Raw genomic sequence first — 72,089 nt, 5'->3', positions numbered from 1 at the left:
GTGTGAACCACTGATTACTATGCTTCAATTAAAAGGCGAAAGTTCATGAACATGTGGGTGAGTTCTGATTACTCTTGGCGAGCAAAATGATTTGCATAATGATGTAGATGCATGAAACTCGTGCTCATAGCACACATACTACATTCCTATTGCAATTAAATTGACTTCTGCATGCATTTAAACCATCTTTGTATTTTTAGAGTTTGATATGAAGGGTGTTGGGAGGGAGTGGCTTTCCAACATTGCATGTGTATGATATTTTGGAGTGCATTGGGTATTTTATGATACATAGAGACGCCCTTACAAGCCATATTTCTACTTGTACATATTTCTACTTGCACATATAAGGGTGCTTAAAAAGCTTTAACTTCTGTTACATGTTTATTAGGAAGAAGTAAAGGAGTCATGGAAGATTTGTAAAAATGAAGAAGCAGGAGTTTAAAGTTAAAGATGTAATGAAAGAGAATGAAGAGAAAAGAAGAAAAACGTGAGTTAGGGTTTTAGAAGAAAAAAGACGCGAAGTGAATGGAGAGAAGGAAGAACCTAAGTTTCTTCTCCCTTACTCCTTTATTATTTAAGGGGGGTTAGTCAATAAACTGGAAATTTGAAGTTTATCTTCATTTTCATCTCATGCATCTACATAATCTTCATTTTCGAAATGGGTATTAGTGTGGACAAGTTCATCTTCATCTTTAGCTTCGAAATTTAAAACCGTTGATTTTATTAATTATAAAAATAAGTTAATTAAACCAAGTATTTGAGTTAATAATATTTTAATTACGACTTTTAAATCACTAATACAATAGAGTAAATAACAAATAAATATGATTAATAAATAAAAAATTATTATATTAGTAACATAAGATAGATTTTTTACATGGTATTAATTAATAATATATTTTTACAAAATTAAAATTAATTATTTAATCAAATGCATAGTTTAATTATATTTTATTTACCATAAACTTAAAATGTAAAGTTTAATATAGTAATTAAATTGAACAAAAATAATAAATAAATATATATACAATTTTATTAATAACCTAAAAGAAAGATTATTCAAATAATGAGTTCGTGTCTTTAATATTAAAATTATCAAGTTACAAGTTTAGTACATATGAACGACACCTATTCAAAAGTAATAAGATTCAACCATCATTTATCGTTCCACATGGAAGTCGATATGGTATCTCGAAATTATGCGGCTCTTGTGGATTGTAATATTGTCTCCTGTTTTCCAGAATGACCATTAACTCTTTAAAGATCAATATTTCCTTATAAAAAGATAATACCGAGGATTGGTTGAATAGGTAAGAAAGTATACTTTCATGATAGCATAAAATACCTTGGAATTTGAAGTTTTCGGCTGCCGCTCGAACCTCTTTTTCAATCTAACTTTTGTTGCTTCAAATATCGATTTCTCTTTGTAGATAACTCAGATAAAAAAATGGTTTAATAGGTAAAAGAATAGACTTATAGATATTTCTTTTGATATATATTTATCCATATAAAGTCTAGCTCTTGATAGCAAAAAATACCTCAGAATTTGAAGATTGTTATTGCTGCTTGAACCTTTTTGCTATCTGATCTTAGCTCATTCAAATATCGACATCTCTTTATAGATAACTTCAATTGGAACAAATAGGTTTTTTATGCAAATTACACTTAAATATCTTTTCGTCAATATATAATTTTTAAATATAAAAAACTACGTTTAGAGGTAAAAAAACTCAAAGAAAACTATGGGTGTAGGGACTGAAAAAACTACGTACCTAGACTTAGGGTTTAGGGTTTAGATAAAAGGATCACATCACCTCCATGAGTTGACCAAAGTCAACTCACAAAACTTACTCTGATACCATGTCGAATTTATGGAAAAGTGAAATAATTCATTGACATCAATAACTTGTTGTAATCATAGTACATAAACCTTTATTTATAATAGAGGAATGTAGTAGAGTCCAATTACAATAAAACTACTCTTGTCCCAATTACACCCAAACTCTAACTCTTAATGATAAGTCTTAACATAATTAAATAACTTAATATCGATTAAAGACAAACATAACTCAAACTAAAATTCTTCTTTGACGTGACCATAAGATAAGATACTTTTGTGAGTCCTTTTTGATCTTCCAATTGATGTAATAAGGATGCTAGCTCATGGTAATTATTGTGGGTCTTACTTCTTATGGGTTTGGGCCCATCTTGTCGGCTTTATTTGGTCGTTTGGCCCATTTTATAATAATCTTAGATATGTAGGCCTTCCTAGTCTTGTGGGCTTGAGCTTATCTTCCAACAATTAGTCTACTTTTTATCCCAATAAGGCACTTCTCAATCCGATCTTTCTAAAGCGAGATCCACATTGGAAGAGGCAAAGGTCATATTGGTATCTTATTGCGTGCAAAAATTTGAATTGAAGCCAAATTTTTTGCTTCACTTTATAAGTTGCTAATGTTGGTTAAGATTTCTATTAGTTTTCAAAATCTAGTTCATATTTTACCAACTTGAGTATTTTTCCTTCATTAAATGTTTTCTTTCTTTGATTTCACATCACATTAGTTTCATTCAGAAGAGTCTTTCCCTATATAAGTTTAGTTTCTTTTTTGAGGAAGTAAAAAAAATTGAATTAGAAAGTCTTGTTTCCTCATTATAAATTCTAGATATTAGTGTCCTAAATCTCCCTTATTCCATAATTTATCTCTTGAATATTTTGTTTCCAAATTGGTCAGATTGTTTTGAAAAGTAACTACTTTATGTGAGAAGTCTATTTTTAAAAAGTTTTCATTTTTATGTTTAGGGGTGGCTTCAAACTAAGCCGGCTCGTGAGAGGCTCGAGCTCGGCTCTGTTCAATTCGGTATCTCACGAGCTCGAGCCGAGCTTGAGATCCGGAATCGGATCGTTTAAATTAATGAGCCTAGCTCAATCGAATCAAGGTTCGACTCGAAGGCTCGTGTGTCGGCTCGTTAATTTAACGAGTGACGCTGGATTCGGGCTCGGAGTCGACGACTCGGGAGCGGGAGCGGTAGCGGAAGAGCGATAGCGAGGGGGGAAAATTCTTCTCGTCACCGTTGAGCCCCTCCGTCCGTTGTTGTCGTCGTCGACAGCTACTCGTCGGCCACCTTCGCCTGCCTGGTTCCAGTTTCTTCCTTCGATTTCTTCCTCCTCTCGTCTGCCTTTGCCTCTGTTTCCATCACCGCTGCTTCTGTCATCCCGGATGATAGGACCTGTGCTCCCCTCCCCCTCACCTTGGGCACGAAGATGATTCGCACATGCGAGATTATAAGCAATTGAAAAACTCTTTCTTAAACTTTGGTTGTCCCTTCTCGTGGTTCTTGAAAAAATTGAAAAAACATTTTAGTAGAAATATATTTCTAAGGACTATTTAGTCGAAAAGACATTTTTTTTGAAATATTTTTCTAATTAAAAATTCTTATTAAATTTTTTTTATAAATTTTTAAGTAAGATTTATCTGCCAAGATGGGATAAAAAAACTGTATAGAAAATTTTTGAATAAGTATTTGACAATTTATGCTGTAATATTTTTAGCATGAGGTAATTTTCATAGCAATTTTGTGTTTGACATTTTATTTGATTAAAAATTTATGAATAAATATAGTAATATATTATATTAATTATTAATTTTTATATATTTTCCTAGAAGTGGCAATAAGATGTCCATTTAACTTTCTTAAGAAAATTTTAAAATACTTCTTGTAATTTTCTAGTAAGTCACTAATAGTAATAGGATTTTATTTAAAGGACTTTGGAAATATGTATCATAGGAAAAATAAATCTAGTTTTTCCTAGAATATAAATTATGCCCAATTTTAAGTAGAAGTTATACCGAATTTTATATAGGTATTATATACAAATTATGCCCAATTTTAAGTAGAGGTTATGTCCAAATTTATGTAAAATGTATGTATAATTTTATATACAATTTATTTAGTTTATATTTTTTTAAAAATTTTAAATGTATGTTGAAGCTCGAGCTTGGCTTGAAGTTCAGCTCGAACTCGATTAAAATTTTTGGGTTCGAGCTTGATAACAATTTTAGGCTTAATATCCTTGGAGTATTGCTTTGGTTGGCCCTTTTTTATATGTGGGTGTTTTAAGTCCATTGAGTCTATTGGGTACCCCTTAGAAGTATTACTCTCTTTAGTAATTATTATCACCATTTAGTTCAAAATCCTTTATTTTTTTCATACGTCAGCCCTCAACAATACTCTCCGTGTTTTTTCGTGTGAGGGAAGCAGTCGGAGAGAATCATACTTGACGCGAGTGATAAACAAACAGACAAAAGGAAGCATCCAATAACACCGAATAGATGCGTGTAGAGAGTAGGATACGAAAAGGAGAATCTAAAGGTTTAGTAGGTGTTAATGAATAATGGCTACATTGACCCGTAGAAACTCAAATCAAGAAAGTACTTTCTTCTCTCATTAAACTATCGTCCTTTTTAGCTTAATTAAGCTTAAAAAAACTGATATGTTCTCTTCAACGAATAATTAAAGGTGTCACTAACTGAAAATCTATTGAAAAGAATTGATGCAGGTAGATGCTTTCCGAGCAAACAAGTCTTGGCTCTTCACATTGAGCTATTTTCCCTTACACGGATTGTGTGTAGATTTCATGGACGTCTCGCTTGGGGTTTGTTATAAGATTTAAAAATGGTGCATTGAATTCCTTCTCATTTGCAAGAGATTAACTTTAAAATTTCTTTTCTTGGAACTTATGTTCTTTCTTCTTTCGTTTTTTCTTCCTAACTTTTGGCCTACTATCTCTCAAGGTATATTAATTAAGTTATATTTAACTAAATTCTTTAATTTATCTCCTTATATAAGAGGGACTTTTTTCTTATGGTTATATATGAATGTTTTAAATTTTACAAAGTTATCTCTCTATTTAATTGGGTAATTAAACTAATAACCAGGTGAATAATAAACCTTCACCCATATTTATATTATTTCATAATCGGTATGTGGGTAAATGAGTAAACCCTTATACGGGTAAAAAATTTTATTTCAGATGAATTTTGAAACAAACAAATAGAACAATAGAATTGATAAATGGGTAGGATTGCCACCTTGATTTTCAATCTTTCTCAAACAAGAAAATAGAAATAAATAATGAAGGAAAATAATATAAAAAAGAAGCATTGTAAGAAAGGAAAGAGTGAAGGAGAAAAATAAGTAGAGTGGATGGTATATGTCTTTGTAGAAAGAAGAAAAGCTCCTAAAAGTATTTATGAGCTCCTAAAAGAGGTAAGACCTAGCTAATTTGTCTCAGTATTTTGCATAATTGTTCAATTGTTTTTCCCCTTACCAATAGAATACTATACAACAAAGGGTTAATCACCTGTATACACCCAAAATATAACATAAATGATTACGTACTCTTTTAAAGATCATCAAATTTGCTTAAAACTCCAATCATTAAATACAATTGGCTAAGTTTTAACTTTTGTAAGTGAGCAAATTTTATTGCCCTTACTATATAGTAATGAAATATTATCTCGTACACTTATGAATTGATTAGTATGGGGGCTTGCCTAAAAAAATTGTATAGTAAAAGCAAGTGTCTTGTATGGAGGTGTCAATTTAAAACTTCTTTAGAGATACATAAGAACAAAGAAGAAAAGCAACGCTTGTTGGTAAGCGTATGAACTAGTGAGTAGTGTGGCATTGGAATCAAATCGATTTACACTTTACATTTTGGGTGTGTTTGGAACATAGCAAGAGGAGAGAAAAGAAATAGAAAAAGAAAGAGAAAAAAAAAAAGAGAAGAGAAGAGAAAAGGTTTTTTTTTTCTTGTTTGGATCCCCATAAAAAATGAGATAGAAAATATAAGAGAAATTTAGTCTTTTGTTTGGATACATGTGGAAAGTAAAAAATAAAATAAAATTACTAATTTTAAAAATTTTGATGATTAAAATTTTCTCTCAATTTTTTTCTTATTTTTTTCTTCTTAAACTCTATCATAAGTGACTTTCTCTCTTATTTTTTCTTTTAATGATTCTTTACAGCCAAACAATAAAAAATATTTTTTTCTCTTTTTTTTCTATGAGTTAAAAAAAAACAACAGGCCCTTTGTGTCGGTTTTGAAGTAATAAGTATTGTTTTTCGCTTGGCACACTACTGTAGGGGTGATATCGAGCCGACCAAGCCTGAACCTGCCTATGTTTAAAGTTGGGCTTGATTTAAACATTTCGAACTCGAGCTCAAGCTGAGCCCAGCCTCGAGCCTAAAATTATAATCGAGCTCGAGCCCAATAATTTTAACCGAGTTCGAGCTCCAACATACATTTAAAATTTTTCAAAAAATACATGTCAATCAAATTATATATAAAATTATGCATACATTTTATATAAAATTGGACATGACCTCTACTTAAAATTGGGCATAACCTATGTACATAATACCTGCATAAAATTTTTTATACACTCCCTAAACATTGCATAATATTAGGAATAAACTTTATACAATAAGCAAACACAAAAAAATTAAATAAAATATTAATATTAATTTACAATCACCCAAATAAAAACTATAAATTCAGTATAAATTTATAAATTATAGCTCTTTCTCTTCATGCTAGAAAATAATATACTAAGTCCTCACATGAATAAAATCTCCACCTATGATAAAAAAAAAAAAAAAACTTATTATTGTCAGATAAACAAATACTCTTCCACTACTAGTTGCTTAATTTAGTTAAAAATATTAAAATTATCATGATGAGAAAAACATGAAAAATCATGTAAGTGGTAGCATTACCTCCAAAATCTTCTTCTTAGGTTGTAATCATAAAACAAAATTTTAATAACTAAAACTAAAAAATATACTCAAAAATATCATTATAAATAATTATTCAAAATAAATTTACCTTTTGATTTTTCTTGACACCGTGAAGAGCCCGAACCCAATCACTGCCATAATTCAAAGCTTGAACTGTATTTGGTACCGAGGAAAAACGATATAAGTTTATTACTCTACCACCAGCACTAAAGGTAGACTCTGAAGCTACTGTGAATATGAGAATTATAAGGATGTTTGTTGCTATCTTAGATAATACCCAAAATTTCATATGATTCACTTTCCACCATTCTAAAATATCAAAATCATATTGTGAAGTTTCCTCACAAATATACACACCTTCTTCAAGATAATTTTCCAATTCTGACCTTGGTGAATTAACTACTTCCACTTGTTTCATATAAGTCATTAACTTTGACCAACCTGAACTTGATGAAGGATGTGACCTATGACTTGTGAAAACACCCATTGAGCTAGTACTTGAAGTAATCCCTTCATTACAAATATCCACATTATATATGGATACATATTCATCATAAATCTCATATAAGGTGTGTCGAACTAAGTTTATATTCATCCTAGCTTCCTCCTCAAAATATATCTCTAGAAAACATATTTTGATCAACCTTAATTTGACCCTTCGATCCAAAACTGAAGCAACAGCCATCAACAAATTGCATTCACCCCTGTACTTCTCAAATTTCTCTTTCATTCTACTAACCATTGTCCTAATGAAAACATTTTCATTTGTAAAATGAAAATTTAAAACTTCTTTTACACTATATACATCACTAAGGTACAAATTAGAAATAGGGTAGTCACTCCCAGAATCTATATCAGTAACTATATTAAAAACTTCTAGAATCTCACACATCATTTCAACCTTTTCCCATCCATCGAAACTTGGCAAACAATCATAAGTTGGTTCTCTAACTTGAAATCTAGGGAATGCATCTTTGAATTTTAATGCAGAAGACAACATGTCATAACTGGAATTCCAACGAGTAGGACAATCAATAACCAACCTCTTTTCACCTAGTTCTAGTTGTTGTACAATTTCATAAAAAGTGTGAAGTCTAACCTCAGATAGATGTATGAATTTGACACTCTCACGCACATTCTCAATGATATCCTTAATCTGAACAAGGCCATATTGGACTAATAAGTTTAGAATATGAGCACAACAACGCATATGAAATAACTTTTCACCACAAACCAATTTCTTTTTTCTCGAAAAATCTTCTTTCAAAACTCTCAGACAAACATCATTATATGCAACATTATCAATTGAGATACTAAATATTTTATTTTGATTTTCCAATCTTTGAAACACTTGTAAATAGCTTCTGCTATGTCAACACCATGACAAGGAGGAGGAACAAGCACAAAACTCAAGACTCATTTTTGTAGCTTCCAATTACTGTCAATAAAATACCCAGTTATAATTGTGTATTCAATCTTTTGATTCTGGGACTTCCAAAGATCCGTGGTAAGACTAATCTTGTTAATATCTTTTAATAAAAATTTTAATTTATTTTTCTCTACCTCTTACACCTCCATACATTCCTTCATAATGGTCTTACGGGATATTTTTTTCACAATTCACATTTTGTATCTTCATTACAAAATTAAATCCCTCCTCTTCTACTATCATGAATGGATACTCATGAATAAGAATCCAATGAGCAATGAGTACTCTCATTTTAGCTTGATCATATTTGACTCCAAAATCTATAAAAGGTAGTTCAGCTGGACTCTGATCAACATTAGACCCCACTGGTTTAAAGTTTATGGTTTTTTGTTTTCTTAATGCCACTTTTCTACCTAGACAACGTTTCAAATGTCGACTCATATGTGTCACCACTCCACTACTAATAACACTCAAATTGGTTTTACAATGAACACATTGAGTCTGTTTTGTACCATTAAGTGAGACTGCTTTGAATTCCAACCACACACGAGACCTTTCTTGTCTTTTTGAACTATGGGTAGAGTCAGTTTCATCCTCATTTAGGGTACCTTCATCTAGGCTCACTGCTATTACATTAATAGTTCTAGAGGGATATGACTCTCATGGAGTTGAGTCACTATCTATGGCCACACTAGAACTAGTATTAATTATTGATGTCAATTGAGGAGAAGGTGTTGACATTCTTATTTCTACAAAAAAAATTACAAATTAAAAAAAAAAGAAAAAAAAAAGCAACTCAAACAACAAAGATAAATCCAAACAACATTAGTAGTTCCATGCAAACTGGGTTTAAGCCCAATTGAACTTGATAAATACAAAAAAACCGATCAATACTGAAAACTGCTAATTATTCTTCCTAGTTTAAATTCCTAAGTGCACACTATCCTAAATCTTTATTCTTGAGAAAACCCATGTACAAACCTTATGCTAAGTTTGTGGTCGTCTAAAGAAAACCCATACAAATACCAACAGAGAAGTGTCCCACCAGAGGAGATTTCTCAAAAAGAAATTGGCAAAAAAAACTTTTTAAACATGTTGGTAGTACAGAGGATGAAAGTGGGTCATAATTTGTAACAATTGAAAATTTTATGATGAAGGTTGAATCCAATTGTTTTGAGGTTGGGGTGTGATATTAGAGGGCTGACAGACAAATATCTATCATGGTGAACAGATATGACATGTACCAGAAATATTGTGCTAATATGTAACTTATAAAGAGCTTGTTGATTTCTGAACTTTAGGTTCCTCTATGTTGCAAAAGAATTCTGTATAAAGGGGTAAACATGAAGTAGAATGGTGACACAGAAAAGATGTGAGACTTTCTAATAGAGACTTTACAAAAACGAACTACTTAATTGAAGACTTTCACAAAATAAAACTCTCTTCTTCATAAGATTTTCTATGTCTTGTTTCTTGTTCTTCTTTGTTTTTTCATAAAGCTGAAAAATAGTAAGATAATGATAGAGAGATAAGGAGAAAAAAAGAGAATAATGTGTGGGAAATTAACAAAGCTAGTTATCTCCATAATCACATCTCTCACAAATTAAAGACCTATAACAGATCTCCCTCTTGAGCAAGTTTGAGTACATAAATAAGCTTGTTGAACCTTCTTCTATCCCATCAACTGTTAATTTCATAAAATAAATATGAAGGAAAGAACTCCGGTATGGTAGAAAGTGGCAAACTATGAAAATCAATTTCAAGACTTAACATGAAAAAGGTGGAAGAAACACATGCTAGGCATTTCTATAGCAGATTATTTCCTTCAAACAGTTGAAAAGGAATACTAGCAGACATAATTTACTCTCAAGTAATACTGCAAGCAGGCCATTAAGGCAATGCTAAAATATATGCTACTTTAATAACATTGTAGACCAAAAATTGGCGGAGAGGAAATATATAAATATGGAAGACAAAACAATGAGACGAAAATAAAAGATATATCTAATCTTACCATGAGAAGACTCAACATCCAAAATGTGTGGAAAATTAACAAAGAAGGAAAAAGTGGAATAGAAGAGGGAAGAAGAGGTTGACTGCCTGTTTCATAACAGAAATATGTTTCTCTCATTACCAATAAAACTGACAGAAGGGAGAGTTTCTTTTGTGAACTAAGGAATAAAATTGACACGAGGAATTAAAGGAAAATTCGAATAGAAGTGAGAGTTTCTTACTAAAGTCTTGATGGGATATTCGCTTCAAACAATACGATTCGAGAAAACAGAGCTCTTCGAACCTTTTAATTTATCGAAAAAAGGCGAAGGAAACACGCAGAGTGCCAAATCTAAGGAGTGAGTGGTGGTGAGTTAAAAAATTAATACAAAACACTTAAAACGTAAAACACAACTGAACAAGCTAAAAACATAAAAATCCACAGTAGGGGAGAGGTTGAGAGCCATTATCTTTGAGAAATGAGTAGGAAGGAGCTCCTAAAACAACATCAGCATGAGGCATTCGTCCGATCGAAGATAAATAATGGAATACAAAAGATTAAAAAAAAATCAGTGTTAGGTCGACGATGAAAAAAAAAACTCATAAGATTAAGAATAAAACAACTTACCTCTTTTTGTCACTTTCGTTGGCAAGGAAAAAGTTCGGAGGAAGAAATTGAAGAGTAAGAAATCGAAGAGGAAAAAATCGGAGACTAAGACTGAGAGTAAGGAATTGAAGAGGAAGAATGAGGAATAAGAAGACGAAATCCCCCCATTTTTGCTATATCACTACCTGACGAATGCCATTTATCTGTTCCCTTGATTTCCACCTAGAAAACGAAAGCCGAAGAGACGAAATCGAAGAATCGACCTCCTGCCTCCCCGAATCCCGGGCCCTCGTTAAGTTAACGAGCCAACTCGTGAATTTTAGAACCAAACCATGGTTGGATCGAGCTCGGCTGGTTAGCTCTAGATCATGATAAATCAAATCGAACTAAGCCAAGCATGAGCCGCTCACCAACCGGCTCAATTCAATACCTCCCCAACGCATAAGGTAACCACAAGCTCAAAAAGTAAGGTTTAAATATCGAAAATGGAAAATTGACATGTAACCGGATAAAATATTCAGTGACTGAAAATGGAAACCTGATTAAAAATGTGGAGTCGGGTCCGATCAGACACCATATGTCGCTTGCAAGGCGAAGAAGCAAGCTGACGTGGAGCACCATTAATTCAGAATTAATGAGGGCACATGCAAGGTTTTTTTGTGAATAACCATTGCTAGAGTTTATATCTATTTCTAGAGAATGGAATTAGAATTATAAATTTATTGTTAAAAATTCTTGTAAGCATTAATTTCAAACATAGTAATATTAAATTTTGTAAAGCAATAAAAATAAAATTCTAGAAGTTATAATTCTTTGAAAGGTTTAGGGAAGGTTAATGAAAACCCCAATCCAATTCGGCTATCATTGTCCCACCGAGTAGGAATCTTTCTTTTCGTACGTCAGCCCTCAACAATACTCTCCGTTTTTTTCGTGTGAGGGAAGCAGGTGGAGAGAATCTAAAGGAAGCATCCAACAATAGGAGGCATCCAACAACACCGAATAAATGCGTGTAGAGAGTAGGATACGAAAAGGAGAATCTAAAGGTTTAGTAGGTGTTAATGAATAATGGCTACATTAACCCGCAGAAACTCAAATCAAGAAAGAGCCTTCTTCTCTCATTAAACTATCGTCCTTTTTAGCTTAATTAAGCATAAAAAAACTGATATGTTCTCCTCAATGAATAATTAAAGGTGTCACTAACCGAAAATCTATTGAAAAGAATTGATGCAGGTAGATGCTTACCGAGCAAACAAGTCTTGGCTCTTCACATAGAGCTATTTCCCCTTACATGGATTGTGCAAAGGTGAAGGAAACAATTTAAGGAGTGAGAGTTGGTGAGTTAAAATATTAATTAATATAAAATACTTAAAACGTAAAACATAATAGAACGAGCTAAAAACATAAAATCAGAGACTAAGACTGAAAGTAAGGAATCGAAAAAAATCGGAGACTAAAACTGAGAGTAAGGAATCGAAGAGGGAGAGTGAGGAATAAGAAGATGAAATCTCCCCCATTTTTGCTGAATCGCCACTACCTACGAATACCATTTCTTCGTTCCCTTGAGTTCCATCTAGAGAACGAAAGTCGAAGAGACAAAATCGAAGAATCACCCTCCTACCTCTTCGAATCCCGGGTCTTCGTTAAGTTAATGAACCAACTGGTGAGTTTTTTAATTTAACTATGATTCGATCGAACTCGGCTATCCTAATAAATCACGGCTATCCTAATAAATCAAAACGAATTGAGCCAAACTTGAACTGCCCTACGGATAAGGTAACCGCAAGCCAAGAAAGTAAGGTTTAAATATTGAAAATAGAAAACTGACATGGAAGCGGATAAAATATGAAAATGGAAACCTGATTAAAAATGTGGAGACGCGTCCGATCAGACATCATAAGTCGCTTCCAAGGCGTAGAAGCAAGCTGACGTGGAGCACCATTAATTCAGAAAGTTAATCAGAGCAGATGTAAAAATCGAAAAGGAATAGGAACGGACATTCGCCACTGGCTTTTTTATAGATAATAATGGAGGGTAGTCGTGGCACTCGATGCTCGGCCGTCATCGCCCGCCGTATGAGAAGAAATAAAGAAGAAACTAATTTTGTCATCAGTCCTGTGACGTTTGCCCTAAAAACCTAGACGACTTTACTTTTGATTTATATATTTGTTTTACAATTGATGTGCCCACTGGAGGCCTCTCGGCGGCAAAGGCGATGTTTCTTTATCATGAAATCAGAAAAACGGATCATGGTAAATCTTGTTGGAATTACCTGCCATTGACATATGCAAGATCCATTCATGAAGTCATAAAAGCACAAAACAAATAACGAAATAGATTTTAGATATTGATTCACTTGTTCTTCGGGCATAGACAAAGGTTATTTTTTATTGTGGAGTCCAAACCTCTTGAGACCCTCTTGCCAACAAGGAAAAGGTATATTTATTTAGAAAGTAAGGAGAAAACACTAAATAAAAAACAGTCAAAACCTTGTCTATAAAAGATAAGTAATAGTGAGAGAATTTTAAAAAATAAAGAAAATAATAATAAATGTTCCTAATATTTCTATATAAATGGCCCCATTTTTAAAAAAATTATTATTTGATTGATTGTAGTTATAGTATTCTTTATTGTTTAAATTTAATAGACAGGTGGTATAGAAACTGGTTACACGTATGGAGGCATGGTCTTTGTGTAAATGGAGCAAAATATTCTTATTTTTTATTTTTAAATTTTAATAGACGAATGGTATAGAAGCTTGTTACACACTTAGAAACCGAAAGACACTATCATCATTTTTTTTCAAAAATCACATCCCACAACCTGCTCAACTCTCTCTCTCTCTCTCTCTCGCACGCGCAGTCACTTTTTCTCTCTCTCAACTTGGTTAGTACATCAAGTCTTGTAAACCGCTTCTTACGCCACAAAGAAGAGCAAGGGGAATTAAAAACTGAATTTGAATGGAACCAAAGTATTTTCTATATTATATAGTGATGCTTTTGGATATAATCTCACCCCTCCTTTCTTCACTCTACCACAAATACGGAGACTGAAGGAGCAAGGAGTTGAACTTAAATGACTAGTTGTAATTTTTTATTGAGCAATATTGGCAAATAAACCAAAAAACAAAGTACTAACAATATTCCCAGAATGACCATGGACTATCCAAAAGCCCTATGTAAAAGAATTAAACTGGAGTTCAAGATTAAAGGATCGTTCTAACGACATATTAACAACCACCTAGCCATACATGAAAGAGAATTAATTCTCTGATTGGAATTGTGCTCCCCAAACATTTAAAGGAATGTGCTAATGGAAGTTAAAAGAGGAAAAAAAGAAACTCAAATTGGTAATATTATAATTTCCATATAATTGAAACAATAAATTTGGTCGATTTCCCTAAAGGACAAAGAAGTATTTTTTGATAAAAATGACTAGCTTTTTTTTTTTTTTATCATTCAATTCATATTTATTTAATCAATTTCATGCCCCAAACCATTAACAAAGCATTGCTATAATTAATCAAAAAATAAAAGTAATTTGAAATTTGTTAAATTTGAGTAGGATTTTTTTATTAAACATGGTTGCTTATAATTTCCTTATCATTTAACAACCCTAAATTACTGATAGTTTCAAAAAAGAAAAAGAAAAAGGAGGGCCCAAAAAGTCTAATAAGTAGAGAAAAATCCATTTGAAATGACAAACTTTACCCTCTAACAACATTAAATGACTAGTAGTTATTGTCTACATTTTATACAGACAACTACAAACTGGCATAACAATACAAATAATAGGTTACAAAGATTATTTAGTATGGAGCATTCTTCTTATATCAATATAGTTTTCTTAATATTTCTTTCGCTACCAAGATACTTGATTCCTGCAAAACCCACAATGGGAACAGACCTGCGAAAGCACCTGGAGTCGTAAAATAAAACTATAATAATGGGGACAGACCTGCGAAAGATACTTAATAGTTTTGCTACCAAGTTCTCAAGGAGTCGTAAAATAAAAGAGAAAAAAATAAAAAAATAATGAAATTGCACCTGGAGTCACGCCTTACGCTTGCAACAAGAAGAGTAAAGGCAAATTGTTCACAACACTCGAGACAAGTGACGGAAACCGGTGGATAACATTATTTTTAGGTTTTAGTGGTTCCCTGCTCCACTGATAAAAATCCTTTTGACTTATTTACATGTTCATGATTACTGAAAGACATCGAAATTTTCTGTGCCAAAGCTTGTAACTGGTCGGTCGGTTTGTTTGTTTGAGCCTATCCGTTGCCTCTGGCTTCATAGGTTTTCATTCGTAGGCTGTAGCTTTCACCTGATTCCGAGTGATCTGAACCTTAACTCACCGGAGGCGGGCGAAACCGTGTCGGTTGTCACCGGGGATAGGGGAAGGGAGGCAAAGGGCCATTAATTTATTTGATGACTGTCCTTTCAAGAAAGTTTTATGAAAGGACTCCTTTTAATGATACGTGGATTAGTTTTCTTCTTCATTTTGTTTTATTCGCTGTAAAAGACTAAAGATGCCTAATAAAGAAAGATTTAACCAAAGGAGACGTGTCGCATGGTGGCGGTCCCCTATCCTAAACCTCCGCAGAGCTCCGAAATTGGCAAAAACACACAAATAAATAAAAATAAACTACTGAGGTAGCCCGATTGCGCCCGGCGCCCTAAACAAATAAAAAAAATCCATACAAAAAGTGGGGCCCACTGACTCCACATCATGTGGCCGATCGATCGAATCCTCGTGTATTTAAGTCAGGAAAAGGTAAAGTCGACGCGGTCCACAAGGAGAAACCACGTGACGCATCTGGTAACGATTGCGATGTGCCACGTGTTCGCATCTGATATGTAGCAAAAAGTACGGAGTCGTACGGAGGATGTTGACGTGTTTCTAACCCTAGTACGTTGGGGGCCAGTCCCAATGTCTTCTCTCTATTCTGTCTACCTTTTTATTTACCGCTGTTCTATTTCGGACAACACTCACGAAATAAACTATTTCCTGCTCCAATTTCTTTCTTTCTTTTTCTTTTGTTGCAATTTTACTCTGCTGCTTTTGCCGAATCTAGAAAGTAATTGACAGAACACAAGGAAAATACGAGAAGAGAGGAAAAGAGAGGAGAGACAACGGTCTTTTTCCTTTTATTTCCTTATTCTGCAACCTTTGCCTGGGCTTGAGCGATAAATATAAGGGTTTGTTTGATTGATTGCTCATCTCGTTTCCACTTTTGCTTCGACGAAATCCCAGCTACCTTCTGCTTCCGGCGCTTTTCTTCTGGGTGAGAGATCTATACCTCTACTGGATCGGCTTTTTTTCTGTTGTCGCAATCGAGTTTCCTCTTTTAGCGGCTTCTCTTGCTTTGTATTCTTCTTCCCCTGAAACCCTGTGTTTAAATCTGTCACCAAAGAAAAATGGTGAGAGGCAAAACTCAGATGAGGCGCATCGAGAACGCCACCAGCAGGCAAGTTACCTTCTCTAAACGACGGAATGGACTGCTGAAGAAAGCCTTTGAGCTCTCCGTTCTGTGCGACGCCGAGGTCGGTCTGATCGTCTTCTCACCGAGAGGAAAGCTCTACGAATTCGCCAGTTCCAGGTGCGAGTCTTCGGTCTCACTTTATAGAAAATCGTTTTTATAATTTCTCTCTTTTCCTTTTCTCTTCTTTCGGATCATAGAGCTTTCTATCTCCGTAGGTTTTAGCTAGGCCGTATACCCTTGGATCTAATTGTCCTTCGAGCCACAGTTTTTTTTTTTTTTTTCCTTTCTCTTCAGTACTGTACTATTGAACCTTTAAGTCTGCAGCTTCCAACTGGAAAGCGTAATTTTGTTCTCGGTCAAGGTGATTGAATTATACGGAACAAACCGAAACGGGAACTAAACACTTCCTTTCTAGCCTTGCAGAAGAAAGTGGTTTGGTAGAGAGAGCTCCACCAAATATTGGACCTTAATATCTCCATGTGGTGCAGTTCTACTTTGAAGAAAATCCGTTTTGCCGGTTATTCCGGAGTGGTTTGGTCTTCCGGTAACCGTTTCTAATGCATCTTCACTCACTTTGAACGTCAAGTAGCTCTCCTTCAGCGGGAAATGCAGTTCTAGGGCCTTCATTAGAACAGAAAGAGAAATGCGAATTAACTAGAGATACCGTCTTCTTTTCGTCCCAAACACTTCAGAATATCGGCTTTCGGTGGGTTTTCATTAGAGAATTCCATGAGGGAACTCTGAATGTGTCTGCTTACATCTTATGCTAGCTAGGATTTCTAGGAGAAAACCAGCTATGTGAAAGGAACTCAAACTCGATTAGCTTCTCTAGTCTCTATAGTCTGGGGGGTCTCCCTTTCTATTTTTGTTTAAATTTTTTCTCTTTCGTCGTCACTTCGCCTAACTTTCTTCCTAATGTAACTTACTATATAAATCTATATCTACGTGTTGGCGGAGCACATTTATCTGAAAGAAAAAAAAAAAAGCAGAAGAAAAGGACACCTTCAAAGTGCCAGATTTATGTTTTGTTTGAGGGAATAATATATTTATAAAAGATATTTTTCTACAAAAGTACTTGAAGTCTACCATTCTTCACAAAAAGAAGGGCTTACGCTCTCCTTCCTTTTCTTGTCAAGCTTGGCTGGGCCATTGACCTCGCCTTATACTGGAAGCCTCACAATCTAGCTATAGCTTCATTTTGTTTATCTGCGACCTTGTACATCCTTGAAAATAACAACTTATTGAAACAAATGACTCCTCATCACAGACTAAGAGAAACTACCGTTTCTTTGAGGAAAGCAAGTCCTTAATCATCATCTTGCCACAAATAAAATAATCATCTCAACCTGCATTTGTGTATCCTCCTTTACTAATATCATCGCGTTCAAATCGTTTTTCTTCCTTTAGAAGAAAGCCTGATGTGAGAGAATGTCTTCATTTCTTTGGTCGGTTGCCATCTATTCATCCCCATCATGTGTCTGAGATATTTTCTTTGATGATCGCCTACATTAACTATTCTTCGAGTTAAACTCTCATCATTTGTAGGAGATCTTTGCTTTGATGATTACCTATATTAACTATTCCATTAGGAGTTAATCAGCTTCATTGCGCGTAGTCACTACAATGAAGCTATCCTCTTCTCTTTTTATGGATTTCCCTGGTGGTACCATTCCTCATCATCCAAAACTATCCGTCTCAACATTTCTGTAAAACTTTAACCTAATGGGAACATTTTTACAATAAAAACTTGACAGTCATATTTAGGGCAGCTTGTTTAGTAGTTTCAGAGAAACTCAATTTAAAATTCCAGTTTAGTGAGGTTTGTGTCTTTTATTAGATTTTTTTATGGAATGCCTGCTGGTCATATTTTAAAATCAACTCAGTTTAGTCGACAAATAGTCATACACGTTTGAGTCTTGACTGATATTATCCCTTTACTAATCGAGTATTAACACAATTGGTGAAGATCCCTGGAACCTATTCCTTCAAATTTTGGAGGTTGCCAGTGCAGAATGGAGTATTAGTAACGTAAGGAGTCTTAATAATGCATGTGTGGTATCATGTCTTGAGAAAGATTGCTTTTTAAAAGCAGCAGTGGTTCTTGAGACTCGGTGCTTATTGAGTGATGAGCCTGGGAATGTTGTGTACTAGATATGAACTTCTGGACTGCTATGGTTGGTTGAATTATTGCAACCATGGTCTCAGCATTTGCTTTGATTCATTAGATAGGTTATATTCATCTGAGGTTCATAGGATAATCTTTAAGCTCTCCCTAACCTATTTTAACCTCTTTTTTCTTTCCTGAAAAGAATCAGATGTAATAAATTATAAGACATAAATTGGATATTCTCCTACAATAATAAAATTTAAGACATTGAAAAATTCTTTGCGTTTGAAAATAAATCCTGTCTAATAGGAAAGATACTACAAATATGGCTTGGATTGTATTTACTCTTTTAGAAACTCATCCATTAACGAAGTGAACACCTGTACTTTGAGAAGTACAATAAATAATTACTTATATAACATTTCTAAAACATTAGGAAACTTAGATTGCTATAAATAGTAATTATCGTATTGATGATAAAGAAAAATGATTTATATGCAAGGATACACAGTCTTCAAATGATATGGAACTGATTAAAAATAAGAACACACAGACACATGCATACACACTCATCCACACGCACACACACACATTAAACACACAAACACACATATTTGCCTATGGATGTCCTGCAATATTAGACTTGACTCGCTGGGTTAGTCAGAACTACTTTTAACATCATCATGTGTGTGACGATCTATTCCAAAATAAACACAAAATACAGTTTATTCCTGTATGGTGGTGTGTCAAACTCCTCGTCATGTTAGGTGCATGTGGTAAACAAATTTTACCTACTTCCTGTGGATCTAGTGTGTGGACCTCTTAGACACAAACATTTTAAACTTTTTCATTTTTCCACCTTCATTTGTTTTTCTGTGCAGTAGGTTTCTCCATATCCAACATAGATCTGGTGTGTTGAGATAGATTTTGGCATTATAGGTCCAGATTTTTTTAGAAAATAGTTTTCATTCTCTTAATCTCCAATAAAGCGTCCAATTGTATCATTTCATTTTCAGAATGTAGTATATTCAAAAGAATATTATAAGCTTACCAGGAGATTTCTAATTTTATCCCCTTGTTTGCCCGATGAAATGTTTGTCAATTTTATTAAACCTTAGTTTAACAGAAAGACCCATTAACATTTTAGAAAATAAGATTCGTGGTAGATGTGTGATAAAAAGAAAAAAAATGTCCTAAATATTATGAAGACTACTAACTCAAAGGGTGATTTCGTAGAGAGATATAAGTAGCAGAAGCTTTTGAGGGGGGGGGGGGGGGGGGGGGGGGGGGAGGTTGATATGAATCTCCATCCTAGAAGAGGTCTCTTGGATAGTGAGGCTCTGGGGGCTAGTTGATTGATGAACCTTGTTGCTTCGTTTAAAATTCGTCCTTTGGAGGCTGACAAGCACTTTTGGTGGCCAAACAAAAATGGTTCCTTCACGGTCTCATCAACATATGGCTTTTTAAACAGCGGTAACTCGGCTTGGAGGGTGAATGAAATCAAATTTGTATGACATTTATGTGCCCCTCCAAAGGTAAAGTTCTTCATGTGGAGTGCCTATCAAGGTGAAATTCTCTCGGCAGCCGTATTGAGAAGAAGAGGTCACCCCTCAGTGGATCCTATATATCCATTCTACAACTCTGAAAATGAAACTACTAGCCATATTCTTCTCCATTGCAGCTTTTCTTGGAAGGTGTGGTCAACATTTTTGGAAAGTTTGGTTTTCAGTTCTGCATGGCGGCTGATCTGCTTTCGTTCAGTAAATCTCTCATGGGTACCCCTATGCCGAGTCTTGGAAAGATGATGCTCTCTGCATGTGCTAGTTTTATCCCGTGGGGTCTTTGGAATGATCGAAATAGAAGACGTTTTGATGCAAAAAGTGAATCTTTAGACCGAGTTCCGGACAGAGTGGTTGGACAAATATCAACTTGGCTATTAACCAAGAAAGCTTTCTCTCCTTATTTGGGTTCCTCCATTCGTGAAAATAGGAGAAACTTGGCATTGATGCACATTGGGAAAAAGCCTCCGGTCATGAAAGAATGGACTCCTCCTGATTCTGGTTTCCTAAAGTTAAATTTTGATGGTTCATCTCTTGGCAACCCTTGTATTTCTGGTTTCGGAGGAGTTATTTCAAACTATTCCGGTAATCAGCTCTTCACTTCTGCCGGCCCCCTTGGTATATCAGACTCGACGTCTGCTGAATTGCATGGTCTCCTCTCCAGTCTTCTTATCTTCAGAGATAAATGTAAGGGGGCTCTCCATGTTGAAGGGGACACTAAAGTGGTGATAGGTTGGTATGAGAACGCGTCTTCTCCTCCGTGGAGGCATTGGGTTACTTTTAAAGAAATTTTAGATTACTTCAACTATTCCTTGTATTTGGTCTCACATTCCGAGATCCACTAATTCGGCGGCTGATGTGCTTGCCAGGCAGGGAGATACCCTACAATCACTGGTTGTAAGGGACGTGCTCCCACAAATTTTATAATTCTCTTCCGTTTTATTAATACATCTTCTTCAAAAAAAAAAAAACTCAGAGGGTGATTTGGTCTGGATATTACAGCATGCACTCTTCCCTCAGGATATGCCGAATCCTTGCACATATGTATGTGTTTATGGTAAAATGAAATGTCTGTAGAAGTAAAATTGAACTGCTTGTTGAAGATGGCAATGGATTTGCTTGGGGTACTTGGCTTGTTCCATCTGACCTATGCAACCATGTTTAGGACCATAAAACGTGAAAAAAAATGTTTAGGGTCTGGATAAAATGTCTGGTAGGCTAAAAATAAGAATGAAACAAGAAAAGGCTTATCATTATACTACAAAATAGATAACCATGAAATTTTCCTATAGGATTAAGATAAAGAGAATTCTGCTGACGTTCTTTAGGTGTAAAATCTTGACGTTTGGCATTCTTCCATGTAGCTACTCCTAAGGCAAAACCGAGAGGATTAGAGATGAGAGTGAAGGTCCAAAGCATTAGTATAGGTAAAGGTCCCAAACCTAATATCGTTCTAGGATTCTTTTGGGTTTAAAAGTTGGGCAATAAGTTTCCTGAGGTGGATAGTTTATTTTGGGCAGATCTCGAGTTGACTCAGCATCATTTTCCTACTTAATTGGAGAAGAGAAACCCTTGCTCCTATTTTTCACTACAAACAATTGCTCCACCATTCTGCCCTGTAGTTTTTGCTTTCGCACTGTCAGCTCTGAAACAATTTATGCTATTGATGCAGTACGGCCAGCTGCTGCCAATTTTCATTGAATTTTCTTGCTAATCTTTTTAGTGTGTTTGTGTTGTCGAACGTTTGTATGAATTAGTAAGTAGAAGACTGTAGATTGGGGTTGTCTATAAGTCGTTGCTTGTAATGTAAGCATCGTCTTATTTTCTAAATTTAACGCACACAGTATTTTTGAGTGGGACTCTGACTATAATTCATGCCTCAGGTCTATCTTTCTATTGTCTCTACTTCTATGGGGCTAGAGATGAAGGGGGTGTAAGTGGGTAAAAGTCCTATATTAATAAGCTTGATGAACGAGCTCCCACAGTACCTTTCTTGGGTATTCAAAAGTCAAAGGGCTGCTTTTGATATCATCCTCATCCAAAAAGGTGCTCAGCTCTGCGTATGTTATCATTTTTGAGAATTTTCTGTTCTATTATTTTGGTTTCAATGTCAAAACATGTACATGTTCAACCTAGACCAGTGGTGCCCATTGATCAGGCTGTTATGCTGCCCGCGTCTCATCCCTTGAAGACTTAGATTAGAGAAATAAGAAGTGAGATCACCCATTTGCATAAAAAAAAGTATAGATGCCAAGGTTCACTTTCCTTCTCTATTACTTAAATTATCTGTTGCTCGTATTGATGTAAATCCTAGATCTTTGTCCTCAGGAATCTATGGTCCTCTTCTAGATGATAGACCTGTTACTTTGTGTAAACCTCTCATCCTAGTTCCAACTGTGATTTTACTGATCACTACTTGCCACCCCATTATAGAAGAAATTATTTAGAGGTCAATACACACTGATCGGAAATAAGCTATATACTGAATAATGCGTTTTATAATCTGTCTTGGAAATCTTAGACAATTGAAGCAATTTTGTGAGAGATGTGCTTAAAGTTTGACTAGAATCTTTATGAATTCTACGTGCACCACAAGCAGTTGAAGAACATAAACGTTGAATTTAGTTACTTGGCTATTTAATTTGTAAGCCCACGATTGTTTCCAAGGACTAAAATAGAAAACTTTCTTTCGCCCTAATAAACTATCTCGCTTCTATTGCATTAAACTTACCTTAATTAAAGACAGCATGTTCCTATCGACTGTGAGAACGGACCCTCTTATTCTGATGAATATTTTGGTTGATGAATATGGAAGGTCTTACGTTGTAGGGATGATCTGCCACACTTAACTTAGAAGAAGTAGTTTCTTGTCTTTCAGCAAAAGGTTTTCTTGTCCTCATGCTAAAAACTAGGAAATGTTTGAGAATGTGGTTTTAGAAGGCATATCTGCGACTTGTAGACCTGGCTTAAAAGGCAACCTTTTAAACCTTTCCGTTGATTTAAGAAGTGTAAGAATTAAGTTGACATGGACGCAGTTTCTCTTTGATGTGATATTGTACCTGCGACAGTGTCTATTACTTCTGTTCAAATGTCGTGACAATTCAAACAACAACAATTCATGATGCCTAATACAGAACATTTCGTTAAGTGAAGGTTACTTTGGCGCACAAAAACAAACCTGCTCCTATACAGATTAGCAAAAATCTGATCAGTACTGCTGGTTAGATGAATATAACAGCCTATCTGAAAACATTGGATGTACATATCCAATGTGAAGCCTTTGGTTCCTCATTATGGGGTTACCAATGGAGACTATCTAAACAAGGACAAGGTCCTCATCAACCACCTTTTTATGTGTTAATAAAGTGTCTCATATGTTTAACTGAAATAACTACCTTTTTCCAGTAAAAAAGGATAAGTTCTATTCAAATTCTGTTCAGGTAATAAGATTAAATAGTCTAAAAGAATCTTTATATTTCTTAAAGGTATGAGAGAAGAGGATTAAAAGAAGTCTCCTTAGAAGCTCTAGAAAGAAGTCCATAGACTAAATAGCTGTAGCAGCTTTAAAAATTGAAATACGGGTGCAACGGTTAGACGTGAATTCTCCTTTAGTTCACTGGACTTGAGTTCATCATATTTAAATGCTATTTACGCAGTTAATCAAAGTGGTAGAGGTGTTGCTTATGAAAACCTAGATTTTTTAAAGTAGTTTATACATTGTGAAGTTGTTTTGCATTGCTCAATCGTGAGAAGTGTTCTTCCATCTTGTAGTTCTGCCTTTCCAGTTCTTCTGCTAGTGAAATCATAACAACTTTTAATCTTCATCCTCTTCTATTTTTTCCTGTCACATAGATAAACCTACTTCACCCTTAAAATAGAAGTAGACTTGGAAATCAACATGTCATGTTTATTCTGTTTAGCAGCCTTCTATTAGGACACATGTTCTAAGAACCATCTTTTATAGTGAGTGCATAGATCTATTTAAAGTACTAGAATTCCTTCATAGCGGGCAATCTCTTCAGAAAATTGTTTGAAGCAGTGTTTCAAAATTTACTTGTTATTAACTAGTGATCTTTTGAAAGGCAACAAATGATGAGATGTGAGACAATTTTCTTCCATATGCAACATCTCTTCTCAACCTCAACTTCTTGTGAATCTTTCTTCCGTACAGTTCTCACCAGAAAATACACGATATTTTTAGCTTAAAGACCATGGTTTCCACCTTAATTTCCTCAATTTGATTTTCCACTGAAGGGTTTATTTCTGTGGAGTTTCTGCTTCCAGATTTTTATTAACATCTTCAAAAATACATGCTTGATGTATTTATTGACGCATTCCTGAGGTCCTTAAACAGCCTTTTGCAGAGGAGACTTGTAGCATGCTCATGAATTTAAAGTTGACCATGTCATCGGTTTATTGATGCAAGCCCCTTGGATTAGTGACTAAATACGTCTGATATTGGATGACCTGTCCTTGTATCCCTATGCTTCTGACTCGAAAGAGAAGTCTAAATACCAGATTAAGCTGGAGGCATGACAGTACTTGGTAATAGCAGATGGTAATGTACCATCATACTGGAACCAGAGAGAAAGTTACAATGGTAGATGCTAGTTATTTGAATAGCAGAGTTAAAATTGAATCGAGGACAAAAGAACTGTCAAATGCTTCATCATGCCCATAAAATCAATCAATTCCAGGATTCGATATAACAAAGTTCCTACATTATCTGAATCAAGGAATCCTCCCACTGTGCAATCTTGTGAAATATCTATAAATTTTTGAGATCTACTGTTTATTTTATACAGAGTAAAACCCTAAGAGAGAGTCTACCAAAATTCTAAGTACTTGTGCAAGGACATTTTATACGTGACACTGCATGGAACTAGGATTCTCATGTTTGCCACTGAGATGCTCATCAAGAAAATCTGTCCTCCATCACAAAAAAATGATGTGGCAGAATGTTGTGGTTAACATATGTTTCTTGTGGTCATCAGTATATATTATTAGTTGCCAAATCATCAAAAGATGTTGAGCTTTTAGGATTTAGGGCCAAGGGAACTAGCATGGGCATGGTTTTAAGCAACTAGAAATGGTTTTTTGTGCGAATTTAGCATTAGCTCAGCAAAATTTCGGATACTATAGGGTCATTTGTGTTTTAGATCAGTTCGTATGCCTTTTTCAAGATAGAATGGTCGCTTAATGCAGTTAAAGTTGCATTTAAGTACATCTGAAAATCACTATGTGAAGTAATAGCTTTAAGATTCTATCTAATCCTAGATCTGTGTAGGACTAAGCACTACCCCCCATATGTAGGCCCTATTGTGTGTTACCAAATCAACATAAATAGTACTTCTAAGATAATTGTGGAGCTCTTGAAATATTGAGACCTGAAGAGAAGCAGTAGAGCTTTGTTTCAAGATTCTTTGTGAAAATTTTCCTTTCTGAAATAGTACCATTGATTAGTTTGAACTGTCTACCAACAACTTCTCATTTTCCATACTAAAAATGAGGATTCCCACAAGATAATGTGTTGTCATGACCACAGGTGTGAACTACTGATTACTATGCTTCTATTAAAAGGCGAAAGTTCATGAACATGTGGGTGAGTTCTGATTACTCTTGGCTAGCAAAATGATTTGCATAATGATGTAGAAGCACATGAAACTCGTGCTCATAGCACAAATACAACATTCCTATTGCAATTAAATTGACTTCTGCATGCATTTAAACCGTCTTTGTATTTTTATAGTTTGATATGAAGGGTGTTGGGAGGGAGTGGCTTTCCAACATTGCATGTGTATGATATTTGGCAGTGCATTGGGTATTTTATGATACATAGAGATGCCCTTACAAGCCATATTTCTACTTGTACATATAAGGGTGCTTAAAAAGCTTTAACTTCTCTTACATGTTTATTAGGAAGAAGTAAAGGAGTCATGGAAGATTTGTAAATGAAGAAGCTGGAGTTTAAAGTTAAAGATGTAATGAAAGAGAATGAAGAGAAAAGAAGAAAAACGTGAGATAGGGTTTTAGAAGAAAAAAGACATGAAGTGAATGGAGAGAAGGAAGGACCTAAGTTTCTTCTCCCTTACTCCCTTCTTTATTATTTAGTCTCTTGAGTTCATATAGAGAAAGACAATAATACCCTTTAGAGGGACCAATGCATCATTCAATATATAATAAAGAAAGAAGTCTAATTACTAGCTTTCTTACACCCCCTTCAAGCTTGAGCATAAATATCAAACATTCTCAACTTAGTAACAAATCCCCAAACATTTTTATAGATTGTATTCTAATAAATATGTCTCCCAACTTTTCAGCTTTAGTTATTAGTTCACGCATAGTTGCATCTCTGCAAAAGAGGTAGCTTACTTCAATATGCTTGGTGCGGTCATGAAAATTTGGATAGCTGCTTCATTAATGTTAGACGCTTTAGCATAGGATCTTTGATTAGAAGCTCGATCCTTTAAGAATAGATTTCACGAACAACAACTCAAATGCAGTATGTGTCATATTTCTATATTCAACATCTGCACTCAATCTAGCAACAATTAATTGTTTCTTACTCTTGTAGGATCAAAGTTTCCTCTAAAAATGTGCAAAAACCATTTGTAGATCTATGGTCAAGTTTTGATCCTGCATGGTCAACATTAGAATATCCAGTAACATTTACATGTCCATTTTTCTTATATAACAATCCCTTTCTAGGTGCACCTTTTAAGTATTTAAGACTTCTATAGACTATTTCTAAGTAAATTGATTTACTAACCCAATAGAAAAAGTAATGTCTGGTATAGTAACAGTAGCATATATTTGTTTGCCAACTGATTTTCAATAATGACTTTTGTCCTTCAGAAATGGGCTACTCTTATTATGTAAATCATGGTTGAACTCAATGGGAGTGTCTTCAAGCTCACCTCCAAGTAGTTCTGTCTTAGACAAAAGATCTGTAATATACTTTCTTTAAGATACCACCACCACATTTGCTCCTTGTTACCTTAATTCCCGAGAAATATTTAAATTTCTCCAAATCCTTTATCAAATATTGCTTTATATATGATTTCACTTTTGAAATACCTTGACTTTCATCGCTTGATATCAAAATGTCATTTACACATATAGTCAAGATTACTGTAAAGAAAAGGTCAAAGTGAACTGAACTTGACCTATAAAACCAAAAGCACACATAACAAAATTATTTACATCATACTCTAGGGCTCTGCTTAAGTCCATATAGGGCTTTATGTAATAGACATACCTTATGTTTCTCCCTTTAAGCAACAAATCCAAGTGGTTGCTCCATGTATACTTCATCAACCAAATCACCATAGAGAAAAACATACCTACCAATTTAGGTTAACACCAAGGAAAGCAAAATCCAAATAGAACTCAATCTAGCAATCATAGAGCATGTTTCAAAATAATCAACCCCATATGTTTGGTTATAACTGTTAGCAACAAGTTTGACTTTATCTTTCTAAAGACCCATCAACGTAGTGTGTAATTTGTTGAAGAATATGTATGAAAGAGTTTTACATAACTTTCAAAGCAAGAAGTCTCACAAAGCCAAAATTAATATGGTGAAGTCTCACAAGAGACTCTCAGTTAATGGTGTTAGTTATCTTAGTCTTCTATTTATTTTAAATTTTTCAATTGTTCTAGGACTTATCTTTTATTATTTGACTGTGGATGTAAATGGGATAAGGGTAGTTTATTTGTAATTTTTAATCTAATTTTACTTATTCCCTCTATTATAAATAAAAGGCTCATTGTACTCCGTTATAGATCAAGTTAGTGAACTATTTTCCTTTTCTAGCAATTCAACATGGTATTAGAGCGGGTTATGTAAGTTGACTTGGTCAATTCATAGAGTAGTGTGATCTTTTTTTGATTTATCATCTCTAGTAGTTTAGGTTCGTGTTCTACCTTGTCTTCTTTTTCAGTTCTAGTTCCCTTTGTTTCTTTGTCATTTTCCCCTTATCATATTGCAAATTATATATTGAAGAAAATTTCTTTGATTCTAATTTCCAATGCAAAAGGAATTTTGGACATCGTATTTTTCTACAAGGAGAAATTGATATTTGAAGTAACAAAGGTTATATAGCAAAAAAAGTTCCAATAGTAGTAGAAAGCTTCAATTTTTAAGGAGTTTTATGCCATCAAGAACAAAAGATTATATAGAGAATTATATGTCAAAAGAAATATTTATAAGTCTATTTTCTAACCTATTAAACCTATTCTCAATTTTAGTTTTCTAGAAGGAGATATCAATATTGGAAGAGTCAATGATTATGCTGGCCAAAGAAGAAAGAATACTTGGTTAGGCCAGATTATAGAGTCCGAAATCTATCAAATTATTTTTCTCAAAATAAATATATTTCATGATGAAATATAATAGTTGAATGAAATATATTGAAGTCTATTTTTAGAAGGAGCACCTTTCATGTCAATCTGATCTATATGTAAGGAGATATTGTCATTGGAGTCGACAAGGGTCATGCTACAAAATGAACAAACAGTTATAATAGATTTGAGAACAAAACTTTTTATTTCAAATTGGGAATAAAATTATATATCTTTTGAGTCTAGTTTCTTAAGCAACAAACCATTTTTTATTTTGAGCTATATTTTGGAAGATATCGATATCAGAAGTACTAAAGGTAGTTATACCAAAAATTTCTCCTTTTTTCTATTTTTTCTTCTACTACCTCTCCATGCATTGACATGAAATGAGTTTCCCTTTCTCCTAGAGTTCTAGTTTTTTATGCAAATGTCTCTTATAGTTAGAGAGTTTTTGTTAATCACTCCATCATGCTCTCGTTCAAGGTATACGATATCCTGCTTGAATATTGTTTTTAATTTTTTGCATTTTTTTTACTTGGTTGTGTATCTTCTACATCATAATTTCCAAGAACCCATTACTTTTTTCACAAAAAAAGTCACATTTAAGATTCATTTGGAAGGTGGATCACATCATCTCTATGGGTTGATCAAATTAAAATTATGCTCCTGGAACCGTATTTGTCATGTACAACCAATCATATTTGCTCCTAGAGGTGGATCACATAGTCTCCGTCTCCCTTGAGAAATAAGATCATCTGTTTCTTATTGCAATATAGCTTTCCATGGAGGAGAAGCCAGGGTCTCGACAAGATTTTTCGGAATAGTATAAAAGAGGTAGATACAACAAATCTCTAAAAAGGAGAAAATCAAATGAAACAAACTATGAAATTGGATGTTGAGCTACTAGACCTCACTCCTTTTCTTAATGAATGGGTAAATCAAGATCAAACTATGGCATGGTGCTCACAGGGAGACCTAGGTTTGAATTTGACGATAAAGAGGAAAAATGAGCATAGAGGCGTGCTAGATGTTGGAACCATAGAATCAGCTAGTAGTCTTTCTTCCAAGCTTCCAATAATATGAGGGGTGTCTGGTTGGCCGACTATGATACCTATCTCGAGAGATTGATGAGAAAATAAGGGTTATACTCAAAGAAGTTTATATTAGCTAAGATATAAGTCTTTAAGTGTCTGAGGATCAAGATATTTATACCCTTTTTGTAACTGGGAGTACCCTAGGAAAATGCACTTTACTGATCAAGGAGAAAGTTTATCCTGACTTTGGGGGATTGTTATACACAAAACATAAACAACTAGACATTTTAGGTGGAAGAGAAAATAATGGTAAGAGGGATACAAGACTTTAATAGGATTTTTTTGCTTAAGGGTTGAAGAGGCAATTCGATTGATAAGGAAATAAGTAGAAAGAAAAGCCACCCACCCAAAAGTTTATCCTGACTTTTGGGATTGTTATTCACAAAACATAAACAACCAGACATTTTAGGTGGAAGAGAAAATATTGGTAAGATGGATATAACACTTCCTAAACACCCCCCCCCTACGTAAAAAAAAAAAAGAAACGTTTAAGAACCTTCATGTGGACCAATATGCTTTAGATTATAGTTTATGGCGATTTTTATGTTTATCCTCCCCATTTGTTGTGGGTATAAGTACAAGACTGTTCATGTAAGATTCCATATGTGGTAGATGTTGGAAAAGAAGCTCAAGCCCACACGACCAAGGAAAGCCCACAAGATGGGTCGAAGCCCATAAGATATAGGACCCACAATGGTAATGAGCTAGCATCCTTGTTATATCAGTTGAAAGATCAAGAATGACTCACAAAAGTATCTTATCTTATGGTCACTTCAAAGAAGAGTTTTAGTTTGAGTTATGTTTGTCTTTTATCTATATTGAGTTATTTAATTATGTTAGGACTTATCTTTAAGTGTTAAGGTTTGGGTGTAATTGGGACAAGGGTGGTTTTATTGTAATTGGACTCTACTACCTTCCTCTATCATAAATAGAGGTTCATGTACTTTGATTAAAACAAGTTATTGAAGTCAATGAAGTATTTCCCTTTTTCATAAATTCAACATAGTATCAGAGCAGGTTCTGTGAGTTGACCAAGTCAACTGACGAAGGTAATGTGATCATTTTCTCTAAACCCTAAGTCTAGGTTCGTAGTTATTTTTTTCAGTCCCTATACCAGTAGTTTTATTTGCATTGTTTACCTGTATACAGAGTTTTTCATATTTCAAATTATATATTGACGGAAATATATTTGAGTCGAATTTCCAAAGAAAAACGATTTGTTTCAATCGGAGTTATCTACAGATAAATGTCAATATTTTAATGAGCAAAGGTCAGATTGCAAAAAGGTTCGAGCAACAGCAGCAATCTTCAGATTCTGAGGTATTTTTTGCTATCAAGAACTAGACTTTATATGGAGAAATATATATCAAAAGAAATATCTATAAGTTTATTCTTTTACCTATTCAACCAATTTTTTATCTGAGTTATCTACAAAGTTAAATCTATATTTGAATCAGCAAAGGTCAGATTGAAAATGAGGTTCGAGCGGTAGCAGAAAAGCCTCAACTTTCGAGGTACTTTATGCTATCAAGAAAGAGACTTTATATGGAGAATTATATATAAAAAGAAAGATACGTAAGCCTATTGTCTTACCTATTTAACCAATTCTAGGTATGATTTTTTTATAAGGAGATATTGTTCTTGGAAGAGTCGATGGTCATTCTGGAAAAAAAAGGAGAAACAATACTTAGTTCGGCCAGATGACAGAGACCAAAATCTATCAGATTATTTATCTTCGGATAATTATATTTTATGAAGATAAATTATATTTAGATGAATGGTATTTAGGTCTACTTTCATAATGAGAAAATTTCATGTTAATCTGACTTATTTTTAAAGAAATATTCGCATCGGAAGAATCAAAGGTCATGTTGGTATTCTGTTACATTAAAAATCCGAATTTAAGGCAATTGTTTTGTGTCATTTTTTGAGTTGATATATTAGGAAAATATCTCACTTCTCCCTGGTTTGTGGGCGTATTTATACATCTCTGTTATTTGGGCCTTTTGCTACATCTATGCTATTTGGTTCAAGCTGGGATCACTGCCATTACCTCCCAACTTGAGGGGAAGAAGTAGAAGAAATACAAGAAAAATGTATTTTATTTCATATGTTGTGAATAAGTTTATGTAACCAAAATATTCAAGAAAGGGGGAGCACAAAAGATGAAGTTTGTGGTTCTAAGAAGAAATTTTTATATCGGATTATTTCATGGGTTCTTTTACAAAGTTTATTATTTGGTTCGTGTTATATGTGTTGGAAGATACAACTGCTGCTATTATATCTCTTTGGGGACATTATTTATTTTACTCCGTAAAAAAATATCACGGTTGGGAAACCGTGATGGAGGATATCCTATAAAAAAATATCACAGTTGGAAAACCACGATGGGGCCTATAAAAATAAAATAAAATCACGGTTGGGAAACCATGACGGAGGATACCCTATCAAAAAATATCACAGTTGAGAAACCATGATAAGCCCTGTAAAAAAATATCACGGTTGGAAAACCATGACGGAGGAACTTATTATTACATCTATGTTATCCCTCCCTTTTATGACTCCTACCACTTGAGAGATGTTGTCCTGTGAAGGGACACGATGGTGGACACTTCAGAGCAATGCCGATAGACACACTACAGATAGAAGACGGAGTGTGCCCTACATCCATCATTAGGACTAGAGAATGAAGCAATGGCTTACCAGCTAGGTTTTATTTTTACTTTCACTTATATTATGCCAGCAGGGCCTCATGGAAAGACGCAACAGCGTGAGGGGGAATGTTGGAAGATGAAGGCATATTGGAAGATGTGCCATTTTATACAAAAATATTCTATACATCATTTGCAGCAAGTTGGGAGTTCGTGTTGTTCTCTCATCCCTAGCTTGAGGGGGAGTGTTGGAAGAGAAGCTCAAGCCCATACGACCAAGGAAGGCCCACAAGATGGGCCCAAACCCATAAGATATAAGACCCACAATGATTACTATGAGCTGGCATCCTTATCATATCAGTTGGAAGATCAAGAAGGACTCACAAAAGTATCTTATCTTATGGTCACTTCAAGGAAGAGTTTTAGTTTGAGTTATGTTTGTCTTTTATCTATATTGAGTTATTTAATTATGTTAAGATTTATATTTAAGTGTTAGAGTTTGGGTGTAATTGGGACAAAGGTAGTTTTATTGTAATTGAACTCTACTACCTTCCTCTATTATAAATAGAGGTTCATGCACTCTGATTACAACAAGTTATTGAAGTCAATGAAAAATTTCACTTTTTCATAAATTCAACAGTAGAAAACCTAGAAAACTTCCCACTCATATATTCAGTTTGGTGATCAACTCAGCAATATCCTAACACAACAATTTTTAATACGCCCAACTTGACTTCTGCTACTACTTAACACTATTTAGGTTTTGACCATATTCTTGCCGGTTTAACACTAAGTTGGCTAAATTGCATAGCATCCTAGCAGTTTCAGAGGTCCACTAGCCGTACATGTCAACCGATGCAGCTCCTTAGTTGCTTCAGCAAGGTAGAGCACAACTCTGTTTTGTTTTCTACCTCGGAGCGTAATCGAATATTCCTAAGTACCTAACAACGATCCTATTTGGCACTATTATAAAACGATACTATTTGTAAACAAGCACTGTTGAAATCAAACATTAAAAATAACACAAACAAGTACTGTAGAGATTCATATATTTATAATGGGGAAATACAATAACAACACATACTGTAGAGATTCAAAAAACCTGAAAATATAACATTGTTCACTTAATAAAATAAAAACTATTACATAACTACATAACTCCCAGGTTACCGACCTTGTCACCGATCGACTCCCTCTTTTCTACTTAGCCATTAAGGCTTTGAACATACCGTTCTTTTCTTGCCGAAAATTGCCTTTCTTCGTCAGTAATCACCGTCTTTGCTCTGGATTTACTTTGATGATTTTTCGATGTCTTGTTCTTCATCAGGAATCGCCTTTCTTCAACGGGATACTAGTGTGCGCATAACTTTTCTTCCTGGTTGAACTCCATTTTTCCACCAGTTATTTGTGTAGATTTTTTATGACAACGTATCCTAGATATGTTTGTCATCTAGATCTATTTTTAGGTTGGGCCAGGTAGTAAAGGATATTGGGCCTAAACCTAACTTTGCTCTTACTCCTCCTAGTAGAGTTTTTTTGAAATTATTTCTTACCGAATTATCGATAATAGCTACGATAAAAGGTAAATTTTGGTTAATTCGTACTAGGTGATCTAATCCTATACGAATTAGTCCATAGTGGATGTATTTGAATCTTTTTAGCTTTTCTAAGTCTGACTCTGATAAGAGTCTGTAACAAAAGGTACCCAAATCGGTATTTTGAATTTCTATAGATAGTTCCTTTTGGAAGACAAAGTATTTCTTTTGGAATTCAATCTAGTCTTTGTTGTAGACTTTAATTATCCTTGGGATATTTTTTGTCTACTTCTGTCCATCCTACATAAGGTTAGGATGTTCTTCGTATTCTCTACTAGTTTCATGATGTACATGAATACTATTTGGGAGAGATGTACATTCAATTTCTATTGGTTCAGTCATTGTAGGAATTGTAGTTGAGACACAATCTCTTCTAATTTTTGGTACTTGTAGAAGTCGTTCCAATTGATATACTGTGATCATAGGGGAAGTATGTTGGACAACTAATTCCCTAATTTCCACTTTATCTATGAGACTGTAGATCTTGGTCAATAGGTGTGACCTATCTACATTTTGAAGATTTTTAACTTCAGCTATTTTGAGAATAACCGCTTGTAGTTCCTTTTTACTAGGTTTTGTTTTTAAAACCGTAGCTTTTACTTCTCTAATAGGTTCTAATATCGAAGAGTTTTCAAATTGTTTTTCTACGTAAATTTATAGATTATTTAGAATATTTACCATGGGTTGGGTAAATGTTTCTTTTAATTCTTCAAGATGATTTATAAGTTCTTGTTGAAGAATTTCAACAATTTGTTTTATATCACTTTCTATACCAAGACATAAGAAAGCAACATATTCAGTAGAGTATTTTTCACAACAACTTTTCATAAAGAAGCTATGATGAATATCTCCCAATAAATCCGCTATAGTGCTTAATACGGGATTTTCTTTGTCATTCCTTCCATGTGGATAACCTATTATTGGATAGACCAGAGTTAGTCCAGTTTTGAGCACTGTGCCGTATGAAGGACCGGTAAGTCCCTTTTGACTCGCTAACAGTGGGGTCTGGTACATTTTTAATTTCAAATGTTTTGGAATATAACCGGGTTCGGTCGTAACCATTTGGGAGTATGTTTTCTAACTTGAACATTCTATTTCTAGGCTTTGATGCCAATTTTTTTGGACTCTATCACTTGGTCCCATTTGTATGGGAAATTGAGTATGTAGCGTTGTTAAACCAGTGAAACAAACTTTTTAAGAAACTTCTTCGAACAAGTAACCCTGCACTCCCGGGTTTCCAGCCGATATGCTCAATTTAATCTCTTGCGAGATTTAACACTACAATGTTTGTTTACGAATAGTATCATTTTCTAATAGTGCCAAATAGGATCGCTGTTAGGTACTTAGGAATATTCGGTTACGCTCCGAGGTAGAAAATGAAATGGAGATGTGCTCTACCTTGTTGAAGCAGTTAAGGAGCAGCATCAATTGACATGTACGGCTTGTGGAAATGACTAGTGGCACACCTATGTTCTAAAAAAATTGATGACCTGATCTAATACCATGTAAATTGAGAGGCTGAAGTTTAAATTTAACGATTTAATGGAAGAGAATGAGGAGAAAAGAAGAGGAACTTCAAAGAAAAAAGAGAGAAGAGAAAGAATAACAGTTAAGTGAAAAGAGAGAAAACAGGAGTTAAGCTTCCTCTCCCTCACATCCTTCTGAGTTCATCAAACGAAGAAAGACAATAAATACACTTTAGAGGGACGGGTGCATAATCAAATATAGAACATAAAGAAAAAAAGTCTAAGTATTGGCTTTCTCACAAGATTAATATGCTTGGTAGGTTTAGTGACTTGCACTTTTGGCTCAATGGTCACATCGGGTGTTTGTAAAGAATGGTCTTGGGTTCAAATCTCACCCATTGTAAGGGGTGTGTGTCAAATGTATTTGCTGATTTTTTCTATTTAGAGGAATGAGAAGAGTGGATTCAGTAAATAGGATAAAAAAAAGTGAAGAGAACATAAGCATGATTAAAAATTAAATTAAAACTAAAAAAGATCAAATAATAACTAAATGAAAAAACGTAGAGCCAATCACAAAAGAAGAGAGATGCAGGTAGTGAGTTATTGATGGAAAGATCCTGCCCTTGCCAAGTCTGCAATACTATTGGCACAATGAGGGGTATGTTGAGTTGATGTTCCTACATAAAAGAAGTGCCAAAGTCAAGAAGAAGATTTTGGAAGAAATGCCCATGATTTTTATCGTGTTTCTTCTTGTTACCCTTTTTTTAGTACTATAAGGACTAAAATTAGTTATAATCCTATTCTTCTTGCCAAAATTCCATCATTTCAAAGTAGCTTATTACGATTTTTTGAGGTGGCATTTCATATTTGAAAGTTTTCATTCAATATTATATAAAATAAGATGATAATTTTTAGTACCTGTTGCAAGAAGATCTTCAATTATGAAGTTTGCCCTAAAAAAATCATAATAATCTGCTTCAAATAATGAAATTTCAGTAGTCTATTGTTGATGATTGTGACTTATTACAACAACTTCTCTTATTACTTCCACAAAAATATAAAAAATCTGTCAACTAGGTCTTCTTGATCCTGTAATCTTCTTTCCTGATCAAATTTGATAGTACAATACCTCATTGGATTCTTTAAGCCAAGACAAATATTTTTCATAGTCCCATTTTGTGTACTTGTGTCTTCTTGTATTACATCACTCTGTGAGGTTCTTCTGAAAAAAGACCAAAAATCTTCAGTGATCCATCAATATAATGCTCTTCCACTTGTAAAATGAGAAACATTCATAGCTCTGCTTGACAAACTATCAATTGTCTTTGATCAAATAACCCATTGGATTTTAGATTACTTAAAAGTTGTAGTTTGATGAGGATATCAATGTCATGAAGGTTACAATTTTATGGGTTACATGTATTTTTTCTCTGTTGATTCTTTTGTGCTTTAATCATCGTAAAAGAATTTAAATATTTATGTTGTTCCTTTTCACTTGTTCTACAGCATGCAAAAGACGATAGAACGCTACCAGAGATATTCAAAAGATGTTAACGTCCACAACAAGATGGTAGAACAAAACATGCTGGTAAGCTTGAATATTCTCCATCCTAAATATTATTTCCTTTTTATTTTTATAACTGCATTGTGAAAGTTTGTTACTATTAAAAAATACTCCATATGGGTTAATGACTACAAAGATTTTGAGTTTATTAGTTAAAAAAATATTTTTTTAATTTGCTAGTCACTTTAGGATAGACCTTGGACCTAACTTCACATAGTATCAGAGCAGGTGTTCATCTATGGGCATCCACCCAAAATGTCTACATGTAGGAACCACAAAAGATGTCCTAGACTTGAGGGGGGAGTGTTAAAAAATAATCCCGTATGGATTAGTGAGTACAAACATCTTGATTTTATTAGTTGCGAAAGAGGATTTCTTACTTGGCAAATCATTTTGGGATGGGTCTACATGTAATGTTGGGTCCAATGCCTATCCCAAAATGACTACCTAAGTTAGGAAACATCTTTTCAAAATAATATACCCAAATATTTTATACTCATTAATCCATGTGGAAACTATATTTTAAGATTCCCCCTCACGTGTAGGCCCCCTTTTGTGTCTCTACACATGAATAGTTTGGGTGGAGGCCCACGTATGAGCACCCACTCTGATACCATGGGTAGCTGGGTCCAAGTCCCATCTCAAAATGAGTGCCAAGTTAAGAAGTCTCTGTCATAACTATTCATTAGAAACTACTATATATTATTTCTTAAAAACAAGAATCAAGGTTATGTTTGTTATGGACAGTTCATAAATTTTTCAAAAAATTTCATGGTAAAAGTTTTTTTAGTAGGTCTCTTCACAAATGATATATGTTTCATAACATTTTATACCACATTGAGAAAATGTTTTTCACATTGAACACCTTTGCCAAGACACTTGGACGCCTTTGAGGAATTTGGGGAAACCTTTTCAACAAAGTTAAAGCATGCAAACTTCAGCAAGCAGTATGACATTATTTAGGCATTTTGATGAAGTAGAAGTTAGTTCAAGATCTCTAACACAATTCAAAACATTATGTTGTACTTAGAATTTTCTTGTTTTAAGATCTCTTAAATTAATTTAAACAAGTATCTAGAATGAAAAAGGAACAAAAAAGTCTTGATTATTACTATTGAGTGGAAAACAGTCCCATAATGAAAAGTGTTAAGAAAAATAATTGCATTATAAAGTTGTGAAATAAGCCTTTAAAGTTGCTAGTAATATTTGGGATGGAACTAGGCTCAACACAACAATGTTATCACAACAAAAAATCCATGTGAAGTGTAGTTCTAGTCAAGTTCTCTTCCCCATCTCAACTTGCATTCACCCCAAAAAGAGGATGTCTCCAATTTTCTATTGATTGGAGTTAATGGTAAGATCATTTTTACTAATTTTTTGCCATAACACTAGGGTTAGATCTATTTTTTTGTGCCTCTAGATGGTTGTTTCATGTGCTTTCCTATTTCTATGCTTATGCAGACTAGTACTTGGAATTATGTTGTCTCTCGTTTCACATGGAATTATGCGAGTTGAAGTGATTTCATGCTATTACAACCTCTATTATGCCTTGTTACGGTGTTAATGAGTTGATGCCCTAAAGTTATCAATCCTGGCATCATTTGCATAGGGAATTTAGTGAGTTTGTTTGATTTTGGTTGGAATGATGTGGCATGATTATTAATATAGAGTGAAAAAAGTTCCACATTGAAAAGTGTTAAAGAAAAAGATTGCGATATAAAGTTGAGCAATAGGCCGCCTAAGTGGCTAGTAATTTTTGGGTGGAACCAGGCTCAACCCAACGTTTGTATCACAACAAAAAATCCATTTGAAGTGAAGTTCTCTTCCACTTCTAGCATGCGTTTAACCCAAAAAAGGGATTTCTCCAAATTTTTATTGATTGGAATTAAAGGTTAGTTCTTTGCTACTTATTTTGTGCCATAACACTGGGGTTAGATCTATATTTTCTGTGCCCCTAGAGGGTTGTTTCTGGTTGTGGAATTAAAGGTTAGCTCTTTGCTACTTATTTTGTGCCATAGCACTAGGGTTAGATCTATGTTTTTTGTGCCCCTAGAGGGTTGTTTCTGGTTGCCTCCCTAATTCTATGCATATGCAGACTCCTAGACTAGTACTTGGCATTACATTATTTCTTGTTTCGCATGGAACTGTGTGATTTGAAGTGATTTCATGCTATTACATTCTCCATTGTGCTTTGTTGTGGTGTTGACGAGTTGATGCCCTAAAGTTATCAATCTTGTGTGGCATTATCTGCATAGGGAATTCAGTGAGCTTGTGTGATTTTGGTTGGATTAATGTGGCTAGATTATTACTATTGAGTGGAAAAGAGTCCCACATTGAGAAGTGTTAAGAAAAATGATTGCAGTCTTCTAACTTTTGGAATGGAAAAAGGTCCAACCCAACAATTGTATCACAATAAAAAATCCATTTGAAGTGAAGCTTTAGTCAACTTCTCTTCCCCTTCTCAACTTGCGCTCACCCCAAAAAGGGAATTTCTCCAATTTTCTATTGATTGGAATTAAAGGTAAGATTGTTGTAACTTATTTCATGCAATAACACTAGGGTTAGATCTATCTTTTTTGTGCCCCTTATGGGTTGTTTCCCTATTTCTATGCATACTAGGACTCCTATGTTGGCCCAAGTGGCTTCTCAAGAGGGGGGTAAATTGAGAATTACAACTCTTAAAAAAGGCATAAAATAAAAAATCAAACATGCAAATTAAAGCATAAAAAATTCACACACCACAATATTTGAGACAAAATATTTTGTTATCAATATTCCCCTATTGGTATTCTAGTCAGTCTCAGAAGATGATCAATCCATTAACAAGAATTTGTTTTGCCTGGATAGTATTGATCGATTAGTTCAAATGAGTTGATCAATCATGCTTTATAACATAAATTTTTCATGTTCAGGATGATCGATCATGCACTATATTGTTGTCTTGTGAACTTTTGGTTGATCGATCATTGCCAGATTCTGATAGATCATTCTAGTGTCAGTTCAACTTATAGAATTTTGAAGGATGGGAATTATTGATCCTAAGTAATTCTAACATATATGAAATATTTGTATGTATTTGTGAAAACATGTTTGAATGCAAAATATGTCCTAAAGCTCCAAGTTTGCATTGTACCTCAAATTTTGGAAGGAGTGGACTGCTCTCTTATATGAATTGAGTTTTTGACATTTCTCAGTGATTCCTAAAATTCTAGTCTTCAATTTTTCTTCATCTTCTAAGAGTGCTTCTTCAAGAGTTGTTGAGTTTCCATGAGGCTTGAGCTCTTTGAGAAGCTTGTATCGATTCAATGCTTTAGACTTGTAAATTAATGTCTCTTGAACGAAAAGTACTTGAATCAATTGTCAGCTCTATTAAGTTTTTATAACAAGTAAGAAGAAGAAAGGTTGAAGAGAGAATGAGAAGGAGAGAGCTTGGAGAAGATAAATTGAGAAAAGAAAACTGAACATTTGTGGCTGGACTTCCTCCAACTTCTATTTATAGATTTAGGGTTGAGTAGGTAGGGTCAATTTACAACATTGCCTCTACTTTAAGTGAAAACCTTAATTCTCTATATCTCCTATTCTGAGTTTGACATGTAGAGTAAGATTACATCAAGAAATTTATATATTGATAAGGTAAAGTAACTAAAATGCCCCTAATCTTGTGTTTTAACACTCCCCCTCAAACTGGAGAGTATATATCGAACAATCTCAGTTTGCCGCAGAAATTCAGGAATTCACATTTTCCTAGTGCCTGGGTTAGGATAAAGTGACAATCTACCTCTATATGTTTTGTTCTTTCATGAAAGATTGGGTTATTTGCAATGAAGATTGTTACCTGGTTATCACAATTCATAATCATAGGATCATGATGATTAAGGCCAAACTCTTGGACAACAGATTTTGTCCACATTAGTTCACTATTTGTGTGGGCCATTGCTCTATATTCTGCTTCTGCACTGGACCGAGCAACAATATTTTATTTTTTACTTTTCCAGCTAACTAAATTTCTTCCAAAAAATATATAGTATCTAGTGGAGAACTTTTCCCTTTAGATATCTCAAAATTCTGTGTAGCCTCTACGTGAATTTTATGTGGATGCTCTATGAACGGGCTCACTATACTCATTGCAAATGAAATATCTGATCTACTAACTGCAGCATAGATGAGTTTGCCCACTAGCTTTCTATACATTTTTTTATCTTTTAGTTATGGACTTTGATCATCATGAAGGTCAAGTCTTACTTCCATAGGTGTATCCGCAGGTTTAGCCCCCAGAAGATCATATTCTTGAAGTATATCAGTAACGTATTTCCTCTGAGTTAGTGATGTTCTTTCTTTGCTTCTCGCTACCTCAATACCTAGAAAATATTTCAACTGACCCAGATCCTTAGTCTGAAAGTGATTCACCAACTGGGATTTAACTATTTCAATAATTTCAGATGATCATTTTAGCCAAGTGGTTATATCCATGGCATTTCTTAGAAGCCATTGTCATCACTCATTATTTATTCATGGCTTCTAAGAAATCCCAAGGATATAACCACTTGGCTAAGATTTTCAAACCAAGCTCGCGGACTTTGTTTTAAGCCATAATGGGCCTTCTTTAGTCGACGTATTTTATGTGTCTCCCCCTGAGCAACATACCCTAGAGGTTGCTCCATATAGACTTCTTCCTCAAGGTCACCCATATAAGAAGGCGTTTTTAATATCTAGGTGGAATAGAGACTAGCTATGATGGACTGCAATGGAAATAAGTATACAAACAGAGGATATGCGAGCAACTGAGGAAAAAAGTCTCAAAAACATCTACCCCAAATGTTTGTGTATACCATTTTGCAAGAAGACGAGCTTTATACCGTTCAACTGATCCATCTGAATGAAGCGTTCCTTTCTTTCCTCAATCAGTTGAGTCTATTGTTCTACCTTTGGATGTTGTTGCTTCGCTTCTTGTGGATGATGTTCCTATAAAGTTTCATGGAGGAAATATGGAAGAGAGAGAGAAGAAGAGAAAATATAAGAAGGAAAGGTGAGAAAAGAGAGAGCCAAGAGATCACGTGTAGAAGATATGTGAAGAAAAATAAGAGAAAAATGTTATGCTCTCTTATATCCATGTCCTTTTATAAAGAAATACAACTTGAGTCCTATTAAAAATAAAATTTTCCAAAGTTTCCAATTACACCCAAAATATAACTTACTGAACTAACATAAAGAGACAAAACATAACTAGTACACATTCTCCTAAATTCCAGTTTTTTCATTTGAACTTGATTCTTTTATAAGACTTGACTTGCATAAAATTCACCTTAAGACTCAAAGAATTTGCATGAGACTTATCTTAGACTCCTTGATACAGCTTCTTCGACACACCCCTCAAGATGGAGTTTGTAACTTTAGCTTGTAAATAATCTTGGTTATAAAACTTGTGTGGCTGAAAGAGAAAATTTTGATCTTGAGTGGAAAAGATAAAGAAATTTTGATTGCCTTGATTCATCTTGTTTTTGTTACATATTTATTTATAATCTTCATCTTGTTATCATCTTGTTTTCCCCCTTATTTGGTTACTGATCAAATAAAAATTTGACTACCACAATTTGTGGAATCCTTCATTATCTGTTACCTCACACTTGTACTTCTTCTTTTACTTCACCCCCCTCAAGTTGGTGATCTTTTTGTTCTTTGCTAAGAGACCCAACTTGCACTAATTAATGGTGGGAGAAAAATCCTCCCTTAGTCCAATGGCAAAACTCCAAACACTAGTATGAAATGGCAGCTCAAATTTAAAAAGGACTAACCCATTTTAGGGCAAAGAAAAGAGTCTCCTCACATTTTTAAGGGTAGCTCAAAATACCACTTGGATATACCACTTAAATAAAAAAGAATAAAAGTATTCAATCAAGTTGGATATTGGGCACACTCATGATCTTTACTGGTAGTGATTTTTGCAGGTAGTGGGTCTATAGGCATTGTTATGAAGTGATTTAAAATTTTTTTGAAGAAAGTACCTTGAAGAATTAAGGGTGTGAATAAAAAAGATAATACTTATCATACTTCAAATGGAAGAAGGTGCCTAATACAACTCCTCATACTTCCAAATAAGGAGGCGCCTAATGTAGCTCCTCATACTTCCAAATAAGAATGAGGCGCTTTAGACTGTTAGATGATTAAAAGTGACTAGGCTTTACTCAAAAAGGGAGATTAAAAAAAAACCATTCGACTATGAACTTGTATAATTGAGGAAACTTAAAAAATCTCTACTAAGTTTTGTTGATAAAACATAACAATAAAAACTTTCTAAAAACAAAATTCTCATTTAAGATAATTGCTTTTCTACATAACTTGACCAAATTGAAAAGAAAAGTTTTAATAAAGAAATTTTTAAATTTAGTGAGATTTAGGATATTAATATTTGAATTTTAGATTGAGGAAAGAAGACTTTCTAATTCAAAAATTCCTGACTTTGTAAAAATGGAAACTAAACTCATGCTATTAAAAGAAGACGGAAAGAGGAAGAAGGAGGAAACTTGACTAAAAATATTTTTTCCTTTTCTTTATATTCAAAAACACCTAATAAATCTCACAATTACAATCATAAACAAGCACTAGAATGGAAAATTTCTCAAAAAATTTGGAGATCGAAAAAGAAGAATGGGTGCTAAAGAATCAGATTCGCACAAGCAACATACTTCCAACATGACCTTTGATTCTTCTAATACTAATATCTTTCTCTGGAAAAATTAGATTGAAAAATGATTTATTAGTTTAGAAATTAGACTCATATAGATTTTTTTTATATATAATTCCAATCTAAATTCTCAGTCTTGTTAGTACAAAATGCTCTACAAATTGAAACTTTCCGTTGTTGCTTGAAACTTTTCTCATGCATGACTTTTGTTACGTCAGATGTTGATTTCTCTTTGTAGAAAACTCAGATTATAAAAGTTCTTTTTGTTTTGGAAACTAGACTTAAAGATCTTATTGGAGATGTATAATTTTTTTATATGATAAGTGTTTTAAGATCGTGAGAAATCCAATGGCAACTAAGAAAGATGAAAGACCAAAGGGAAAAATGAAAAACTCTTTGTTTTCCTTTTTCTTTTTCTTCTTCTTGCTCCCTTTCTTCTCAATCTTCTTCTCCTTTTTTATTCTAGATCCTTGCTTGCTTTGATACCATGTTAAGTTTCAAGGAGGAAGTATGGAAGAGGGAGAGACGAACAAAAAATGTGGAAAGGATTGATGGAAAAAGAAAGAACCAAGAAAGCACATATAGATTTTATATGCGTGGAAAGATATGAGAGAGATGGTATGCTCGCTTACATTCATTTCCTTTTATAAAGTAATACAACTTGAATCCTACTACGAATAAACTTTTCCAAAGTTCCCAATTACACCCAAAACATAACTTACTAAACTAACATAAATAGACAAAACATAACTAAGAACTATCCTCCTAAATTCCAACTTTTATCTTTGAACCTGCTTCTCTTGTTAGGTTTATCTTGCTTGAGAATCACCTTAGATTCAATCAAATTTGTGAGATATGCTTTGTGTGAGACTTGTCTTAAATTTCTTGATAAATCTACTTCAATAGTTCCAAGGGTTGTGCTAGTTCTTGTAGTTGTTCCAATATCACTAAAGCAATTGCAAATATACAAGCAACAAACACTTGTACTTCTATAATGTCGCCTCCTCCCATGCTAGTGGCTTGTGTTGACCATAAGTTGACTCTTTTATTTTTTATGATAATAAAACTTAATAAAACTGATGAGTTGCAAACTAAGTATTTCAGATACTTTACCTTCAAGATACATGCAGCTCAAGGTCTCTAAAGCCTTAAAATGATAGAGCCTACTTAAGACCTAAAGCATAATGGAAAATCAACTTTTGAAGAAGCACCCTTGAAGAAGAAGATAATTTGAAGACTAAAGTTTAGTAGTCCTTGATGTATATCAAAACTCAATTAATATGTAAGAGAGCTTCCAAACTCCTCTCTTAAAGGTACAATGCTACTCATAGAGCTTTAAGACAATCATTCCATTCACACATGTTTCAAAACTTCATGTACATCTTCTGAAATATGTTGAAACACTCGGATACAATCATTCTCATGCTTTAAAGGTCAAACTTAGTTGAACTGGCACTGAAATAATCGATCAACATCTGCCAATGACAGATCATTCAAAAGTGCATGGGCCAAATTTATAAAGCATGATTGGCCAACCTAAGTCGATTGATCGATCACTCAGAACATGGCCATATCTCGCTAAAAAGCATGATCGATCTTTCCATTTGGATTGATCAATCAATATTGTCCAGGCAAACATATTTACATGGAATGATTGATCATCCCACATGATTGATCTATTAGACAAAATCTTGCTAGTGAGGGACATAAAACATGATCGATCATATTTGTATTTCACAAGTAAAGGGAATTCTGATTGGTTGATCATCACTGTTGAAGAGTAGATATGGAAGAGTCTTACATGACTTTTACATTAGTAAGTTTCACTGAGCCAAAATTAATATGGTGGATTTTTACAGGAGTCTTACAGGAGGAGGTCTCACACAAGAGTCACAGTAAAAGGTGTTTTAGTTATGTTAATATTCTATTTATTTTTAGTTGTTCAATTACTCAAGGACTTATCTTTTAGTGCTTAATATTGGGTGTAATTGGGACAAAGGTGGTTCAATTGTAATTGGATTCTACTTGTTTCCCCTAGTAACAAGTCTCACAAAGCCAAAATTAATTTGGTGGAGTCTTACAGGAGTCTCACAGGAAGAAGTCTCAGTTAAAGGTATTTTAACTATGTTAATTGTTGAATTCTAGGGTTTAGTCCATGAATAACTTGGTTTGATAAGAAAAAAGAAGGAAGAAGAGAAGAGAAGATGAGAAGGAGAAGGCAAGAGCACAAGTGGAGGAGAGAAACTTTAGGGGTTAACAAAGAGCACGAATTTTAGCTCCTCCGCCTCTCTTTGTTATTTATATAGGTGGGGCATGGATGCCCTAATACATAAGAATAAAAAAGAACACTTAAACTAACTGTTAAGTTGTGGAGCCTAATCAATGCCCTACACTGAGTCAGTACGCGGATTGACCTTCGCTATAAGGTCGAGGTGGGGGTTGGACGCCCCCCTCTCGGGGGTGCCCTCATCTAGTCCACGATATAATAACTGTTGTTTCATTAAGGGTAGTTTGGGAGTTTTACTCTTGTATCGTGGTTGCCCTAATTTTCTCTTTATAATTAAGGGGCACCGCTATTAGGGTTTTATCATCACCGAGAAGGAGTTGGAGTTGCAACCTGAGAGAGGTTAAAGAAAACACTTTTAAGTGTGTGCGATATCTTTTGTAAACTATTTTATCATTATAGTGGATTACTGCAGCGGCCGAAGATAGGACATAGTCTCACCTTGAGGCGAACAGGTATAAATCTTGTTGTTTGTTTTCTTGTTTGCTTTTCCTTTCTTTTGTGATTATTATTATTGCTCTCGTTAGTTTGGAATTAGGGCATTTAATTCCTAACAAGTGCTACCAAATCTTTGGTTCGTGATTGAGAGCAATGGCTGGCGGAGAAGGATCGGTACTTGGAATCAACAAGTTCGATGGTATGGATTTTGCGTTCAGGAGCATGTAGATCAAATATTATATTTACAGCAAAAAACTACACACACCACTTCTGGATATGGAACCAGAAGGTATGAAAAATGATGAGTGAAATCTCCTTGATACATAGGTGTTGAGAGTAGTTCGATTAACACTGTCGAAGGACATTGCTCACAATGTGACATCGGAGAAAACAACAACGGGGATGATGAAGATTTTGTCCGACATGTATGAGAAGTCTTCTGCAAATAATAATGTACATCTCATGAAAAAACTCTTCAATTTAAAGATGGCAAAAAATACATCAATGGCATCACATTTGAATGAGTTTAGTATGATTGTCAATCAATTTGACTTCAATTCAAATTAAATTTGATGATGAGTTTCGTGTTTTAATTATTTTGGCATCTCTGCCAAATTGTTGGGACCCTATGAGTTGTGGTCAACAACTCTGTAGGCAATGGGAAGTTGATATTTAATGATGTTCGGGATACTATTCTTGCGGAGGAAGTTCGTAGAAAGGACTCTAGAGAATTGTTGACATCTAATTCTACCCAAAGTGTCAATACTAAGGGCAGGAACTTTGAGAGAAATTCCAACAAGGGCAATGGTAGGGGGAAGTCAAGGAATGGTAGAAGCAAGTTCAAATTCAGAAGAAATGTGGAGTGCTAGAATTGTGGCAAGTCTGGTTACATAAAAAAGAACTGCAAAGCACCGAAGAAGGATCAAAAGAAAAACGATGTTGCAAATGCGATGATTGAAAGTACAAAATGCTTTACTCTTGTCGGTTGATAGACCTGTGGACTCTTGGGTGCTAGATTCAGGAACTTCTTTTCACACCACCGCACATCATGAGATCATGGAGAATTATGTTGTTAGAGATCACAGGAAGGTGTATTCTACTGATGGAGAACCTTTGCATATTGTCGGTATTGGCGATGTTAGTTTGAGGATGTCAAGCCCATACCACCAAAGAAGGCCTACATATCCAAGTGTGTTGGAAGATGGGCCTAAGCCCAAAGATATGGACCCTCCATGATCACACGAACTAGTGGGACCTACTATGATCACGTGAGGTGGCAGGATGAGTACACAATATGGAAGCAGGTCTCACACAAGAGTTTTAGTTTAAAGGTGTTTTAGTCATGTTAGTCTTCTATTTATATTGGGTTATTTAATTATGCTAGGACTTAGTGTTAAAGTTTGGGTGTAATTGGGACAAATGTAGTTTAATTGTAATTGGACTCTACTACCTTCCTCTATTATAAATAGAGGTTCATGTACTCTGATTACATTAAGTTAATGAAGTATTTCTCTTTTCCATAAATTCAATATGGTATCAGAGCAGGTTTTGTGACTTGACTCGCTCAACCCATAGAGGTAATGTGATTTTTTTTTATCTATTATCTCTAGCAGTTTAGGTTCGTATTTATCTTTTTTTTGTCCCTATACCCATTATTTGCTTTACGTTTTCACCTCTATATTGCTATTCTATTTCCAGGAGTTTCTGGTTCATGACCGCTGATGCGATGATCCCTCTCTATCTCTGAAGCTGCTCTCCTAGCAGCATCGGTGAGCTCATTGTTGAATGAATCTCTGCCACGCCATTGCTCTGCTGTTGATCACTTCTAGCTGTTGTTCCGCAACTTGAGGATTTTCTGTGCTATTTTGTTGGACTTCTCCAACTGTTTTTTGGTGCAGATTATTTGCTACCTCAGTCGTTTGGTAAGTTGCCATCTTCGTCGATCGTGCACAAACCGCCAACGTCTTTGGCATCTGGGAACACTGTTGTCGCACAGGCATAACAAGGAAGACGAAGATGCTATTATTTTGGCAGCAATGGGAGGCCTGGTTTTAGAAACTCTTGCACAATCGGTCCAACGCAACTATCTTCGGAAAAAAAAAAAACTCTGCCAATTTGTTGTCGTGTTGCTATTTTTGGAAACTCCCGATTCTCTGCAGAGTTGTCTCTCCATTGTTATTCATTGCGCCAGTGTCATTGCCATTTCCAGAGACTACGACTTCTCACTGCAAGGAAGTTGGCCACCGATCCCGTCGAATTATCATCAACATTCATCTTCTGTTACTAATCCTTTGCTGGCAACCAGAGGTACCTTCCATCTATCCTCACGGAAAACACGTTGCTGATTTTCTGGTTTTGTCTCATCGTCGATGGGTTGCCGTTTTTGGAGGACGAAGAGGCCAACCAGATTGTTTTTTCTGTTTCTGTTTTTTGGATCGTATCTTCGCTGCTGCTGTCCATTGGGAATCTCTAGTTTTCAGCTTTGTTCGGAAGCGGAGAAGAAGGCACTGTTGCCAAATTTTATTTTTCCTAAGGAAGGAAAAATTTGATTGAGCATTGATTCTACTGAGCCTGTTCTGACAAAGGCCCAATATAGTCCAAATTGAGCCAAACAAAACCAGAGACCCAAGATTACTGATTCCGCACCAGTATTCTGAGTTAACTCGGACCAACTCGGATCGAGTCAACCCGGTCTGGGTCAACCCAACTTGGCCCACATTTTTTGCCTCGGTATATGTGTCCGGGTCCCAAGTTTTATATATATTTCTGCCACGACTCAGCTATATTGGTTTACTATTTGACTCGGTGCAACTCGATTCTATTCCTTCGACTGGATTATTATTTTGAGGTATTCACAACATATTATTTGGTGTAGATACTCACATCGGATTATTTCATGGGTCCTTTACAAGGATTTTTATTATTTTGGTTTGTGTTATATGGACCCAGGCCCATTTCAACTGCAACTATTGTGTCTCTTTGGATGAGACATTATTATTGAAGAAGTGGTGGCCTTAACATCCTATCTTCCACTTTACCCATTATCCATTAGTTATGTAGCAGCCTCTCTGCTACCATCCTTTATTTGACTCTCAAATACCCTTTTGGGCCAACCTCTTGTGTGTTGCTTCGGTTGTTGTTTTAAGTCAATACATAAAATCTATATATGGGTGTTTTAAGTCCATTGAAACTTTTTATATATTTACCCGTGGGTCTTTTATCGCCGTCTTGTGAATGATAGGCATTACCCACTTATCACCCATTTCTACCTTTGAGAGTCGGTGCCCAGGTTGGGACACCGTGATGGAGGAGATTATTACTACATCTATGTTATTTGGTTCAAGCTAAGAACTCTGCCATTACCTCACCCCCCTTAATTGGCATTTGTTACTCCTACCGCTCGAGAGTCGATGTCTAGGGTTTAGACACGGCGATAGAAGAGTTTTATTACACTTCTGAGCATTGCGTATAGGCCCACTATCTATAGAAGATAGGAGTATGTCCTACATCCAGCATGGGTTCTGACTGGAGTATGGAGCTATGTCATACTGTTTGGAGTGATTTTACTCTCACTTTTCTTATGCCAACTGGGCCTCATGGAAGAGACCACCAGCGTGAGGGGGAGTGTTGGAAGATATGGAGGACTACCATTTTATATGAGAAGATCCTATACACCATTTGCAACAAGTTGGGAGTTCATGATATTCTCTCACCCCCCAGCTTGAGGGGGAGTGTTGGAAGATGGGCCTTAGCTCACACGACCAAGGAATGCCCACATATCTAAGTGTGTTGAAATATGGGCCCAATCCCATAAGATATGGACCCACCATGATCACGTAAGGTGGCATAATGAGTCTTACACAATAAGAAGTCTTATAGAGCCCAAATTATTATGAAAACAAGTCTCGTAGAAGAGTTTCAATTTAAAGGTGTTTTAGTTATGTTAGTCTTCTATTTATATTGAGTTATTTAATTATGCTATGACTTATCTTTAAGTGTTAGAGTTTGGGTGTAATGGGGACAAAAGTAGTTTAATTGTAATTGGACTATACTACCTTCCTCTATTATAAATAGAGGTTTATGTACTCTGATTAAAAGAAGTCAATGAAGTATTTATCTTTTCCATAAATTCAACTTGGAATTGCTAATTCCTTCTTGAACCCTTTAAGACTTATGAATAATTTCATTGCCTAAAGGATTTTTGGAAATAAGGGAAATGTGTCTTTTTATGTGATAAATATGACACCTATCATAAGGAAAAGTTAAGCCATGCTTAGGTTAAGAACCAACCACGAGGATATCGTGCATGACAGAAGAGTCAAAGACACCTCCAGCCTCCGCGTTCGGGCCATCGTTAAGTTAATGAGTATGCTCGCGAGCTTTCAAACCGAACAATGGTTGGGTCGAGCTCGGCTCGTTAACTTAAGTTAGCCAAGTTCGAGATCCAACGAGCCAAGTTCGAGATCCAGATAAACCAAACCAAGTTCGAGCTGCTCGTGAACCAGCTCGGTTTGATGCCACTCCTACTTGGGAGTTAGGCTTTCATCAGAAGGAAGACACGAATATGTTTTGCGATAACTAGGACACTATATTTATTGCCAACAATCTAGTTTTTCAGAGAGAGCAAAATACAATGGTGAATTACTACTTTGTCAAAGATGTTGTGATGAAGAAAGAAGTGATCACTTGGAAAGGGAGATTGCTTAGTAAGGCAGGGAGGCTCACCCTTCTCAAATCTTGCATTGCAGGTATCCCGAATTATTCTCTATCATTTATGCCTTGTCCTGCATCTATATGTAAGACAATAGATAAACTAAAAAGAAGGTTCTTATGGCAAGGATCGAGTGCTACCTTTAAATATCACTTGATCAAATGGGATGAAGTTTGTTTGCCAAAAAATTTGGGTGGTCTGGGGATTCAGAAAACCAAAGACATGAACCAAGCTCTGCTCCTTAAATGGCTATGGAAAATTAATACTCAATCCTCAAACCTCTGGAAGGAAATGGTTATCGCCAAGCTTGGAAGTATGACTCATTGGTGGATATCAGGGGGAAATCGAAGAGGTCTATCTCCACTTTGGAGAACACTATACCTTCTTGTGCCAAAATTTTCAGCTGCCTGCAGATTCTATGTTGGAAATGGTAGGTCTCTCAAATTTTGGGATGATTTATGGCTGGGGCAGGAACCGCTACAGATTGCTTTAAGAAGTTTGTTTCTCATATCCACTCATAGGAATATATCAGTTGCCGATGCTTTCGAGGAGGGTGGTATGACTCTTCATTCTAGAAGAGGACTCTCAGATTCCGAGGCTTTAGAAGCCAGTCGACTGATGGATTCGGTATCCACTATAAAAATTCGCCCTTTGGTGGTAGATAAGCTCGTTTGGTGGCCAGAGAAAAAAAGCATCTTCTCGGTATCATATGCCTTCAGTTTCATCAATGGTTGGAATACTTCTCAACAAAATCACATAGTCTTCTTTGTTTGGCGTCTTTGTGCTCCTCCTAAGATTAAATTCTTTATGTGGAGTACTTGCCTTGGCAAGATTCTCTCGGCTGACGTGCTTAGAAGAAGAGGTCACCCCTCAGTAGATCCCTTGTGCCCTCTTTGCAATACTGAAGCTGAGTCCACTAGTCACATTTTGCTTCAATGCATTTTCTCATGGAAGGTGTGGACATCCATTCTCAGCAGGATGGGGATTCAATTCTGTATGGCGGCTGATTTGATGTCATTCAGTAAATCTCTACTTGGTATGTCCCTTCTTGGTCTCGGCAAGGTGATGTTATAGGCTTGTGTTAGCTTTATACCGTGGGGTTTATGGAATGAGCGCAATCGTAGAAGGTTTGAAGAAAAAATCGAATCAGCGGATCGGGTGGCGGATCGAGTGGTTGGGCATATTTCCTCCTGGCTCCTGACGAAGAAGTCTTTCTCTGCATTTGTGGGAACTCCTGTCCATGATAGCTGGTTTAATTTGGCTAGGCTGCACTTGAAGACAAATGCTCGAATTATGCAGGAATGGACCCCTCCTCATCCTGGTTACCTTAAGTTGAACTTTGTTGGTCCTTTTTTTGGTAACCCTGGACTCTCAGGACTTGGCGGGGTTATCTCGGATCACCTAGGACACCAGCTTTATTCATATGCCGGCCCTCTAGGTATCTCAGACTCTACCTCGACAGAGCTTCACGGCCTCCTCAATGGGCTTCGAGTATTTTGAGATAAATGCTCCGGCCCTCTCCATATCGAAGGGGATTCGAAGGTGGTCGTTGGTTGGTGCGAGCGTGCATCCCCTCCCCCATGGCGTCATTGGGACATTTTTTGGGAGATTATTGAAATTTGTTCATTATTATTTTGTATTTGGTCTCACATTCTGAGATCCACTAATTCAACAGCTGATGCACTTGCTAAAAAACGGAGCTACACTACAATCCATGTTTGTCAGGGACATGCTCTCCTCTTTGTAATTTTTGTAATTCTCTTGTTTATATATATACACATCCTTTTCAAAAAAAAAGAAAGAAGTGATCACCTCGTATGTTTGATTTACTATTCAACTTGGAGATATTTTACCAAGGCATTAGGAAAGCGTGAATTCATGACCTTCTGTGACAAGTTGGGCATCATCGATATATATGCTCAAGTTTGAGGGGGGAGTGAGAAAATCGGTTGGTCATTTTGCATGATCAGATAATTTTTTATTATGGCACTATCTTGGTCAGCATGTTTAATTTAGTCCATGTAAAATTTTTTATATTCATATGAATAATAGAATGGGAGTTATAAGGAAATAAGAGATTTTTACGTAAGAAGGGTATTTTTGTTATTTAATAATTTTACCTAAACCTAATAAATAGCATTGGCACGACCCCCACTCTCCCCCCCCCCCCCCCCCCCCCAAAGCAGCTCATTCAGAACTTCTGCCTCCTTTTCTCTTCTCCCTCACTCTCTCCTCCTCTTCTCTCTGTCTCTGTCTCTGTCTCTAAGTTTCACACTTTTTACAGCTTTAGTTAAAAAAAGAAAAAATATTTATTTTGTTTTTTTTACGAAATCATAATGTGCATTAGATACTCGAGTTTCTCATATTTGTATGCTTTAACCAAACTAAAACTTTGTCATGATTCTTCAATTTTCTACTTGATTTGAGAAACCATTGAAGTTCAATAATGTAAAAAGCAAGCTTTAGTAAGACTTTCCCATAGTTTCTAAAAGTGTTTTTTGAGATGGTTCTTAACATCTTGAATACCTTCAACTTCATTCTCAATGAGCATAATGTCCTCAACATACACCAGTAACACATAATACTAGTTTGCTAGCATAGGATAAAGAGGGAATGGTCATAATGGCTTCTGGTAAATCCAAATGACATCACCACCTTACTAAAATTTTCAAACCATGCTTGTGGGCTTTGTTTCATGCCATATATAGTTTTTTGGAGTTTGCACACTTATTGGTATATCCTTGAGCACCATACTGGTGCTCCATATGTATCTCTTACTGCAAGTCTTGGAACATCCCTTATAGGTTGCAACTGATATTAAAATCCAAACAGTAATAAGGCGAACAACAAGAGAAAAAGGTGTCATAAACATCAACCCCATATGTCTGTATGTTCCCCTTTGCAACAAGTTTGGCTTTATAACATTCTATTGTGCCATCAGCAGTATATTTCCTTGTATAAACTCATCTAAATCCAACAACTTTTGGTTCAAGAGGTAGATCAACTAAAGACCCAAGTCTTTTGAGTAAGCAAAACAGTCATCTCCTCATCCATGACTAGTTTCCACTCTGGCAAAACCAAGGCATCCTGCACTTCAGTAGGAATCAAAATACTATACAGAGATAAGGCAAATGATTGATACTGAGGAGATAATAAATCAAAAGACACATACTTAGAAATCACATGTTGAGTATAGGACCTCTTACCTTTTTGGAGAGAAATAGGAAGATCGAAATTATTCACAATAGGATTTGCAGTAGTGGAGGTTGATTGGGGATATTCAGAACAGGAATAGGTAAAGATGACTCAAGAAAAAAACATCCTGTTAGGATGAGAATTTTTCAGACACTGTAAAATAAGGTATACTATCAAAGAAGGTAACATCAGCAGAGAAGTACAATCTCTTAAAGTAGGATCGTAGCATTGATAACCTTTTTGTGGTTTGGAATACCCAAAAAAATACAACCAATAGCCCTAGGAGACAATTTATCAAGATGAGACCCTGCACAGTGAACAAAACAAACAGAATCGAAGACCCAAGGAGATAGGTCAAAAAGTTTACACCCAGGTTTTAACAAGCACGGGGAATACATCCGCCTGATACTGAAGAGGGCATTTGATTAATCAAATAGCAGGCTGTGAGAACTGCATCGCCCTAGCACTACTTTGGAAAAAAATTGCTCGAGCATGATGTTTCTGTGTGGACTTCTAAACGCAACTTATGCAAATCCAACTGTTTGAGCTCTTGTGACTCGTGTGTGAACTTCAATCTGGGTGTTTAACTTAATGAATAGTTAATACTTTTTCTCACTTAGCTGGTTCGCTTGCAGCACTGGAAGTATGACGCTGCACACATGGCTAAGAAGATTGAGCTTCTTGAAGCCTCTAAGAGGTGAAAGCACTACATATCTTAAATTTTGGCAAAGAGCTGGTTAAACTTTTAATAAGGTGAATCCTTCTGCAGAAAGCTATTAGGCGAAGGTTTGGGAACATGCTCCTTGGAGGAACTGCAGCAGATTGAGAACCAACTGGAAAGAAGCCTTAGCAATATACGGTTGAGAAAGGTGAACCAATAAACACAACTTTATAATCTGCAGTGCTGTTTATCCCCTGTTGTATTTGAAAATTGAGTGTTTCTGCCCTACAGAATCTCTTATTCAAAGAGCAAATTGAGCAACTAAAGGAAAAGGTAAACAGTAAAACATGAACCTCGGAACAAACTACAATCTTATTTTCTTTTCGATATTCTGACTGGAATTCAATGGATTTTTAGGAAAGAATCCTTGCAGAGGAAAATGCAATTTTAAGCAAGAAGGTAAGTATTCCTTTAACTTGATGCTTTTAGCATCCTGTATTGACACAGTGGAGGATAACAGAGTACTGGGAACCATCTTTTCAGTGTGGAGTACAACCAAATGAAGAAACCAGTCAGGTTGAGATTCTCCCACATGAGCAGAGCTCCCAACACACAGACGTAGTGACAGATCTTTTCATTGGAAGAGGGAATGCACGCTACAGTTTGCAAAACTGAGACCCAAACCTGCTCCCTTCAAGCCCGGTTCCGGTTAATTGAAAGAATAAAGAGGGGAGCATATGGGGGGATATCAAATGACTGCATAGCAAAGCTGTTACTTGTGCGTAAACAAAGCACTGATTATATGGATATCTCAGATTGCTTTTAAAAATTATTAGTTGATCAATGAAACATGGTTAAAGTAAATAATGACATCAGATTATTGTAATTGAAGGATTTCTTAATTTTTTTTTAATGTTATGTTAATAACTCAGCCTAGTGAGCGAAGAGGCTTTGGTATCCAATCACATGTTAGAATCTCTCCAACGTACAATTCCAAAAGAGTTCTCTCGCTTTCTCGTTCTTTTACTTTTTGGCTTTCTCCATATTGCATCTTCCAAAGTTTCCTTTCTCAGTGATTACGTGCTGGAATTTAATGTTCGTGACAGTTCCTCATAGTTCCCTGTATGCAGATACATATTCCTATTGAGTTTGTAGGTTTTTCTGTTTAAACTTCGAAGGTCCGTCATAGTTTAGAGGGTCATTTTGCTCACTTGAAAGAAGTGAATCCTTTTTGTAAACATTAATTGCACACCTTGGACTTCCTATTAAAATCATTTCCTGTATATGGCTTCTGAAGATGAGGACAGGTGAAGAGGTACGCATTGACAATAATTTTAATTTTAGAAAGTTTATTTTGTTATTTTGAGTTTTATGAATTACTTATTCAACAACTCTCAGAGTGCCTTTGACTTTCTTCTATGTAATTATTCTGTATATGCTTTGTAAAAAAAAAACCGACAATGATTTTAATTTCAGCAGGTGTATCTTGTAAATTACTTGGTCAATGCTTTCAAAAATGATTAGCTTCTTGAATCATTGTTAATAAAACTGAACTGGCCATCCAACCAGATGAACGGCCAATTTTGGTCCAACTTGGTTGGACTAGGTTCAACTAGTGGTTGTCGTTTTGGAAAATGAGATGTGGCTTATATGCTATGATATATGCATTATTTTTAACTTATGAACACAAAGCATTAGAGTACCAGACTAGTCACATATAGTAAGATGTTTAATAGGTCACCATTTTGAGACTTCCCTCAACAATGCTATTTCTGAAAGATTTTATCAAATTCAATAGGTTTGACCAATCTTGCTCATGATCAAACTAGTTCACCTTATCGGTTCCTAAGGTTTTGGTTAAAAGTACTTCTTTGTTTGAGAATGGGACATAATTTTGGTTTTGATGTGACCTGATTAAACCAATTGATCCAGTTTTTACAACACTATTATTTGAATTAGTAAAATGAAAATATCCAAAGACTCATTAATTAAGAGCTAAACCAAAACATTAGAAGGAAAAAATTCACGAGGTGGCATAAAATAAATATTTTTAAAATAAATATTTGATAAATTGTTTTGGTTTAATTAATTATAACAATGGGATAATTAAACCAAAATAATTTATCAAATATTTATTTTAAAAATATTTTAAATTAGTTATAGCAATGGTTTTAAATTTTGTGACAATATATTATTAATTAATAATACATAAAATATATATTATGTTGTTGATAAATATATATATTTATTTATTATATATATTTTTTAATTATTGTATTAAATTAGTGGTTTTTAATGTTAAAACATATTTTTTATTATTAAAAAATAATTTATATATTTATTATATTCGCTTATGTTATTTTTTATTTTTAATAATTTATTCTAGTCACACTTAATTATTATATTAATTTATAATAAACTATACTCATTAATTAATATAATATAGTTTTTTTATTAATTAGGATATTAACATATTCTAATATAATACGTTAAATCACTTATAAGTGTAGTAACCATGTTTATTTTGGTTAATTATCTGTTTAAGTATATGTTATATTTAAGTATATTATAAAAGGTTACTCATTCTCTTGTTTATATCATACTTTTCATTTTGGGGCACTAACACTGGAATTTGTTTTCCAGTGCACTTGAACTCGTCTACACTAACACCCAAGGAAGAGTTGAACTTGAATCAATTCATTTAAGATGAATTGAATTCTTCACTTCATTTCAAGTTCATTGTGGACAAACCCCCCCTAAAGTCAATAATTGAGTTCAAGTTGAAAATTAAAGATTGGGCTGAGATTCTTCCTTCAGCCGAGTTGGTTCAAGTGGTCATGTACTTGGTTTGGGCTCTTTGGTTTGGTTTGGTTCTTTTTTAAAAAAATATACCAATTGATATTTGAGCTATTATGAAGTTATTACTACTAGCCTCCTTAATTGGTGGATGAAAAATTGAGATGGAAAATTGACCTAAACCCATCATCAACTCAGGCTAGATCAATTTACCAAGGAAGAACATCTCGGGATAAGTTTAGTGATAAGTTGATTCACAAATATTTTTGGGAGCTTGTAGTTAATATATTATTTCTTGAGTTGATTATTAGCCCTTGTTAGTCCTAAGAGGATTAGTAGCTCTCTGCTTGGAAATTACTTTCTTACTTCATCCTTTACAAGCGGCATATTACTCTATTCCAACTTTTTATTTGGTGCACATTCTCCTTATTCAAGGATGGACTCGTTGTGGATTTTTTTATGTGTCCTTATTAAGGACTTTCATTATTTGGTACGTGTAATTTGGGCATTGGCTCATAACTGTTGTTGCTATTATTAAGGAGTTCTTGGTTGCTGACTATTGTCAACATTGGTTATTCTAATGAAGAACAAAGCACATGGTGGCCTCATAATATTATCTTTCGGTGGTTACCTTTTACCCCCTTATTTGTCATTTTTACTCCTACCATTTGAGAGTTGGTGCCCAATGTTGGGACACCGTGATAGAGAAGTTTATTACTATTATGAGCAATGCCTATAGATTCACTACCTACAAAGGATAGGAATGTCTCCAACATCTAGCGTGGTCAAGTCTATTATTCACCCAAGAGGTATTTTTTTGAGCTAGCTTGAGAAAGTGGATAGACTTTGTGCGCCATAGTAGGGCTACTTTGCCTATGAAATTGAGCCAAAAATATTTTTGATAATGACCATTTGACTAGAGTATGGACCTTTGTCGTATGGCTAGGAGTGATTTTACTCTTTAATATTATGCCAACTAGGTTTCTTGGTAAAGAACAAAGAGACCACCAGCTTGAGGGGAGGTTGGAAGATATGATGGATTGTCATTTTATACGGGAAGATCCTATACAATATTTGTAGCAAGTTGGGAGCTCATGATGTTCTCTCACCCCCAACTTGAGGGGGAGTATTGGAAGATAGGTCTAAGCCCACAAGACCAAGGAAGACCCACACGTCCAAGTGTGTGGAAGATAAGCTCATGCCCACAAGACCAAGGAAGGCCCACACTTCCAAATGTGTGGAAGATGGGCTCAACGCCCACAGGCCTACACAATGGTGGCATAATGGTAAATAAAGAGTCATCTAATAAAGATAGCATTGAACTAATTAATTTAAGTTTTAGGGGTATAATTGTAATATTATAATCTTATTCATCTATGAATTGAGCTTTAGGGGGGAGGGTAAGCACACAAGTCCATTACCCTATTCTTCCTCCTCTTTTCTCCAAATTCGTCACTCTTACTCTTCTACTCTTAAAACCTTCTCTCTAAAACTCTTCTTCTTCTTCTCATCCCTTAATGCTATGTTACTGTGATTATACATCATAGAATCCTAAATTTCAACAGACTAAAAAACCTCAATACCCAAGAATATTTCAGAAGTCCTGCATCCTTCGCTTTGAATTTTTTGCATATCTTCTCTTTGACTTATTTTATACTATCTTCATCACTGCCAATTAAGCAATATCATCCACATAAACCGCCAGTATTAATCTTCCTTTTAAGGTACTCTTGATAAAGATAGAATGATCTACTGAGCATCGAATGAATCCAAAACGCTACATTGTTTGGCTACATAAGTCAAACCAAGCCCGAGGAGACTGTTTGAGGCCATATAAAGACTTCCTCAATTTACATACTAACTCACCCTCAATCACAATGCCAGGTGGTTGATGAATATATATTTTTTCTTTAATATCACAATTCAAAAATGTATTCTTCATATCCAGATGATATTTTGGCCAAAAGTGTTGAATTTACGACCCCGTGATCAAAACCTCGAGCAAAGTAAGAGAGAGAGAGAAGAAGAGAAGAAGAGGAGAAGAGAAGAAGAGAAGAAGAGAAGAGGAGAGAGAACTTGGGTAAAGAAGGGAGAAAGAGAGAAAAGGGGGAGAGCCATTAGGCTAAGAGAGCTTGGACAAATTTGGAAAAAAGGAGAGAGACTTGATTGAAAACCCTTCAACCAAGACCCTTATTTATACTTTTTCCTTTACATATTTATGGAAACACCTCAATCAATTAAGATCCCTAATTACATCAATCAATTACCTCAATCAAGGAAGATTACAAAATCTTCCATCGGTGTGATGACACCTCATGCCACCTCTCTTGGGCGTGTGGGCATGATGGACTTGGTCCCACCTTCTAACATTCCCCTCAAGCTGGGGATGAGAAAGCATCGTAGATGCCCAGCTTACTGCAAATGGTGGACAAGATTTTATGAGTGATTGGTTTGGTGAGAATGTCTACAACTTGTCTTGAGATATAATTTGCCGGCTTGGAGTTTCTCTCGTATAATGTGGTTGTCCATCTCAATGTGTTTTGTTCTTTCATGGAAGACCGGATTTGAGGTGATATGAATCACCACTTGATTATCGCAATACAGATCCATACAAGCTTCTTTATATACCAGTTCAATGAGAAAGGGCCTGATCCATAGAAGCTCATTGACTATGTGTACGATGGCCCTGTATTCTGCTTCTGCACTGGATCTTGCAACTACATTTTGCTTCTTGCTTCTCTATGTTGTTGAATTTATGGAAAAGAGAAATACTTCATTGACTTCATATGTAATGTGAGTACATGAACCCCTATTTATAATAGAGGAAGGTACTAGGGTCCAATTACAATTAAAATACCTTTGTACCAATTACACCCAAACATTAACACTTAAAGATATGTCCTAGCATAATTAAATAATCCAATATAAATAGAAGACTAACATGACTAAAACACCTTTAAACTAAAACTCTTTTGTGAGACCTGCTTCCATAATAATTTTGGCTCTGCAAGACTTCTTATTGTGTAAGACTTCTCATTGTTTAAGACTCATCATGCCACCTCACGTTGTCATGGTGGATCCCACCAGCTCGTGTGATCATGGTGGGTTCATATATTATGGGCTTGGGCTGGTCTTCCAAGACTCTTGAATATGTGAGCCTTCCTTGGTTGTGTAGGCTTGAACCCATCTTCCAACACTCCCCCTCAAGCTAGGGGTGAGAAAACATCATGAACTCTCAGCTTGTTGCAAATGGTGTATCAAAACTTCTCATAAAAATGGCAGTCCTCCATATCTTCCAACACCCCCTCACGCTGGTGGTCTTTGATAGATGCCAGATTCAGACATGAGAACTAGGTTAATTATAATTGAATAACCCTTATAATTGTGTTATAGGTGGTTATTTATCGGTTTTCACATGAAACGTGCATTTATTGAATTTGGCATTAATCACTGCTTATATTGCATATTTTTCTCTCTTGAATTATATTTCATTTCTTTTAGGGTTTATTTCTTCCTGAAATAATTTTTATGGATTTAATTATGGAATTTCAGGAGAATTTTGGGTGGAGAAGGAGATATTTACAAAAATGCCATTAGTGAAAGAGAGGGATTTTTAGGGCAAAATCGATCAATAGAAGGGGGAGCTCGGGGAGGAGCCGCCGACCAAAAGAAGAGGAGAGCTCAAGAGAGTCTCCCTCCAGCCTCCGAACGCCGTTCGTCATCGTCGTCCACCACCATCAGGCAACCGAGAACAGACCCGAGGAGAGCTCAAGAGAGTCTTCATCGCGGTGAGTTTGACGCTGCCATTTTCTGCTCGCCAGGCCGAGAGATGACCCGAGAGGGCTCCTCTGTCACCAATTCCGTATTTTTGACCATTTTCGGAGCTATTCCGACTCCGACCGAGACTCGAGAGAGTCGGTCAGAGGACTTCGGCTCCATTCCGTCGTCTGCCGCACCACCTCCATCCGTGGGTTTCTATCCTTCTTCACCGGCATCGTCTCTACCTCTGGCCACTCGCTCTTGCAACCCGAAGCCATCAATTTCTAGAAATTGCAGCACCCGTGAGAACGAGCCTTTGCTGCCCGAGCGGGAAGAAGGAGAAGGGGAGTAATCCTTCATTTTGTAATTTAATTTTTCTATAGTTTGAACTTAGGTTTTGAATGTTTATTAAATTTGATTTGAGAATTATTGTTTATCGAATATTTGATTAAATTAGCTAGTTAGGGTAGGATTGTAATTTAGGTTGGATTCTGGTATTTTAATCCGATTTCTGTCTTTAACGCTATGCGCTCGATAGGGGCTAGATACAAGGATTGAGAAACTGGATTCGTGATTACGTGGCACTCGAGAGGCACGAATCACGGTAAAATCCAGAGTTGATAATTTTAGCATCATCACAATAGGAAATTGATTCTTTGCATTCTATTATAATCCGATCTCTGTCACAATAGGAAATTGCTTCTGATTTGAGTACTGAGCAGGAGGAACAATTGACTGAAGTTTTACAAGCACACAGAGATGTATTGGGTTTTGTCGTGTGTGTGATAGATGCCAATGGACTGGTTGTTTGTCTAGGGAGAACATGATGCCTCTTAACCCCATTCTTATTGTTGAATTGTTTGATGTGTGGGGTATTGACTTCATGGGTCCTTTTCCTGTCTCGTTCGGCTATCAATACATCCTTGTTGCTGTTGAATATGTCTCTAGATGGATTGAAGCTATTGCATGTAAGACAAATGATCACAAAGTGGTGGTAAAGTTTTTAAAAGAAAACATCTTTAATTGGTTTGGTACCCCGAGAGCAATCATCAGTGATGGGGGATCTCATTTTTGTAACAGAGCATTTGAGACCTTGTTGAAGAAATACTCCATCACTCATCGGGTATTCCATTCCGTACTACCTGCAAACTTGTGGTCAAGTGAAAATCTCTAATAGGGAGATCAAACGGATTTTGGAGAAGTCGGTTCGCTTTGATAGGAAAGATTGGTTCACTCGATTGGTCAATGCTTTATGGGCCTATCGTACCACTTATAAGACTCCTATTGGGATGTCTCCATTTCGCCTAGTGTTCGGCAAAGCATGTCATCTACCTGTTGACCTTGAGCATAGAGCTTATTGGGCCATTAAGGCTTTGAATTTTGATTTGGCTCAAGCGGGTGAGGAGAGGAAATTGCAATTGAATGAGTTGGAGGAGATACGTCATGATGTTTATGAGAATGCCAAACTGTACAAGGAGCGAACAAAGCTTTTACATGATAAATCTATTTTTCGCAAGTCTTTTACTGTTGGGCAGAATGTTTTACTTTATAACTCATGATTGCATTTGTTTCCAGGGAAGCTGAGATCCAGGTGGTCTGGTCCATTTGAGGTTACACAGGTGTTTCCTCATGGCACTGTTGAGATCCGTAATCACATAAATGGGTCGGTCTTCAAAGTTAACAGTCAGAGCCTCAAACCGTATCGTGAGAATGTCCCCACACCAGAGGAGGTGATGGTGATTTTCATAGAGGAACCTGTCCTTTCATCTTGACTGCGTCAAAGTCTTGCTTACGACTATAAACTTAGCACATTGTGGGCAATCCCCACATTTCTATCCCTTTCTACATTAAAATTTTTATTTTTGGCTTATTCATTCTTATTGGGATAACCTTTGGTGTACTCTGGTCTTGATTGATTGGAGGTCCCCCGGCGATGCCGGCCCCGTCATGGACTCGGGGTACTCTCTTGCCGGCTAAGGGCTTAAATGGTTCTGGTAGTCGATGACCAGACTTTTGGTCCCTAGTTTGAGAGGTCTGTACTCAAACAACCGTTCTGGGATTGACCAGTTCGAACTTGAAGTATTGAATGAAAACCTTATGGTGAGTAACTCAAGGACTTGTGTTCAGCGCGTGATTCCTACTGCCTTCAGTGGCCAGTCACACGAAGATTTCTTCAAAGTGTGATGTGGGATAGCGGTTTCATCTACGGATGATTACCTACAGGTACAACTGATACAAGTAAACCTTCTTCGAGGGAGACTATGTATCATTCCTGGGGGTCTTTATTGACTCTTCGGTATTATTGTTGATGACCAAACACATATGGTCCCACCTATGGATTTAGGAGCCCTGAGGGAGCTTAATCCTTACTTTGCTGGAGTATAACTAGCTAAGCAGTGAGTCAACTGGAGTAGTAACTACTAGGCGAGAAGACTGGCACAAGAACCAGCGTTAATGCTAGCAATAAATCGTCTATTAAATCAAATATTTTAGTGATTGTTAGTTGGTTTGTTTGATGATGTGTCATGTTCTAGGTTTGGGGGTGTTTGCTGATATCTCTTTTCTTTGCACTGTTTTGGCTTTGCTTTACTTCTTGTGGTTTCCATGAGTTTTATTATTCTTTAGCTATTATTCCTTTTTGTAGTTGTTTTGATGTTTTAACTTTTCCCCATTGAGGACAATGTCAGGTTCAGGTTTGTGGTGGTGGTCGGGGGGGGGGGGGGGTTCAGGTTTGTGGTGGTGGTGGTGGTGGTCGGGGGGGGGGGGGGGGGGGGGGGGGGGGGGGGGGCGCGGAGGGGAACGACTCTATATGTCTTAGCAATGATTTTCTTTTGATTTTTTTTCGTGGCTTTCAAATTACTCCTCTTAGTATGTGGTTAACTTTAGTAGAGTTAAAATAAGTTGCACAAATGTGTTTCAATTTTTTTTGTAAAACTGTGTAGAATATGCCTTTTAGAAATCTGATATCATTTGTTGTGATCCATGAGAATTCAGTGGTATAACTTACTATTGTATTAGACTTAGAACTTAGTTGCAAAAGAGAACATGTAAATCTAGTGTTGATCTATGTTAGTCTGAATAGTCTTGTATGCCTATTTGATCTTATTCTTTTTTTTATATCTCAGTGAAATTCCTTGTTGTAATGTATGAATGCAAATGGAAATGCTTTTGCTTGCAAAAGACAGATAACCTCAGAAACAACCTGGGCAAACCCAGGGACATGCACCGGAATAGTCGGTTACTTAAAAATAAGTGTATGTGCAGTGAAGACGAATACAAAGTGGTGGTAATACCAAAAGTATTTAGTGAAACAAAAACTACGCTGGTAACAGCAAAAATGCGCTGGTAATAGCGAAAAATGGGTTTAAATCTGGAAGCAATGAGTTTCCTTAACTTTGATGATGAATTGTAAGTTGAAAGAAGTTGCAGGTCAAGATTGAAATTTGTATACTTCTTTTGTGAGATTATCAAACAACAGACTTACTCTATTATTTTCTCTTAATTGTGATGTGACCAAGATTTTATTGTTATTTGTTGCCACTTTGTTCTGTTGAAGTAATTGCGTATGGGTGACATGAAAAATGGTTCAGGTGGAGTAACAATGAGTGTATTTGGATTGATAATGTGCTATATTTTACACAAGTTTTCAAATTGAGCAGGGTTTCAAATGATTTTCAGATATTTTACGATACTAAGTGTTAATCATATGCTAACGAGGAGTAGATTTTCTTCAGTTTTCTTTTTATAATGTTGATTTAGATGAATTTTGTAGGTAAATTCCATGCAAACCCTCACGAGACACAACTCGTCCACTACTGTAAAGTAGAGGTTTAACGGCTTATTGCATGCGCTAAATGCAATCGTGTTCCCTACGAAAGTGGCATTTTGTTTTCCTAGGCTTAATTTTGGTTATGTTGTTGTTTTGCTAGGAACTAGCAAAGACTTAGGTTTGGGGGTGTGATAGATGCCAGATTCAGACATGAGAACTAGGTTAATTATACTTGAATAACCCTTATAATTGTGTTCTAGGTGGTTATTTATCGGTTTTCACATGAAACGTGCATTTATTGAATTTGGCATTAATCACTACTTATATTGCATATTTTTCTCTCCTGAATTATATTTCATTGCTTTTAGGGTTTATTTCTTCCTAAAATGATTTTTATGGATTTAATTATGGAATTTCAGGAGAATTTTGGGTGGAGAAGGAGATATTTACAAAAATTCCATTAGTGAAAGAGAGGTTTAGGGGGTGTGATAGATGCCAGATTTAGAGAGCTAGGTTAATTATGATTGAATAACCCTTATAATTGTGTTATAGGTGGTTATTTATCGGTTTTCACATGAAATGTGCATTTATTGAATTTGGCATTAATCACTGCTTATATTGCATATTTTTCTCTCCTGAATTATATTTCATTGCTTTTAGGGTTTATTTCTTCCTGAAATGATTTATATAGATTTAATTATGGAATTTCAGGAGAATTTTGGGTGTAGAAGGAGATATTTACAAAAATGCCACTAGTGAAAGAGAGGTTTAGGGGGTGTGATAGATGTCAGATTTAGACATGAGAGCTAGGTTAATTATAATTGAATAACCCTTATAATTGTGTTATAGGTGGTTATTTATCCGTTTTCACATGAAACGTGCATTTATTGAATTTGGCATTAATCACTGCTTATATTGCATATTTTTCTCTCCTGAATTATATTTCATTGCTTTTAGGGTTTATTTATTCCTGAAATGATTTTTATGGATTTAATTATGGAATTTTAGGAGAATTTTGGGTGGAGAAGGAGATATTTACAAAAATACCATTAGTGAAAGCGAGGGATTTTTAGGGCAAAATCGATCAATAGAAGGGGGAGCTCGGGGAGGAGCCGCCGACCGAAAGGAGAGGAGATCTCGAGAGAGTCTCCCTCCAACCTCCGAACACCGTTCGTCACCGTCGTCCACCACCATCCGACAACCAAGAACAGACCCGAGGAGAGCTCAAGAGAGTCTCCATCACGGTGAGTTCGACCCTGCCATTTTCTGCTCGCCAGGCCGAGAGGTGACCCGAGAGGGCTCCTCTGTCACCGATTCCGTAATTTCGACCATTTCCGGAGCTATTCCGACTCTGACTGAGACTCAAGAGAGCCGGTCAGAGGACTTCGGCTCCATTCCGTCGTCCGCTGCACCACCTCCATCCGTGGGTTTCTATCCTTCTTCGCCGGCATCGTCTCTACCTCCGGCCACTCCCTCTTGTAACCCGAAGCCATCAATTTTTGGAAATTGCAACACCTATGAGAATAAGCCTTTGCTGCCCGAGCGAGAGGAAGGAGAAGGGAGTAATCCGTCATTTTGTAATTTAATTTTCCTATAGTTTGAACTTAGGTTTTGAATGTTTATTAAATTTGATTTGAGAATTAATGTTTATCGAATATTTGTTTTCCGAATATTAGATTAAATTAGCTAGTTAAGGTAGGATTGTAATTTAGGTTGGATTCTGGTATTTTAATCCGATTTCTGTCTTTAACTCTATGCGCAGGAGAGGGGCTAGATGCAATGATTGAGAAACCGGATTCATGATTACGTGGCGCTCGAGAGAGGCACGAATCATGGTAAAATCCAGAGTTGATAATTTTAGCATCATCACAATAGGAAATTGATTCTTTGCATTCTATTGTAATCCGATCTCAGTCATTAACTCTAGGCACCCGAGAGGGGCTAGACGCAAGGATTGAGAATCCGGATTAGTGGTTACGTGGCGTTCGAGAGGGACAAATCACGATAAAATCCAGAGTTGACGTTTCCTGTTGTGCAAGTAGTTAATTAGATTATTTTTTTGATAATTTAGGATATAATTAGTGTTTAGTTCAGATTAATCCATCATATTTGGTTAGGCTAGTTGACTGAAGAATACACAAAATTCAGTCCTCCTTTTGGATATGACCCTCGCTTACCGCTAGATTACATGAACGATTCGTACGCTTGCGAGGTATAAAAGCCGATGTAATAAAAGTGTCACATCAGTCTTCCATGAGGCCCAACTGGCATAAGATAAGTGAGAGTAAAATCACTCCAAGTCATATGACATTGCTTCATACTCCAGTCATAACCCATGCTGGATGTAGGGCACACTCCTATCATTCTCAGGTAGTGGGTCTATATGAAATGATCAGAAGTGTAGTAAAGCTCCTCCATCACCGTGTCCTTCCATAGGACAATGACTCTAAGTGGTAGGAGTAATAAATGCCAATTAAGGGGGTAACACATATGTAGTAATAAGCTCCTCCATCACGGTGTCCCCACACGGGCACCGACTCTCAAACTTGATAAGTGGGTAATGCATGTCATTCACACGACGACGATAAAAGACCCATGGGTATATATATAAAAAAGTCTAAATGGACTTCTATGTATACATGATGAACCTAAACTACCAACCGAAGCAACACTCAAAAGGTTGGCACAAAGGTATGTGATAGTCAAATAAAGGAAGGTAGGAGAAAGGCTGTTAAATAACCAATGGGTAATGGGTAAAGAGGAAGATAGGATACTGAGGTCACTACTTTTTCAATAATAATGTCTCATCCAAAGAGACATTATAGTTGTAGCTGAAATGGGCCTGGGCCCAATAACACGTACCAAATAATGAAACTCCTTGTAAAAGGACCCATGAAATAATCCGATGCGAGTATTTACACCAATTAATATGTTGATCAAGGAATATATTGTGAATACCTCAAAATAATAATACAACCAGAGAAATAGAATCGAGTCGAGCCAAGTTAGGTATTACCAATAATTACCACAATTATTATTGCGAGTCAGGATTCTTGGTCTTCAATTTTCTTTTATCTTTCTTGTACTTCTTCTCATTCTCCCCATCAAAATGGGAGATAATGGTAGTGATCCCAACTTGAACCAAATAACATAGATGTAACAAATTTGCAGTAGTATAGCAGTAGATAACAGGTAAATGATGATATTACTTAACAGTAATAAGGACACATGAAATAATTCGGCTTAAATTCGGATTTTTCAATGCAGTAGGATCACCTTTAATTATTCCAATACGAATATATCCTTAACTATAAATCAGATTGACTTGAAATTTTCTCCTTATGAAACTATACTTAAATACCTTTCATCCAAGTATAACCTCTCTTCAAAATATATACTTCTATTGAGATATATAATCTGGTAGATTTCGATCTCTATAATCGAGCCGAACTAAGTACTCTTTCTCTCTTTGCCAGCATAGCCATTGACTCTTCCAAGATCAATATCTCCTTATAAACAACTCAAATCGAGAATTAGTTGAATAGATAAGAAAATAGACTTACATATATTTCTTTTGAAATATAATTCTCCATATAAATTCTCATTCTTGATAGCATAAAATATCTCAGAAATTGAAACTTTCTGCTGCTGCTCGAACCTCTTTTGCAATCTGACCTTTGCTGCTTCAAATATCGATTTCTCATTATAAATAACTCCGATTGCAAAAAAACCTTTTTTCCTTTGAAAATAGACTCGAATATATTTTTGTCAATATATAATATGTAATATGAAAAGCTCAGTATAGATGTGAAAACGCAAAGCAAACAACGGGTATAGGGATTGAAAAGAGAATAAAAGATAATTACGAACCTAAACTGCTAGAGATAAAAGATCAAAAAAGGATCACATTATCTTTGTGGGTTGACCGTGTCAACTCATAGAACTTACTCTGATACCATGTTGAATTTATGGAAAAGAAAAATACTTCATTGACTTGATATGTAATCAAAGTACATGAACCCTTGTTTATAATAGAAGAAGGTAGTAGAGTCCAATTAGAATTAAACTACATTTGTTCCAATTATACCCAAACTCTAACACTTAAATATAAGTCCTAGCATAATTAAATAACCCAATATAAATAGAAGACTAACATGACTAAAACACCTTTAAATTGAAACTCTTCTATTAAACCTGCTTCCATAATTATTTTGGCTCTGTAAGACTTCTTATTGTGTAAGACTCATCATGCCACCTCACGTGATCATGGTGGGTCCCACCAACTCATGTGATCATGGTGGGTCCATATCTTATGGGCTTGGGCCCATCTTCCAACACATGTAACCATATTTTTCCCAACCATTGTACAATATCCCAAAGTGGATTTTTTTGTCATCCAGGGATCCAACCCAGTTTACATTTGAGAACCGTTCCGTGTTAAAGTGGTCATGGTTCTTATAGAGAAGTCATCTTCCTGAAGCTCCTTTCAAGTATCACAATATCCTTGCCAGTGCTTGCAAATGAGTTAGCTGTGGTTTATGCATGTATTGACTCACCACACTTACTACATATGAGATGTTTAGCCTTGTTACACAGAGATAAATAAGTTTTCCCAAAGTCTTTGATATTTTCTGATATCTACATCATCTCCAGTGCCTGTAGATAATTTTTTATTTGAATACATACGAGTTTCTGCTAGTCTACACTCCATCATTCCTATCTCCTCCCACAAATCAAGGACATACTTCCTTTGAGATAGTATAATCCCATGTTTGGACTGTAACATTTCAATACCCAAAAAGTATTTAAGTAGTCCAAGATTTTTTGTTTTGAAATCTTCACATATCTTTTTTTTGGTTTTCTGAATGCCCTCAAGATCACTGCTGGTTAAGACAATATGGTCAGCATGGATGGTTGTTGATTTTCAGGACTCCATGAATTTAGCTCATGGAGAAAAAGGGAGAGAGACTCATTGGGAGAAAACTAGAGGAAGAAGATGTTATGGATTTGATGTTCTAACCCTCCTCTTGAAGCTCTATTTATTGATTAATAAAACTATTGTATTACAATAATACCCCTAAACTTAGGGTTTAGGGTTTAGGGTTTTAACCCTAGAACTTTAACTTAATTACATCAATGCCATCTCTATAAGATGACCCTTTATTTACTATCCTGCTATCATTGTATGTCGCCCTATGGGCCTTCTCTTTGATCTGTGGGCCTTGAGCCCATCTTCTATTTATATTTGGATGCATGGGTCTTCCTTGGTCTTATGGGCTTGGGCCCGTCTTCTAATATACTTGGATATGTGGACCTTCCTTGGCCGTGTGGGCTTAGGCCTGATCTTCCAACACTTCCCCTCAAGCTAGGGGTGAGAGAACAACATGAACTCTCAACTTACTGCAAATGATGTATAAAATATTTTTTGTATAAAATGACACATCTTCCAACACTCCCTCTCACGCTGGTGCTCTCGTTCATGAGGCTCAATTGGCATAATATCAGTGAGAGTAAATCACTCAAAGCCGCTAAGACATTGCTCTATACTCCAGTCTTAATTCATGCTGGATGTAGGACACACTCCATCTTCTGTAAGTAGTGTGGCTATCGGCATTGCTGTGAAGTGTCCACCTCTACCACTGTGTCCCTCCACAAGACAATGACTCTCAAGTGGTAGAGTAATATATGACATTAATGGGGGGAAGTAATATAGATGTAATAATAAGTTCTTCCGTCATGGTGTCCCAACCGCAAATATTTTTTATATTTTTGACGGGGTATTAAGTTCCTCCGTCATGGAATCCCAATCGCAAATATTTTTTATATTTTTTACAAGGACAAATAAAGGATGGTATGAGGCTACCTCTTCTTCAATAAAAAATGTCTCATCCAAAGAGACACAATAGCAACAACTAAAATGGGCTTGGGCCCATATAACTCGAACCAAAATAATTTTTGTACGTTTGACCCATGAAATAGTCTAACATGAATATCTATACCAAATAATATGCTAACTAAGGAATAATTTGTCACTACTTCAAAATAATAATCCAACCAGAGAAATTTTTTACCGAGTCGCATCGAGTCAAATAGTAGACCAATATATCTGAGTCACCACAGAAATATATAATCTTTGGTCCAGATAAGTAAACCGAGGTAGAAAATAAGGGGCCCTAGTCAGGTTGACCTTGTCCAAGTTGGCCTGGGTTGACTCGGTAGGGAACATAACAGAGCTCAAGCGCTGAACCGGCGCTGGGAACTCGGCCGAACCGAGTTAGCATAACTGGAGCGGCCCGACTGATTATTTGAGGTTTCCTTACATTGGAATCAATTTAAATCGGCAACAGTGCCTTCTTCCACGAACAACGGAAAATCAGAGCTCTTCGGAAGGCAACTTTCCAGATTGCTGGTGTACTAGTTCGTCGTCGAAGAAACTGAAAAAAAACCTGGCTGACATCTTCGTCCTCCCAAAACGACAACCCATCTGGCGCCGGAAAGGCCAGAGAAGAATAAGAAATCTTCGGCGAGGCTGGCTTCCGAACAGAGCGAAAAACCAGATCTCTTTGGGAGGAAACTTTCCCACAGTGCAGCAGAATATATCTCCCAGAGAATCAGAAGAGGAAAAAAGGTTTCCTCCGTTAATTGAGAAGAAAAAAAATGGCATGAAATATAGGCAGGAACACTCGGTGACTTCCTCGCCGTGAGAAGTTGTCGTCTTCGGCGCCGAACAGAGCGCTGGTGTTTCTGTTGAAGCGACGTTCAAATATGGCAATTATTTTCGAAGCTCAGGCAAATATTTTCTGGAAATAAGATCCTTTCTCGGTTGAGTTCCTTCCATAACAGCAATGCCAACGAACAATTCCAGAACTGATGCAGAGTCGCCGAGCATTTGGTTTAGAACAGAGGATCCGTCTGCTGGAACGATGATACACAGACTAACAAACACCGCTCCGGAGCTTGATGGCAGCAATGTTGTAAGCTATGGAGGTTATGCTCTGTCGGCAGTACGCTTCACGCATTCACCTCCACGCCGGAAAAGAGGTTGTTTTATGTGATTATACGGTCATGTCTAAAGAGCGAGGCCCGACCCAAGGCTGAGCCTGT

The 72,089-nt window shown here is 35.7% G+C and overlaps 2 protein-coding genes across 2 annotated transcripts in view; both read left to right on the top strand.

Annotated features, from left to right (window-relative positions):
* Positions 1-343, top strand: part of LOC137949114 (MADS-box protein SOC1-like) — a 12,078-nt gene extending 11,735 nt beyond the window's left edge. The window contains exon 3 of the mRNA XM_068795388.1: positions 1-343. Coding sequence (XP_068651489.1) covers positions 1-49 — 49 coding nt within the window. The 3' untranslated portion in view covers positions 50-343.
* Positions 344-16,071: 15,728 nt separating this feature from the next.
* On the top strand, positions 16,072-55,597 carry LOC137947887 (MADS-box protein SOC1-like). Its single transcript, XM_068793713.1, has 8 exons — positions 16,072-16,113; positions 16,243-16,428; positions 36,633-36,714; positions 54,636-54,697; positions 54,770-54,869; positions 54,953-54,994; positions 55,079-55,120; positions 55,205-55,597. The coding sequence occupies exons 2-8, from the start codon at positions 16,247-16,249 to the stop codon at positions 55,334-55,336; spliced, it is 642 nt and encodes a 213-aa protein (XP_068649814.1). The 5' UTR covers positions 16,072-16,113; positions 16,243-16,246; the 3' UTR covers positions 55,337-55,597.
* Positions 55,598-72,089: the final 16,492 nt, after the last annotated feature.

The sequence above is a fragment of the Aristolochia californica genome, unplaced genomic scaffold, assembly GCF_029961685.1.
Source record: "Aristolochia californica isolate CCGP_79_NKW_82.1479 unplaced genomic scaffold, dmAriCali1.0.hap1 SCAF_13, whole genome shotgun sequence".
Classification (NCBI taxonomy): domain Eukaryota; kingdom Viridiplantae; phylum Streptophyta; class Magnoliopsida; order Piperales; family Aristolochiaceae; genus Aristolochia; species Aristolochia californica.
Note: the sequence above shows the minus strand (reverse complement) of the source record. Positions and strands in the feature narration are given on the sequence as shown.

Coding starts and splice junctions, on each gene's coding strand:
- LOC137947887 (XM_068793713.1), top strand. CDS start 16,247: ATGGTGAGAGGCAAAACTCAGATGAGGCGCATCGAGAACGCCACCAGC. Junction 36,715..54,635: donor TGGTAGAACAAAACATGCTG/GTAAGCTTGAAT, acceptor GTTCGCTTGCAG/CACTGGAAGTATGACGCTGC. Junction 54,870..54,952: donor GCAATATACGGTTGAGAAAG/GTGAACCAATAA, acceptor TCTGCCCTACAG/AATCTCTTATTCAAAGAGCA.